We start from the raw sequence: 72,089 nt of genomic DNA, 5'->3' as shown, positions 1-72,089 counted from the left end.
GAGGGTGTGGCGGCCGGATCCAGCGAGATCCCGGCGGCGGCGGGGAGAGGAACTCCGGTGGGCGAGGCGCAGAGGGCTCCGGCGGCGGCGTGGCGGCTGGAGCAGCTCGGGATGCTGCTGCGGGCACGGGCGGCGGCGGCCGGATGGGCTCGGCTGGGCCCGATCTGGGCCTGGCGGGCCCGCGAGGCTGGTGGGGAGAGAGGCTGTGGGAGAGAGAGGAGAGGTGGGGCGGCGCAGATCCCGAGGTGGGATTAGGGTTAGCTGCCTAAGATTTAGGAGGGGGTCTATATATAGACAAACGGGGGGCTCGGTTAACCGGAATCGCGCTCTGGATCCAACCGCGGGGTCGGATTCGGACGATTCCGAACGTGGGTATGGGTACGCGGCCGTGTAGAGGGGATATCCGGAGACGAGAGGGAGAACGGGCGGCGCGGCACGAATTTTAAAACACCGAGAGACGTCCGACGGTAGCCCGAATACGGTGCCGCTACGGTCGACCGTTCGGGTACCAACCGGTCTCCGATCGCGACGAAATTCGACAGGCGGCCTAGCTATATCTATTCGCGACCGCGTGCCAAGTTTCACCTCGACCAGAGAAAGTTTTAAACGCACTTTAAAAACAGGGTTTCGACGGTGCCGCGGGCGCGTGCGTGTGCGGTCGGCCTCGGAACGAACATCGACGTTAACCGGCAACTAACAACGGGTGCAAGTTTTGAAAACGGGCGGCAACGGAGACGCCGATGCAATGCAGATGATGCGCATGATGCGATGATGATGCGACCAATATAAATAGACACACGACCAAAATGGAAAGAGAGGGGAATCTTTTGAAACGTCGGCATCGGGCTGTCACAACTCTCCTAAACTACAAGAGGATCTCGCCCCGAGATCCAAGAATGAAGGGGGAGAGGACGAGAAGGCAAGAGGTAAAAAATTTAGTCGCTTCTTGACAAACGAGTGAAACCAACGATCCTTGAAGGTTGCAAAGAGATGAGGACTGATATGAGAAGGAAGCAAGAATTCACGGAAAATTTCGGCATTACTTCGGTAGGAAAATGGGACAAAAAATTCGAAAACGTGGAAGAAATAGACAATATTCATAACAAACAACTAAATAGAGCAAGGGAACCCCATGATCTTGATAGAACAACAAGATTGACCCAAATGAGCATCATCACAATGCCTCCGGAACAATAGCTTAGGAACTAGCTCATGCGGAAGAAGAGAATGAAGAGAGAATGACAACTACTAACTCCAATGAACTTGGCAAGCATCCTTGCAAGAAGAATTGGACGGAGTTGTTAGAAAAACAACAACGAAAAGAACAAGATGGTAGTGGGCTTATGAAAATCATCTCAACAAATATGAGGAGACAACCAACCACTAAAAGAAACAAGGATTGATTGGGAGCAACAAGATATGAACAATTTCTTACACCAAGAGGATACATTGAGAACTTGGATTAATGACAAGCACCATGATAGCAACAACCCATTGGAAAAGCTTTAGGTGAAATCCAACCAAGATAGCTCAATGAACAAGTCATGGGTTGAAAATATCTCATGAACATAGAATTGGTGGGTTTAATTATCTCATACTTGAAAGGAAAACTCTCTGAGGCTCCTACACTAACAAGAAGGCTATAAGACCACCTCAAGGATAAAGGAAGAACAAATGCACTTGAAAATGGAAGAGAACGAATACTTGAGAAAAGAATTGATATCATGAGTCACTCCAGAAGAAGAATTGAAATCCCTTGAAAGAAGGAAGAACAAGAATAAGAATTATGTTATGCTTATCCTTCATCAAGTTAAATTGATGACAAGCAACGGATCTAGCATACAACTTATTCTACTGGAAATGAATCTTGAAGATGCACACAGAGATAAGCACCACTTGATGCATAATTGAAGGAAGCACTGGTATGAATTCACAATTGAATGGGAACACCACGAATTAATGGATAAACATGAGAATGAAGAGATCATAAGCCACCTGAGAGAATACTAGAACAAGGCACCGGAATAATCGAGAGACGAACGAAGAGGCAGCAATTGAGAAGAATTGAGGATGAAGCTGAAAGCTGAGAACGAAGAAGTCTTCTGAAATGATGGCCTTCGGAGGAACGAGAATGAAAACAACTCAGAAATGCACCGGATAGCAGGAAAGGGATTACCCATGAACGAAAACAACTGAGAAGACAACACGAAGCTGAAATGACAATCTTCACAAGAATGGAAAAAGACTGAGAGAAACACTCCTTCGAATTTGCAAGCTAAGAAAGATGACGTGGAACAACACCAAGAATAGCTGAGACCTCCGGAATAAAGGAGAATGCAAGATTGAGCCAAATATGAGAATTAACTCCAATTGATCTTGAAGAATGAATATGACTGATGAAAATCATACTTACGTCATAGTTGAAAGATTTAAAGATCTCTGGAGATGATTAAAAGAGCCAGGTAAGATCCTGGGAAAGAACCTGTGGGTTATGGGCCCACTGAAAGAAATCACCGTTGAAAAGATTACTAGAAAGATTGATATAGCACCGGTATGAAGAGAACTAGATGAGGTTGAGCACCTCGAAAAGTTTAAAGATCTGAAACAAGAAAGTCCGAGATATCTTCAACACACCAGATAGAAAAAGATGAATGAATAACAGGATATGTTGATAAGAATCTCCAACATAGGAAGAATTACAAGGATTAGAAGGATATGACGAACACGGACAACTGAATTAAATTCACCGGGTAAGAGAGAAAGAACAGAGAGCGGAAGCACCAAGAAAAGAAAACTCTTGGATAAAAATTGAATCACTAAGAAAAGGGTGGGAGGGCGGGGAAAAACAAAGACAACTCGGGACAGATGAGATGAACTCCGGAATAAAATGAGAGAATGATCTGTAACAACTGGAGAAGACTGAATTCAGTTGCAGAGAAGCACACCGGTAAAATGGAATTGATATGACGACTCCGGTTGACAACAATTGATATGACAATTGATTGAGCAAAAGAATTTGCATTCTCACATGAAAATATGAGAACACCTCTTGGAAAGATCTGAAATCAACACTTGACATCGAAGCAACTTGAATTACCATATTCAAAAAAACAAAGGGTGAGGCTTATGAAACAAGCCAGAACAAACTCATGAGAAAGATTTCGTCCGATATTTTCGTGGACAGGATCGCACGGGCTCGATTTACAGTAGCCATCAAGTGCAAGGCAGTGCACCCGACATACGAAGTATCCACGAGTCGTAGCAAGCTACAAGGACTCTTTAAGACACAACGTGTACCGCTGTAAGTCGACCGTGAACAAACGAATCCACTAAATGTCGGACCCCAACCTAACATCATGCATTTGTTGGAAGATTGTCCTATAAGCAACTACCTGAATTCCCACCTATGAATTCCCGAAATATCTGGTCATGCAATCTGGTACACGGATACAAGGAGTAATATCACACAACTCCTATACTAACCCGTCACTTGTATCACATCCGTCAACACACGACCAGAATCTCGGACCTTCATCTACAACAGACCCTCGTGATCACAACGATACAAAGTATGGCAGTACTCCCGAACAATCTGCACCAGTACTGGGGACATCGGGGTTATCTCGCCACTACTAGTATTGAAGCAATTACGAACATCCTTCATTCTGAGATACTAAGAAATCTGAATGATAACGATGTGCTCGAGAATCCCCTGGAGCTCAACTCCCCGGAAGAAGATCAAGTCAGACAGGAGGCACCAAGACAGAACTCCGTCACATCGGCATCATATAGATTCCAAAAATATCCGCGTGATCCTAAAAAATTTTGAGCGGGAAGAGAAGTAGAGTAAATTATTACGTCGAGATTCCTCACCAGAGCATAGACGAGGAGAAAAAAGAATCCTACTCTCCGATATATAACTAAGACTCAAAGTAGTTTTTCGCTAGACTCGACTCGGCCAAGTTCGATCAATCAAGGGGGATCCTAGGTCGGTCCTTGCTCTGATACCAACTTGTCACGCCCAAGATGCGACCCTATCCTCAATTTGGCACGAGGGCCTTGTCAGGGATAGAAGCGCATCTCGTCGTGTCGCAAGAATGGATATCGTCACAAGTACATGTACTGAACAGAATAGATATATATAGAGTTGGCTTACACTCGCCACAGGCTACATCAGAGTCACATCAGTACATACATAAACATCAAGAGTAAGAGCAGGGTTCGACTAGGGACTAAAATAAACGACAAAAGAAGAACGACGTACATCCTTGCTATCCCAAGCTGCCGGCCTGGAACCCATCCTAGATCGATGAAGAAGAAGAAGAAGAAGCAACTCCAAATGAACAATCAACGCGCTCGCGTCAAACAACCTTTACCTGTACCTGCAACTGGTGTTGTAGTAATCTGTGAGCCACAGGGGACTCAGCAATCTCATTTCCAAAGGTATCAAGACTAGCAAAGCTTAATGGGTGAGGTAAGGTTAAGTGGTGAGGTTGCAGCAGCGGCTAAGCATATATTTGGTGGCTAAACTTACGAGTACAAGAATAAGAGGGGGAAGATCTACGCATAGTGGACGTGAACTACGGATGATCAAATGAATGATCCTGAACACCTACCTACGTCAGACACAACCCCACCGTGTCCTCGATCGGAGAAGGAACTCACGAAAGAGACAGTCACGGTTACGCACACAGTTGGCAAGTTTTAATTAAGTTAACTTCCACTTATCTAGAACCAGTGTTAAACAAAGTTTCCACGTTTCCACATAACCACGGGCACGACTTTCCGAAAGATTTAACCCTGCAGGGGTGCTCCAACTAATCCATCACAAATTACCACAAGCCGCATAGAAATCCTCAATCACGAAGCTCGCGATCTCGTCGGATTCCCTAGTGGAAAACCTCAACTCTGAGATTACCCAAAGCATCACCGGAATCCCGATGCACAAGATATCTCGTCAAAGGTAAAACTAATCCAGCAAGGCCGCCCGACGTGTCGACGAACCCGATAGGAGCCGGGTATCTCGTTCTCAGGACACGACGGATGGAACTAGCTACGAGTGCCAAACCTCAAGTTTCCTCGCGGTGGCCCCGCAGGCAGACCGTTTGGGACCAACACCATCAGCACTGGCCCCTCCTGTTTATGTAAAATTACTCCTCGGGTAGCGCTAACTCCCTATGCACTTCAGTGTTAACAAAATTTATTATGTTGGGCAAATGTAGAACCAAAGTTGGGCCTTGCCAGACCAGCTTTAATGTAAAACGAATTATCAAGGGGGTCCCCATAACAACCCCGATCGTGTTAGGAGCACTCGTTTATGGAACATAACACCGGTAGCCGAAACTAAGGGGGCAAAGGTGGAACAAAACACCAGGCTAGAAAGGCCGAGCCTTCCACCTTTTACCAGGTATATAGGTGCATTAAATTAAATAGCATTAAATAGGGTGATATAACAAGGAACCCATGCTTTCACATGGAAGCAACTGCACCTGCAACTAGCAACGCTATCAACAGGGTTAAGCAAGCAGTAACATAGCCAAACAGTGGTTTGCTAGGTCGAACAGGTTGAAGGTTTCATGGCATTGTTGAGAGGCTGATATTTAACATGTGGTAGGCAATGAGACATAACGATAGAGACGGTAAAACTAGCATGGCAGTGATAGTAATGGTATCTGGGGAAATGATCATCTTGCCTGAGATCCCGCTTGGAAGAAGAATGCCTCCGTGAAGCAGACGAACCGATGTAGTCGAACGGGTCCTCACAATCCGGCACGCTGCGGAACTCTATCGAGACGAAGCAAACCGGAAACACAAATCAACACACGAAATTCACCACACGATGCACTACACAGATGATGCATGAGCTACTGAATTCATGCAAGTCACGGCATGACAAATTCACACAATCAAACACTACACATTAAGTGAAGTTCAATATGCAAAGAGTTGCAAATTGACGAAACTCCACGTTTATGTATTTAGTTCTATCCCGGTTAGATACGCGACAATATTAAATGTGATTAAACATGGCAAGAGGTGAACCGTAATTAAACTACTTATCTAGGCATTTTAAATGAGGTCGGAAATGACATATAGCACCTCCGAGACGACCTCACATGTTAATTTACAATTCTGTCCAGATCTGAACTACTGCATTTAATTGGTTGTTAAACAGAAAAACAAATAATTTCACGTGATTCTACGCGTCAAGGCAAGCAATCTACACATAAAGAACATCTCCAACGGAGCTACGGATCAAAGGTTCCAAGCACCGCAAGATATGATGGCATGAATGCAAAATGTGTGCAACGACGGCTACGAGCACTTCAAAACATGCAAACAGCAAGATAAAATGAAACTACACGAGTTTCTAAGCAAGTTTCATGTAGGACACGATCAAAACGGAGCTACGGTTCAAAAACTACGAGTAAAACATTAAATGACTACAATCTGCCAAAATCAGCCACATAGCATTTTCTACGCCCACAACTACGGCTACACAACTCCAATATGCACAAGCAAGGCATGGTAGGAAGAGGGCAAGACACACTACTACAAACAACTAACAACAACTAGCATGGCAGCAAGGAGCACTAGGGAAAGAAGACACAAAATGGCATCTCACGCACTATTTCAGACTTGGTGAAAATAACACCTCATGAAAGTGCAGTTTTCAGCCTGAAGGCATATTGACAGCAGAAAAATCTATAGCTACAGGTCTCCAAAGGGCATGAAACATAACAGCATGCTAGAGAAACACAAGGGGTACAACTAACTCCAATGGACCAACCTCAGAAGAGCTACAGATCACAAGATGCAAGCAAGACAAAACAGCAACAAAATATAACAGATTCCAGACTTAGAAATATTTCAGCTCCTCCAAATCAGCACTATTTCTATCAACTTGAGAGCAAGCAAACAACCCCTAAACATGCATTTCTATTCCAACCAAAAATACCAGGGGCTAAACAAAACATCCAAGATCAACTCCCTAGTTGACAACTCCGTCAAACGTCGCACGGAATAAATCCTACGAATTAAACAAAAGGGCATGACGGCAAAATATCGCGCGAACTAACTTACTCGAAAGCTAAAACTAATTGCACAGAAAAATCCATGGGATTTTTCTACCCCGGAAACATATAAAATATGTGGGGTTTGCAACACAAAATAATGCCACACATTAAAGCGAGATAAACATCTATACGCGGGAAAATAAATTACCGGCAAATCCTACACGCAAAAATACAAGTGATCGATCTAAAATGCATGGAAAAAAGGTCCCTAAAACACGGGCATTTTATCTACGGTGTTCGAACAAACCGGACACGCACGAGAATTAAAACGGGATAAAAGATACTAGGACAGCACGCTAAACTAGGCATTAGGCACTCTAAACGGCGTCAAATAAATGTGCAGGTTTTAAATTCGTACTCTACGCGCAAAAATACCACCAAACCATATACTACACGCCTCAAGCCGACTAACGGAATGGAAACTACGGTCATTTTAAAATACGGTTATTTTTCTGGAATTGAAATAATTCCGAAAAATCACCTAAATAACTAATGGGCCTAAACAGGGCGCAACATAGACTAATTACTACCTGGGCGAGAAAAAAAAAACAAGGCCAGGGGATTCACCTTGCGGGCCGGCCTGGGAGGAATCGGCTGGAGGAGGAGGCCGAGTGGGCCGCTGCAGGAGCTGGGCCGGGGGGAGGCGCCGGGAGGCGGACTGGTCCGCGGTGGAGGCTGCTGCCGCTGACGAGCTGGGCCGAGGGGATGGAACCGGTTGCTGGGCCGCGAGGAGGCAGGGCCAAGCGGGGGGCGCGGCCCAGGTGGAGGTCAATGGCCTCGAGGAGAAGCTCCCTCGTCTCCCAGCTCGCCACAAGCGAGCGACCAAGGCAATGCCGGCGGCGCCTGGGGCTCCGGCGAGCGACTACCGGGGCGGGCCGAGGCAGACCCGACGGGCATGGCCGGGGTTCGACGAGGCTGACCTCCAAACGGCGGGGCGTTGCGCGATCCGGCGAGGCAGGCCCTGGGCGGCGCTAGGGCGACGGAAGGCAGGGAGGCGCAGGCGAGGGTGCGGCAGCTAGGGGCTGACGGCGGCAGACGGCGCAGACGAGGGTGCGGCGGCCGGATCCAGCAAGATCCCGACGGCGGCGGGGCGAGGAACTGGGCCTGGCGGGCCCGCGAGGCTGGTGGGGAGAGAGGCTACGGGAGAGAGAGGAGAGGTGGGGTGGCGCGGATCCCGAGGTGGGATTAGGGTTAGCTGCCTAAGATTTAGGAGGGGGTCTATATATAGACAAACGGGGGGCTCGGTTAACCGGAATCGTGCTCTGGATCCAACCGCGGGGTCGGATTCGGACGATTCTGAACGCGGGTATGGGTACGCGGCCGTGTAGAGGGGATATCCGGAGACGAGAGGGAGAACGGGCGGCGCGGCACCAATTTTAAAACACCGACAGACGTCCGACGGTAGCCCGAATACGATGCCGCTACGGTCGACCGTTCGGCTACCAGACGGTCTCCGATCGCGACGAAATTCGACAGGCGGCCTAGCTATATCTATATTTGCGAGTGCGTGCCAAGTTTCACCTCGATCAGAGAAAGTTTTAAACGCACTTTAAAAACAGGGTTTCGACGGTGCCGCGGGCGCGTGCGAGTGAGGTCGGCCTCGGAACGAACAACGACGTTAACCGGCAACTAACAACGGGTGCAAGTTTTGAAAACGGGCGGCAACGGAGACGCCGATTCAATGCAGATGATGCGCATAATGCGATGATGATGCGACCAATATAAATAGACACACGACGAAAATGGAAAGAGAGGGGAATCTTCTGAAACGTCGGCATCGGGCTGTCACAAGCCCCCTCTGAAGTGGCAAGGAGTGTCGCTGGAGCTTAGGTCACAAGCCCGCCAAGTACAGATTGCAAGCCCCCGGCAAGCACTCGCTTGGTGCAAATGAAGAAGAGACCCCGGCAGGAGCTCCCTGCCGGGGATATAGACATTGCCAAGGCGAGACCCTCCCGCCAAGGAAGGAGGACTGAGCCCCGGCAAGCCATCCTTGCCGGGAAGATTGACAAGGCCTCGGCAGGCCATCACCTCCCTGCCGAGAGGAACAAGGAGTGCCCCCAGCAAGGTAACCGTGTCGAGAAGGAAGAGAAGGCCCGAGTAGAGGCGCGGGCCCAGGGCGCCGTCGCGACCTGTGAACGCCTCCACCGACGAACACGCCACCGCCGATGCATGGACCACGCGTCCACCCGCACGCCAGCGCAACACCCTGATGTTGCCACGTGTGGGTACGTGTCCAAACCCCCCTGACAAGGTCAGGGAAGTCTATCGAAGCTTTTAGTGCCGCGCAGTAACACTATAGCCGCCGGTCGCGCTGTTCCACTCGTGAATCCACCGTTCACCCGCTGAGCTCGTGTGGTGACCCCTTCACCTATAAAAGGAGGCCCGAGGCTGAGTAGTAAGGACTTTTGGCTTTTGACCGATCGAAAGGCTGTAAAAGGGCAGATCTACAGTAACCCAAATCGAATAACTAAACACATGCAGGAGTAGGGTTTTACGCACCACACGGCCTAAACCTGGGTAAAAAAGACCTTGCGGGGCCCGAACTGTTGATTCTGCTATTGCCGCGACCCGTCTTCCCGCCAAACCAGCAAAGGGGGACCTTTGAGCCCCCCATAGGTGTCGATCCTTTCAATGACATCTTTGGCGCGCCAGGTAGGGGGATCACCGGAAGCAGGCCAGCATCAGCGCCGCCCCGATCCGATGAGTCGTTCGACGGCTCCACGGATCTCAGTTAGCCACTGCATCTTCTCTGAGTGGGAGAAGGCAGTGGCTGCTCTGCCCACACAAGAGCTCATAGCGCATCCATAGGTGGTATGTGAGCGCGGGTGGAAGGAGCGGAAGCCCCGAGCTCTATGTCGCCCGGCTGACACACCTCCTTGGAACGCTCACGCTACTGTCGAGGGTGTGACAGGGGGCTTCGACCAGGTCTCGGCTGGAGGAGGACGCATCCGAGGCCCCGAACCTTCCCCTTTACGCGCCCTCCGGTTCGCATATCTCCTTAGAGCGCTGTGATGCCAGAAAGATGCGCTCGGGGGCTCCACGAGCAAATCTCTTTCAAAAGAGATGAGAAAGTGTTACGCCCTGGCGTGCCTCTTTCCATCATAGTGGCCAAAGGCCACCGGCGAGAATCTCGTCGGCAAGGAGGCCACTGTTGGCAACATCAGCTTGCCGGGGGTACGGATATTCCTCCCCAACAGCACCTTCAGACACTGCGGCTAGGAATTCCGCGACGCATGAGATAAGTACAGAGGAAAACTTCTTGCCAGACTCTTGGTAAATTAGTTGTATCCTTTTGAAGCATCGACTTTTGTATGAGAGCCCCGCGTGCAGATGGACCATGCTAGGATCAGTGTTCTCCGATTTTGTTTCGAGCCTGTTCAATGACTTGAGCGGCCAAAGAGCGCCCGCATCTCGTTTCGAACTTGTTCAACATTTCGGACGACTACGTAGCACCGTATTTCGCCTCGAGCCACGCTCGATAATTTACATGGTTGCACTGAGTGCGGCAAGGAGTCTTGCCAGTGACGACCTCCTGTATTGAGTTTTGCGAGGATCCGCTCCTCTAAGTACTCGCGGCAGGATAAGTCAAGCTGGCAAGCATCAGGAAAGTGCAAAGACATGATCATACAAAATGAGAGTGGAATAAAGGATGCATCTATTCTTTCATTTGTCTCGATACATTCCATTCCACTTACAAAGCGTTGTTGTCCTAACCTAAAGACTTTGTCTTTTGACGAGGATCGACCTACGCAGAGGAATTGGAGTTCATGAAGACAAGACGCGACAAGGCCCACGGTACATCCATGCTAGCTCCTTCGGGACCAGCACTGTATCGACGAGAGCGAGTTCGGCCTCGTCAAGTAACGGGAAGGGGCGACAGATCCGGTTGAGATCCCCCTCCAAGGAGGGGGAGGGGCATGACCAGGTTGCGCGAGTGCAGGAAGAACTCAGTCCAAGCCGGGGGAATCATCCTCCGATTTAATTCCCCCGGGCTTGAGACTAGGCTCAACACCGTCACCACTGCCGCCCTCCCCGTCGCTGTCGCTCGAAGTGGAGCATTCGACGCCGCTGGAGCCTTCTTTGCAGCAGCCGAGACGCACACCTGAGCGCCCATAGAACTTTACGACGATCATACGCGCCTTTGTCAGCTTGAAGTTGAGGAGGTAGCCGTCCTCGAGTCCATGAGCACGATTGAAGGCCTTCCAGCCGCGCCCAAGTAGCATGGAATGGGCCTTCGGATACTCCGCTTGCACCTGCATGGCGCCGTGAGAGCATCTGTGCGATCGCAGCCAGAAGACGGGAGGTTGCTCGACCTCCATCACCATGGCGAAGATACGAGAGAGACACAAGTGACCCCGAAGGGGGCCACGCAGATCTACGATGAACTCGAATGGCGTTGCCTCCGAGTGGCACCCGAAGAAGAAGGCATGAGGAGGGAGATCGAAACGACACTTCGCCTCCCTCGGCCACGTCCCCGGCACCCACGACCCCTCAAGCCTCTCCTGCCACGGTCGATGGGGCTTCCGCTGGCTGCGGCCCCTAAAGTGTGGCATGATCCGAGTGGGATCCCCTTGCCGCCCTGGCAGCCAACGGAGGCCGGCCCCATCCCCTAACCATGGTTAGGGGCGGGTGCCACCGACAAAGCTAAAAGAAACAAGAGAAGACAAGGCGATAGGCGCGGAAGGTTTCGAGAGAGAGATGGGTGGGCAAAACCTCCGTGCAAACACCCTAATTTATAGGGCAAAGCTCGAAGGCCACCCTCCTCGCTCCAGAAGCTACCACCCCTCTCGCCCAATCACCCTCAACTCACGAGCGGAACATGGAACCGTCCTGATGCGCCAGTGCATATAGGGGCGGGTCCATCCATGCCTGTGGCTTCGAAAGCCTATAACGATCACCACTTGCCCGACCGCCGTTGCACATGTCCTACACGTGGGAGAGGCGTTTTCAGGGAATAAAGAGGCCATCATGCGCACACCATGCACCCTCCTACTTCACGCGTTCAATGCACGATGTGGGGAAGAAAGCCTATAACGGCTCGATTCCGATAAGCCCAGCGCCCGCGAGTACGAGCACCACTTTGGGCCTAGCCCAACAACGCCTCGCATGCGTGTGTGGCCCAGGACCGGGGGCTCCTGTCGGTGCATAAAATACTGGGGTCTCGAGTGCCCCGGACTAGTGCGCAGACACCGGCAGCCCCGTGTGCAGCGGCAAGGCGCGTCGCTCGAGCTTAGGGCAGAAGCAAGACTCAGAAGCCCGCCAAGTACAGATTGCAAGCTCCCGGCAATCACTCGCTTGCTGGGAATGAAGAATAGACCCTAGCAGGAGCTCCCTGCTGGGGAGATAGACATTGCCAAGACGAGACCCTCCCGCCAAGGAAGGAGGACTGAGCCCCGGCAAGCCATACTTGCCGGGAAGATTGACCAGGCCTCGACAGGCCATCACCTCCCTGCCGAGAGGAACAAGAAGTGCCCCCGGCAAGGTAACCGTGCCGGGAGGGAAGAGAAGGCCCGAGGAGAGGCGCGGGCCCAGGGCGCCTTCGCGACCTATGAACGCCTCCACCGATGAACACGCCACTGCGGATGCATGGACCACGCATCCACCCGCTCGCCAGCACAACACCCCGAAGTTGCCACGTGTGGGTATGTGTCCAAACCCCCCTGACGAGGTCACGGAAGTCTATCGAAGCATTTAATGCACCACAGTAACACTGTAACTGTCGGTCGGCGTTGTTCCACTCGTGAACCCACCGTTCACCCGTTGAGCCACTGTGCTAACCCCTTCGCCTATAAAAGGAGGCCCGAGGCTTAGTAGTAAGGACTTATGGCTTTTTGACCAATCGAAAGGTTGTAAGAAGGAGAGATCTACAGTAACCTAAAACGAATAACTAAACACATGCATGAGTAGGGCTTTACGCACCACGCGACCCGAACCTGGGTAAAAAAGAACTTGCCGGGCCCTGACTTTTGGTTCTACTCTTGCCGCGACCCCTCTCCCCACCAAAGCAGCAAAGGGGGACCTTTGAGGTCCCAAAAGGTGTCGATCCTTTCACCTACATACCGAAGGTTTTTCGGAGTCCCAGATGAGATCCTGGATGGGACGAGGAGCTTCGTAATGGTCCACAGATGAAGATTGATATATGGGAAGTTAGTATTCCAATTCCGAAAGAGTTCCATAAAGTTACCGGTTTTATGGCAGAGGTTCCGGAAGAGTTCCGTGTCGGGACCCCGATCATAAGCCATAGGAATCCAGCCTGTAACACATCGCATCCCTTTGCAGTCTCACACACAGTTAACCCTACGGCTGCCACCTTACCTTAGCCGGGACCGTTTGTGCCTTTTGACTCACGTATGCATTTGTGTCGCTAGCATTCCAATGTCAAAGAACCCGGGTCGACATGGCTAGTTATAAACTCAGGTGGCTCAACTGTACAGAGACAGGCATACATAACCAAGCAAAGCAGGTGTCAGTTATCAGCGAGTGTAGACGAGTCGTAGCAAGCTACAAGGATTCCATTACACCGCGTGACATTTCCCCGTAAGGACAGACACAACAACTAAGAAGGATACATGCCGGTCAACCAATGTGTACGGGGCAGTAGCGAACTACCAAGGCTCGGCGGAAAACACAAAGGGGCATTTATCTGTATAGAGAGCTACTAAGGGCATACGACTAGGTGTCGAATCCCATACATATCACAATGCATCACACGTACGCATGACATACTTGATATGCATAGATACAACAATGGCATCACAACGTAACCATACGACATCACAACATTTATTTAGAAGACTCGGAAGAGTCTTGCATAATATGTTCATACAGGTAGGGGTCACATGATCCGACACTCTAGTCATACAAGCAGAGTCATACAAACCAAGCGGAAGCATTAAAGTTGTTTGAGTACAAACAGTTGAAAGGAAAAGGCATAAAGCATGACTATCTACAGATTCCTTCTAAAAGGGGCCAGGTCGTAGCTGGGACACGAGGTACTCGTCATCATCGAGGTCTAGATAGAACCCACTTGTTGACTCGTGGGTATCCTCTGCAACATTTATTAAGAAAATGTGAGTACAAAAGTACCCAATAAGAGTTTAGAACAGATCTATCTACTGATGCACATGTATCAATAAAGGGGGTTGTGGGGTTTCATGCAGCAAGCCAGCTTTGACTCTTGGCTAGATTAAACTACAATTTTAAATTGTTTGAACAACTTTGATAAGTCGTACACGAGTCCACTACCACCACAACAATACACAATCATGGATTCCTTTCTGTCTCCCTACGGAAATGCCATACATGATACTCACGCTTATCTTGACACTTTTATGAGTAGCCATTGAAGTTATCTATGAACAACATATGTCTCCAAGTAGTCCATATCCGCGGACGCGCCTATTCGAATAGATCATAACCCTACAGGTGTGTACTTCTTCACACACACTCTCGCCACTTATCGCCATGTGCACGTCATACACCTCGGCAACCTTCAAGCGAAAGCCCAGCGAGGGAGTCGGCCACGACCGTTAACCACGCTAATTCCTAGTCCAGGTTTATCGCCTATTTGAGAGTGAACCCGCACCAAAGTCGGGCCGAGGTTTGCGCCACGGCCCCAAACGATGTGCGCAGGGTTCCCAAGCCCACCATCCGGGTGCCACTTGTTACACCGTGCCACTGCCTACCGCATCATAGTCCACCTCTAAGGTCAGCACTATGCACAACCTCCAGCATGACTATAAACACCTGAAACTACTTGCAACTCCTGGAACGAGTACTAGGCGATTAATAAGCCAAGAGGGTCAATTAAGTATCCGAACGTGTGGTAGTATCTAGTCTTGGATTACAACCCACCATGTACTCCTACATAGCCTTTCATCGGTATCTTTACCAAATCATGGCTCAAGCAACTACCAGGTATGCTAGGTTGCAAGGTTTGGCTATTTACTGTGACAGTGACAGGTCATGCAAAGGATTAGGTTCAGCTACCGAATTAAAGCATTTGAAATGTTTGTCCTAATGCAATAAATGGGAACAGGAGCAAGAACATGGGATTATATCGGGATGATCAAAAGGGTGCTTGCCTTGTTGTTCAGCAGAGGGATTAAATCCGTCAGTCGGATATTCGGACGTATCCGGAAGGGCGGAGCCTACTGAAATAATATCGACAATCAATAACATTCTTATGCAACAATATGATGCATGATCATGACATGTAATGAAATGTATCATGAGCTAGTGTGCCTATCAAACCTTTGGTTTGCTGCGGATTTGAATTCAAATTCAAATACTATTTAAAATGGGATATTTATTAAATTCCTTTAATTTATTTGACCTGATGATGTTTCATAACTTTGTTTGTCATGCATAAGAGTAGCACCATTGTGTTCATTGAATTTTTTTGATAAATTTGCATATATTATTTGTCAAAGTTGGAGTTATATTTAATTTTTTATGAATTTCCAAAATTTTGCACTTATTCTGGAATTATTTAAATCATAGAGTTGGATTTACTGCATCAGCATGACATCATCCGGTTCAATAGGGGCTGGTCAGGTCAAACCTGCCAAGAGGGCCCACTGGTCAGTGGCCCTAGGGGGTGGATTAAGCTCTAATGAGCTATCCCCGTCAGCCCCGACCAGAGCCTTGCCGGCGGCGACCAAATCCGCGGAGGATCCTCGCCCGAGTTACCCTAAAACGTGTTGTGGTGCTCGGATTTGAGTGCCGAGAGCACTGGGAGGAAGCCCAGGCTCGGCCTCATCTAGCAGGGGCAACGAGAGGAGCTAGGGGTGGCCGGAGAGCATCGGCGACGAGCCATGGCGGCGGCCGAAGATCGGGTTCGACGGCCACGGGGCCAGAGAGCAGGAGAGAGATGGGTAGATGGAGGGAAACACTCCGGAGCTCATGGCGATGTCGATGATAGGCTCAGGCTGCTCGGGGAGGCGTTGGGTCTGGTGAATTGACGACGACTTGCCGGCGGCCGAAGGTAGAAGATGACAGTGACGAGGGTGATGCAGGGCTAAGGGGCTCTTTTCCTTTGGTGTGGACAACGTGCTCGTCGAGACAGAGAGGATAGCGTGCTTGAGGGAGCTTGCGGTGGCCGGAGGCGACAGCTAGCTCGAGCTCGGGCTCGGCTCTAATGGCGGCCGAGAGGAGGGGCATAGGGGTGCGAATGGGGAGAGGGAGAGAGCTGGAATGGATGCGGGAGGCTTATCACTTCGCGGCTAGCACGACGGGGAGGCGAGGCAGACACTCAGGTGTGTGGCCGCGCCGGAGGAGGCGGCGACCACCTCCTCCTGCCTACTAGTGCGAGGAAGACGACACATGAGGAGATGGGCTGGGCGAGGTGAGCGTTAGGTAAATCTTTTCTCATTTCCTTTCTTTTCTGTTTCTGTTAATTCATATGTGACACTTGTTGATTTTATTTTTGGCTCCAAACTAATCCTAAAATAGTGAAAATAATGTTGGGGTGTTGTTTGTAATATTTCCAAGCCCACATAAAAGATTCAACATTTTATGATAACCAGAAATATTTGAAACCACTCAATTGAATATTATTAGTGGCTTTTGTGGTTTAAATAAAAAGCCAAACTTATTTTAAAAATAAGTTACAACCCTGAATTGTTGTTTCCAATATTTATAAGAAATGATGGACTTTTATGAAGGCCATTTTGGATTCGTTGATTTATCACAAGTTTTGAATTGAGTTGAATATGGAAGTGCTAGGGTTTATCTTTGATTTCTATTTTCACTTTTAATGCAAGAATAAAACATGAGCACAATCTTGCTAATCATCAAAGGGTAGCTAGGGATGTGACAACTCACCCCCACTCAAAAGAATCTTGCCCCGAGATTTGGAAGTCGTCGGGAATAGCGTGGGATACTCAAGTGGAAGACGGTCCTCTCTTTCCCATTTTGCCTCCTTTTCAGAATGATTTGACCATTGAACATTAAGAAACTTGAGGTTTCGACATCGAGTGGTACGCTCAGCTTGATCAAGAATACGAACAGGTTATTTTCGGTACGTAAGGTTATCTTGGAGATCAAGCATTTCGTGGTCCACTTCACGGATAGGATCCGAAAAGCAACGCGTGAGTTGCGAGACGTGGAAAACATCATGAACCTTGGAAATATGTAGAGGAAGTTCCAATTTGTAGGAAACTTCTCCTCGTTTGGCAAGAATGCGAAAAGGACCAATATAACGAGGATCCAATTTGCCTTTGATACCGAAGCAATGGGTACCCTTCAAAGGTGTAACCCGAAGGTAAGCCTTCTCGTCAACTTCAAAAGTCACAGCCTTATGATGACGATCATATTGGCTCTTTTGACGAGATTGGGCTGTTTTCAACTTTTCACAAATAATGCAAACTTGCTCTTGTGCTTCCTAGATCATATCCGGACCAAAGAGTTGCGTCTCTCCGGTTTCTGACCAATTAAGAGGTGTTCGACATCTTCGTCCATGGAGAACTTCAAAAGGGGCTTTGCCCAAGCTTGATTGATAACTATTGTTATAAGCAAATTCGGCGAATGCAAGGCACTTCTCCCAATTCATATCGAACGATATAACACAAGCTCGAAGCATATCCTCTAAGATTTGATTGACTCTTTCTACTTGACCACTTGATTGAGGATGGAAAGCAGTGCTAAAAGATAGGTGAGTCCCCATGGCATTCTAAAAAATTTCCCAGAAATGAGAAGAAAAAAAATACTTCCACGATCTGAATTAATCTCCAGAGGAACACCATGAAGAGACACTATTCGAGAGATATATAACTCTGCTAGCTGGCTAGCTGTTATACTCTCACAAACTGGAAGAAAATGAGCTACTTTGGAAAGACGGTCAATGACCACAAAGATAGCATTATTTCTTTTCTTGGTCCTAGGAAATCCAGTGATGAAATCCATACTAACTTTATCCCATTTCCATTCAGGAATAGCTAAAGGTTGAAGGGTGCCAGCAGACCTTTGATGTTCTGCTTTAACTCGACGACAAACGTCACAGTTAGCAACGAATTCAGCAATTTCTCTCTTCATCCTAGTCCAGCAAAACCTCTGGCGTAGGTCCTGATACATCTTAGTACTACCAGGATGAATGGTGAGAGAAGAATCATGATCCTCCTTAAGGATCAACTTCCTCAGATGTGGATGCTTAGGAACCACTAGACGGTTCTGGAAAAACAGAACATCTTGATCATTCATGGATAATTCCTTAGCGTTTCTGCTAATAATATTCTCCTTGATCCGTGATATACCCTTATCACGCTTTTGGCCAGCTATGATTTGATACCTAAGAGTAGGTTTCGCCACCATGTTAGAAAGGAATCCTTGAGGAACAATGTGGAGGTTTAACTTCCAAAATTCCTCATAGAGACGTGGTTGACCTCGTTGTAACATCAAATTGTTACAATAAGACTTACGACTTAGTGCATCAGCCATGACATTGGCCTTCCCCGGGGTGTAAGTTATCCCTAAGTTGTAATCTGAGATCAACTCAACCCATCGTCTTTGCCTGAGATTCAAATCCGGCTGGGTGAAGATATATTTCAGACTTTGGTGATCAGTGAATATTTCGCAACGATTACCAAGAAGGTAATGTCGCCAGGTTTTTAGTGCATGGACTACAGCTGCAAGCTCAAGATCATGTGTGGGATAATTATCCCCATGTGTACACAACTGTCGAGATGCGTATGCAATCACATGACGATCCTGCATGAGAATGCAAACTAATCCTTGTCACAAGGCGTCGCAATATATAATAAAGTTCTTAGAAAAATCTAGTGGTAGCAACACAAGTGCGGAAGTGAGGCGTCTTTTCAGTTCCTGAAAGCTATGCTCACACTGTGGTGTCCACTCAAACTTTTTATCTTTCTTGAGGAGTTAAGTTAAAGGCTTCGCAACCTTGGAGAAGTTCTCGACAAAGCGGCGACAATAGCTCGCTAGACCAAGGAAACTCCAAACTTGCTTAAGCGATTCAGGTTGAGTCCAATGAAGGACGGCTTGAACTTTCTCGGGATTGACAGCAATACCCTTACCAGAGATTACGTGGCCTAGATAGGTCACTTCTGGTAACCAAAATTCACATTTTGAAAACTTGGCATAAAGGTGATGCTCTCGAAGTTTCATCAATAGCAGCCTTAGATGCTCGGCATGTTCTTGTTCGTTCTTCGAGTAGATGAGAATATCATCGAGGTATACCACGACGAATTTATCCAAATACTCCATGAAGATTGAATTCATCAAGCGAGAGAAGGTGGCTGGGGCATTGGTTAAACCGAAGGACATAACGGTGTACTCGTATTGGCCATAATGAGTGACAAAGGCCGTTTTTGGAATGTCCCCGTTCTTGATCTTGAATTGATGGTAACCCAACCTCAAATCCATTTTGGAGAAGACTGAGGATCCAGCGAGCTGATCATACAGATCGTTGATCTTGGGGAGCGGATACTTGTTTTTTATGGTGACCAGGTTAGCAAGTCGATAATCTACAACCATCCAGTCCGTTCCATCTTTCTTCTCGACGAAGAGGACGGGACAAGCCAAAGGAGAAGATCTAGGACGAACGAAACCTTTTCTCAAGGCCTCATCTAGTGGTTTCTGAAGTTCGGCTAGCTCCAAGGCTGCCATCTTATAGGGTCTTCTAGCTATTGGGACGGTTCCTGGAACAAGGTCTATCACAAACTCTACATCCCTGTCACGTGGAATTCCTCGTAGTTCTTCTGGAAAAACATCCAGGAAGTCACAGACTACCGGAATGTCTTCAAGCTCTGGAAGAGGACTAGCATTGAGGGAATAGAGTTGGCATTAGGCAACTCGACTTGAGATATTAACTATCTCACCCGAGGAATGGGTAAGATGAACATTCCTAGAACGGGTATCAATCTTGGCGTAATGAGCTGACATCCAGTCCATACCCAAGATGATATTGATATATGAGGACTTTAGGGCTATTAATGATGCTAGAAAAATTAGCATCTCTACTAGGATTTCATTGTCATAGCTTATCCTACTAGTTTTCCATTTACTACCTCGGGTTTGGACAACTAATGGGATTGGCATATCACAAAAGTACATGTTATGCAACTGTGCATAACTTTCGGAAATGAAGGAATTAGATGACCCAGTTTCAAAAAGAACAAACGCTGGGTGATGATTGACAAGGAGCGTACCGAAAATGACGTCAGGATCCTCTACAACTTCTTCTTCTGAAACATAATTCACGCGGCCACGCGCAGGAGTTGGCTTCACATAATATGCTTTGCGTGGCTTGCCTTGCCCAACAGACTTCCCAGGTTGCTTGACAGCTATATTCTGAGGACACTCTCGTGAATAGTGCCCTGGTTCTCCACAATTGTAATAGATCACCTGATTAGCACGTGGTGCAACATTGCTAGCTGGACCACCATAGGTCTTTGCTGGGGGGTTGGTCTGGTTCGCTTGAGGCGCCACATAGGATGGCATCGGGGTATATCTTGGCGGCAGAGAGATATTCGGGACACACAACCTGCATTTCGGAAACGCGGAATCGGATGAGGACCCCAAATCGTGAGTGCGTTTCTTCGTGGCCTCATAGTCGGTATGACCAGTCTCGACACAGATCGCCTTGTTGACAAGAGCTTGGAAACTTGTACATTCATGAAGGCGCAGGTCACGGCAAAGTTCGGGGCTCAGACCCTTGGGAAATCTTGCTTGTTTCTTTGCATCAGTTGACATCTCTTCAGATGCGTAGCGAGCGAGATTACCGAACTCGCGGGTATAAGCATCCACGGTCAACTTTCCCTGGGTGAAGGCAGATAATTCCTCTCTCTTATGGTCCATCAAACCCTCTGGAATGTGGTGCAGACGGAAGGCTGCACTGAAATCTGCCCATGTGGCTGCTGTTCCGGGAGGACACATAGCTTCAAAATTCTCCCACCACAGAATGGCGGGGCCTTCCAGAAAGTATGCAGCGAAGGTCATCTTGTCAGCCTCAGAAACATTGGCAGAACCTATCTTGAGTGATATACTGCACAACCAATCATCAACGTCGAGAGGATCGACGGAGTGATGGAACTTCGGGGGATTCAGCTTCACAAAGTCATTGAGGGACACTGCATCATTTCATGGCTGACGAGACGTATTTTTCTCAATATGTTCTAGCAGACGGTTGGTCTCTCGCTTGTTTCTTTTCGCCTCGAGCATAACCTCCGCCAGAGAAGGCGGGTGAGGCAGTTCCTCCTGTGTTACCAGACTACCATCTCCCTGCTCATGGCTAGGGGCACGGTTCTGCGTGGTAAACACCATCCTAGCAAAAAAACTCACAGCTTATACTAGATCAACATCAATACTAACTATGGATTAAGAATGCACTGAACACATGGAATGCGGAAATGAACATCCGAGCAACATGATAACAAGCAAACTGCTATATACACTACATGGTTCATACACACCATTACATAGTTCAGTACAACCTCAACTGAAGGGCAAACTACTGAAAAGATGATACTACTCATCAGAGGCTTTCCAAGCTTCCTATACATTATATATCTATGATTCTGGAACTCATCTCACAACATAGGCATACTCCACAAGACACAAAGGACTGTGGAAGTACAACTACTACCATACTACTCTTCCACTCACGGGTTCAAGCATCCGCATAAAACATCTCATAAAGGTTGCCTCCATGGCCTGGGAGCTCAACCTGCAGATCAAGAAATACTTGAGCCTGAGACCCCTGGGAACCATAAGGACACGGGTGTGGCCTTGGTCCCCTGACTGGTGGTAGTAGAGGTCCCCGAAGAGGGGTGACACCTCCTATAGCAGGCTAGTCAACATGAGCTCGAAGATGAGTCCTAACGGGGTTCAACATCTCCATATCCCCATACCCTGTCTGAACTACATGTGCCAGCTGTGTCAGGGCTGTCCACAAACGAGCACGAGTAGCATAGAGCTCCATACGAAGGGCATGAGCATATCTGTCTCTATTCTCTAACATCTCAGTGGTAGACTGCAGCAGCGGATCCTCCAAAGAGGAAACAAAGTAGACCCCACTGAGATATCCTTCTTCTCCTGGCTCAGAAGCGGGAACATAACAGAACTTTGAATTCTGCAGCAGTGCATGTCTAGCTATCATGATGGTCAACATTGAATATGCAGCATCTTGTACCGCCATGTCAACAGTAACCCCCAATCCATAAAACCAATGGATCGGCTCCTCGGCTCCAGGGTAATCTGGGAATACCCTAACAGTGCATAGGTACTGACTCTGGTTGAAATCCCGGTACTGCTCCTCCACCGTATACTCTGGTACCAGTGGTAACCGGCTACTGACATCATCCTGACCAGCATGGTCATGTCACCTGGCACATCAATGCACCTAGTCAGACGGACCACCTGACGAGAAGGACGACCAGGCATCTGAAATAGAGAGTAATGCAAAAGGCATTAGAGCTTTGGAGATAAAATTGGGAAGCATAACGGTTGTAAATGCTCAAAAACAATTTTGAGACAACGCACAAACGATAGGATAGCATAATCACTCAACTATCAAGTTCAATTCCATGGTCATCAAAACTTATTTTCTTTTCCGTGGAACAAAAGAAACTCGGATTAACTCTCGAACCGTTTTCCTACAATCTACCGAATAGTAACACGCGATCCTGAGAGATAGATAAGTAACCTAGTTCTTAATCCCCGTAGAAAAGACGAGGATGACCAGAATAGAATGACTTGAGAAGAGAAGCAAGAGCCTCACGTTCCCTTCCACAAACAATTCCCTTATATATAACTAAAGCATTTCTAGACTCAACTTCGACCAGTTTGGCTTGGTAATCCTACAGTCAGTCAGGCTCTGATACCAACGCTGTCGGGACCCCAATCCTAAGCCATAGGAATCCATCCTGTAACAAATTGCATCGCTTTGCGGTCTCACGCACGGTTAACCCCACGACTGCCACCTTACCTTAGCCGGGACCGTTTGCGCCTTTTGACTCATGTATGCATATATGTCGCTAGCATTCCAATGTCAAAGAACCCGGGTCGACATGGCAAGTCATAAACTCAAGTGGCTCAACTTTACAGAGACATGCATACATAACCCAGCAAAGCAGGTGTCGGTCATCAGCGAGTGTAAAGGAGTCGTAGCAAGCTACAAGGACTCCATTACACCGTGTGACATTTCCCCGTAGGGACAAACACAACAACTAAGAAGGATACATGCCGGTCAACCAATGTGTCCAGAGTAGTAGCGAACTACCAAGGCTTGTTGGAAAACACAAAGGGGCATTAATCTGTATAGAGATCTACTAAGGGCATACGACTAGGTGTCGAATCCCATACATATCACAGTGCATCACACATACACATGACATACTTGATATGCATAGATACAACAATGGCATCACAACATAACCATACAACATCACAACATTTATTTGGAAGACTCAGAAGAGTCTTGCATAATATGTTCATACAGGTAGGGGTCACATGACCCGACACTCAAGTCATACAAGCAGAGTCATACAAGCAGAGTCTACAAACCAAGCGAAGCATTAAAGCTGTCTGAGTACAGACAGTTGAAAGGAAAAGGCATAAAGCCTGACTATCTACAGATCCCTTCCGAAAGGGGCCAGCTTGTGGCTGGGACACCAGCTACTCGTCATCATCGAGGTCTAGATAGAACCCACCTGTTGGCTCGTGGGTATCCTCTGCAACATTTATTAAGCAAACATGAGTATAAAAGTACTCAGCAAGACTTTAGAACAGATCTGTCTACTCATGCACATGTATCAATAAAGGGGGTTGTTGGGTTTCATGCAGCAAGCCAGCTTTGACTCTTGGCTAGACTAGACTACAATTTTAAATAGTTTTAATAACTTTGATAAGTCGTACACGAGTCCACTACCACCACAACAATACACTATCATGGATTCCTTTTCGTCTCCCTACGGAAATTCCATACATGATACTCACGCTTATCTTGACACTTTTATGAGTAGCCATTAAAGTTATCTATGAACAACATATGTCTCCAAGTAGTCCATATCCGCAGACGCGGCTATTCGAATAGATCATAACCCTGCAGGGGTGTACTTATTCACACACGCTCTCACCACTTATCGCCATGTGCATGTCATACACCTCGGCAACCTTCAAGCGGAAGCCCAGCGAGGGAGTCGGCCACGACCATTAACCATGCTAATACCTAGTCCAGGTTTATCACCTATTTGAGAGTGAACCCGCACGGAATTCCGAATGAGGTTTCCGCCATGGCCCCAAACGATGTGCGCAGGGTTCCCAAGACCACCATCCGGGTGCCACTTGGTACACCATGCCACTTCCTACCGCATCATAGCCCACCTCTAAGGTCAGCACTATGCACGACCTCTAGCATGACTATAAAAAGCAGAAACTACTTGCAACTCCTGGACTGAGTACTTGGCAATTAATAAGCTGAGAGGGTCAATTAATTATCCCAACGTGTGTTAATATCTAGTCTTGGATTACATACGCGGAACTCAGTTCCTAAGTAAGGTTCCAATGAAACAACCCGCCATGTACCCCTACATAGCCTTTCATCGGTACCTTTACCAAATCAGGTTCCACACTTATTCTTTGTCACTAGAACACATTCATCCATTCCTGTTCATCACCCAGATGAAACAGACCTGACACAACTCTAGGCATAGCAAGCATAGCAGAAAAAAGGCACATCATGGCTCAAGAAACTACCAGGTATGCTAGGTTGCAAGGTTTGGCTATTTACTGTGACAATGACAGGTCATGCAAAGGAATAGGTTCAACTATCGAAGTAAAGCATTTGAAATGTTTGTGCTAATGCATAAATTGGAGCAGGAGCAAGAACATGAGATTATATCGGGATGATTAAAAGGGTGCTTGCCTTGTTGTTCAGAAGAGGGATTAAATCCGCCAGTCGGATATTCGGACGTATCCAGAAGGGCAGAGCCTACCGAAATAATATCGACAATCAATAACATTCTTATGCAACAATATGATGCATGATCATGGCAGGAAATGAAATGTAGCATGAGCTAGTGTGGCTATCAAACCTTTGGTTTGATGCTAATGTGAATTCAAATTCAAATACTATTTAAAATGGGACATTTATTAAATTCCTTTAATTGATTTGACCTGATGCTATTTTATAAATTTGTTTGTCATGCATGAAAGTAGCACCATTGTTTTCATTGATTTTTTTTATCAATTTGCATATATTATTTGTCAAATTTGGAGTTATATTTAATTTTTATGAATTTCCAAAGTTGTGCACTTATTCTAGAATTATTTAAATCACAGAATTGGATTTACTGCGTCAGCATGACATCAGCAGGGTCAACAGGGGCTGGTCAGGTCAAACCTGACCAATAGGGCCCACTGGTCAGTGGCCCTAGGGGGTGGATTAAGCTCTAATGAGCTATCCACGTCAGCCCCCACCAGAGCCTTGCCCACGGCGATCAAATCCGCGGCGGATCCTCGCCGGAGTTACTAGAGCACTAGGAGTTACCCTAAAACGTGTTGTGGTGCTCGAATTTGAGTGCCTAGAGCACTGGGAGGAAGCCCAGGCTCGACCTCATCTAGAAGGGGCAGCGAGAGGAGCTAGGGGTGACCGGAGAGCACCGGCGTTGAGCCATGGCGGCGGCCGGAGATCGGGTTCGACGGCCACACGGCTAGAGAGCAGGAGAGAGAGGGGTAGATGGGGGAAACACTCTGGAGCTCACGGTGATGTTGATGATAGCCTCAGGCTGCTCGGGGAGGCGTTGGATCCGGTGAATCGACGATGACTTGCCGGCGGCCGAAGGTAGAAGACGACGGTGACGAGGGTGATGCAGGGCTCGGGGGTTCTTTTCCTTTGGCGGGGACGACGTGCTCGTCGAGACGGAGAGGATAGCGTGCTCGGGGGAGCTTCCGGTGGCCGGAGGCGACGGCTAGCTCGAGCTCGAGCTCGGCTCCAATGGCAGCGGAGGAGGGGCACACGGGAGCGAATGGGGAAAGGGAGAGAACTGGAATGGATGTGGGAGGCTTATCCCTTCACGGCCAGCGCGACGGGGAGGCCATGCAGGCACTCAGGTGCGTGGCCACGCCAGAGGAGGCGGCGACCACCTCGTGCTGCCTACTAGCACGAGGAAGACGACAGGGGAGGAGATGGGCTGGGCCAGGTGAGCGTGAGGTAAATCTTTTCTCATTTTCGTTCTTTTCTGTTTTTGTTAATTCATATCTGACACTTCTTGATTTTATTTTTGGCTCCAAAATAATCCTAAAATAGTGAAAATAATGTTGGGGTGTTGTTTGTAATATTTCCAAGCCCACATAAAAGATTCAACATTTTATGATAACCAGAAATATTTAAAACCACTTAATTGAATATTATTTGTGGCTTTTGTGGTTTAAATAAAATGCCAAATGTATTTTAAAAATAAGTTGCAACCCTGAATTGTTGTTTCCAATATTTATAAAAAATGATGGACTTTTATGAAGGTCATTCTGGATTCATTGATTTATCACAAGTTTTGAATTGAGTTGAATATGGAAGTGCTAGGGTTTATCTTTGATTTATATTTTCATTTTTAATGCAAGAATAAAACATGAGCACAATCTTGCTAATCATCAAAGGGTATCTAGGGATGTGACATTCTGGGGGTCCACTGGGAGGGTCCACCTATCCTGGAGGAGCCCATTTTATGTGAAAGGTGGCACACAAGCGCTCGGTGGGCTGGATGCCATTCCCACCCAAGGCCCATGCGACCAAAGAAGAGGGCTGGCCCAGAGGTGCCTGCTGCCCCTCTTTCCTTGGGGGCCAAGCCACTTGGTAGCCGCCACCCCACCCTAGGGAAAAACCTAGGGGGTCGGACTCCTCCTCCCCCATGTATACTAGAGGAGAGGGAGGGGAACCGCACTTGAAATGCCACGAAACAACCCTCCTCTCTCTCTCGTAGTTATTCTCCACTGTCGTTATCACGACAGCTCTTGGAGAAGTCGTGCCAAGATTGCACCAACGCCACCGCCGGCATGCCATCGTGCTGTCGGAGAACTCAGCTATTACTTCACCCACGTGCGCTGGATCGATGTGGTGAGGACGTCATCGAGCTGCATGTGTGCTAAACACGGATCCTTCGACACTTGATCGGGACATTCATGATTGGATCGCGAGACGGATCATGATTAGATCGCGAAGACATTCGACTACATCAACCATGTTTCTCAATGCTTCCGCTTAGTGATCTACAAGGGTATGTAGATGCACTCCCATTCTCATAGTTGTTGTTCTCCATAGTTAATTTTTTTGTTTCCCATGCAACGTTCCCCAATAGTGGTATCAGAGCAAGGTCAATGTGTAGATAACATGCACGAGTGGAACACAAATGTTTATGGGGTCAATGTTCAGATTTCTTACTTCCTTAGTATTATTTGAAGCGGCCCGGACCAACCTTACACTTCCACATACGAGAGACAGGTTCCATCGACTGACATGCAACTTGTTTCGTAAAGATGGCGTGCGGGTGTATGTCTCTCCCACTTCAGTTAAATCATATTTGACATAGGACATCCTTGTAGAAGGATAAAATGCAACTTGAATATCACTGTTGTGGCTTTGCGTACGTAAGAAAAGTTCTTTGTAATTACCCATAGCAGCCACCTAAAACATGCAACAACAAAGTAGAGGATGTCTAACTTGTTTTTGCTGGGTATGTTGTGATGTGACATGGACAAGGACATGATGAGATATATGTGATGTATTAGATGATCATGTTTTGTATAGATTATCATGACTTGCATGTGGGTGAGTACGACAACCGGCAAGAGCCATAGGGTTGTCTTCAATTATGTGTCTTTTTTCTTTACTTGATTGCTATGAGTTAGCGATAGTGGTAGAAGCATAGTTGGCGTGACAACCCTAATGGCGACACTATGATGGAGATCATGACGATGGAGATCGTGGTGTCATGCTGATGACGACGGAGATCATGCCAGTGCTTTGGAGATGGAGATCAAAAGCACAAGATGATGGCCATATCATGTCACTAATATGATTTGCATATGTTGTTAATCCTTTTATGCATCTTATTCTCCTTAGGACGATGGTAGCATTATAAGATGATCCCTCATAAAAATTTCAAGATAAAATTGTGTTCTCCCCAAGTGTGCACCATTGCAAAGGTTCGTCGTTTCAAAGCACCACATGATGATCGGGTGTGATAGACTCTACGTTCGCATAAAATGGGTGGAACCTAGTTTTGCACATGCCGAACACTTGAGTTAAACTTGATGAGCTTAGAATGTAAATACGTGGCCTTGGAACACAAGGGACCGAAAGATCGAACATGAGTCATATAGTAGATATAATGAACATGGAGATGTTCACCACTGAAACCAGCTCATCTCACGTGATGATTGGACTTGGGTTGGTGGATTTGGATCATGTAACAGTCGAACAACCTGAGAGTTCTTGAGTTGAGTGGGATTTCTTAAGTAATATGATTAACTGAACTCTTTATCATGAACATAGTCTGAGTTATCTTTGCAAATTGTGTTGTAGATCAATGGCTCATGCAGTAGCTCCCCTGAATTTTAATGCTGAATAATGATGGAAGTAACTATGATGACGAGATTCAAAATTTGAGGATTATCCTCACAACCTCGCAAAAGGCTTATGTGCTTGATGCACCGCTTGAGGAAACACCCCCCTGGTCGCGTCCGAAAATGATGTGAACTTTTGGCAGGTACATGCTGATGACTACTCAATAGTTCAGTGTGCCATGTTGTATGGCTTGGAATCGGGACTTCAAAGGCTCTTTGAATGCCATGGAGCATATGAGATGTTCCAAGAGTTGAAGTTAGTTTTTGAAGCTAATGCCCAAATCGAGAGGTATGAGACCTCCGATAATTTTTTTGCCTCCAAAATGGAGGAGAATAGTTCTGTCGGTGAACATATACTCAAAATGTCTTGGTACTACAACCATTTGAGTCAGTTGGGAGTTGAGCTTCCACCAGAGGTGGTCACTCACAGAGTTCTTTAGTCAGTGCTACCTAGCTACAAAAGCTTCACGATGAACTATAATATGCAAGGGATGAACAAGTCACCCTCCCAGCTGTGCGCTATGCTTAAACTCACGGAAGTAGAAATCAAAAAGGAGCATATATTGTTGATGGTGAACAAAACCACTAGTTTCAAGAAAGGCAAGGGAAAAAGAAGGGAAACTTCAAGAAGAACGAAAAGTCAGTTGCCACTCCCGTGAAGAAACCCAAGGCCAGCCCCAAGCGTGGGACTGGGCGCTTCTATTGCAAGGGGAATAGCACTAGAACCGGAGTTGCCTAGAGTATCTGGCCGATAAGAAGGCTGGCAACAGCAACAATGGTATATTTGATATACATGTTATTGGTGTGTACCTTACTAGCTCTCATAGTAGTGCATGACTATTTGATACCGGTTCAGTAACTTAAAACAGGAACTACAGAATAAACGGATGCTAGCAAAGGACAAAATGACGATGCGCGTCGTAAATGGTTCCAAGGTTGATGTGATCACCGTCAGCACGTCGCTCGTCGATTACCATCGGATTAGTTATGAACCTGAATAATTGTTATTTGGTGCCCGCATTGAGCATGAACATTATATCTGGATCTTGTTTAATGCGAGATGGTTACTCATTTATATCAAAGAATAATGGTTGTTCTATTTATATGAGTAATATCTTTTATGGTTATGCACCCAATGTGAATGGTTTATTCTTGTTGAATCTTAATAGTGATGATACACATATTTATAACGTTGATGCCAAAAGATGTAGAGTTAATAATGATAGTACCACTTTCTTGTGTCACTGCTGCTTAGGTCATATTGGTGTACAATGCACGAGGAAGCTCCATGCTGATGGATTTTCGGAGTCACTTGATTTTGAATCACTTGACACATGCGAACCATGCCTCATGGGCAATATGAGTAAAACCCAGTTTTCCGGTACAATGGGACGGGCAAGTGACTTGTTGGAGATCATACATACTGATGTGTGCGGTCCAATGAGTGTTGAGGCATGCGGTGGATATCATTACTTTCTCACATTCACCGATGATTCGAGTAGATATGGGTATATTTACTTGATGAAGCACAAGTGTGAAACGTTTGAACATTTCAAGCAGTTTTAGAGTGAAGTTGAGAATCATCACAACAAGAAGATTACATTCCTGTGATCTGATCGAGCAGGAGAATATCTGAGTTATGAGTTTGGCACGCACTTTAGCTAGTATGTAATTGTTTCACAGCTCACGCCACTTGTAACACCATAGCGTAATGGCGTGTTCCAATGTCGTTACCACAATTTATTAGATATGGTGCATTCTATGATATCTCTTACCGATTTGCCACTATTGTTTTTGCGTTATGCATTAGAGACAACCGCATTCACTTTAAATAGGGCACCATGTAAGTGCGTTGAGATGACACCGTACGAATTTTGGGTTGGAAAGAAACCTAAGCTATCATTTCATAAAGTTTGGGGCTGCAACGCTTATGTCAAAAGTATTCTGCCTGATAAGCTCAAACCCAAAGCGGATAAGTGCATCTTCAGACGATACTCAAAGGAAAGAGTTGGGTATACCTTCCATCTCAGATCCAAGGGCATAGTGTTTGTTGCTAAGAACGAGTCCTTTCTCGAGAAAGAGTTCCTCTCGAAAGAATTGAGTGGGAGGGTGGTGGAACTTGATGAGGTTATCGAACCGTCACTTCAACCAGGGAGTAGCAGGGCACAGGAAAATGTTCCTGTGCCACCTACACCAGTTCAAGAGGAAGCTAATGAAGGTGATCATGAAGCTTGAAATCAAGTTACTACCGAACCTCGTAGGTCGACAAGGATGCATATTGCTCGAGAGTGCTACGGTAATCCTATGTTGGAAGTCATGTTGTTGGACAACGATGAACCTACGAGCTATGGAGAAGCGATGGTGGGCCCAAATTCCAACAAATGTCTAGAGGCCATGAAATCCGAGATAAGATCCATGTAACAAAACAAAGTGTGGACTTTGGAAGCATTAGCGGAAGGTCGAAAGGCTATTCAGAACAAATGTATCTTTAAGAGGGAGACAGACGTGGACGGTAATGTCCCCCTTTGTAAAGCTTGACTTGTGGCAAAGGGGTTTTCACAAGTTCAAGGAGTTGACTACAATGAGACTGTCTCACTCGTAGCGATGCTTAAGTCCGTCAGAATCATGTTAGCAATAGCTGCATTTTTCGATTATGAAATATGGCAGATGGATGTCAAAATAGCGTTCCTTAACAATTTACTTAAGGAAGAGTTGTATATTATGCAACCAAAAGGTTTTGTCGATCTAGAGAATGCTGACAAAGTATGCAAGCTACAGCGATCCATTTATGGAATGGTGCAAGCATCTCGGAGTTGGGAATCTTCACTTTGATGAGGTGATCAAAGCGTTCGGCTTGATACAAGTTTATGGAGAAGCTTGTATTTACAAGAAAGTGAGTGGGAGCTCTATAGTGTTTCTAATATTATATGTGGATGACATATTGTGGACTAGAAATAATATAGAATTTTTGGAAAGCATGAAGATATATTTGAACAAGAGTTTTTCAATGAAAGACCTCAGAGAAGTTGCTTATATATTAGACATAAACATCTATAGGGATAGATCGAGACGCTTTATTGGACTTTCATAGAGCACACACCTTGATAAGGGTTTGAAGAAGTTCAAAATGGATCAGTCTAAGATGGGGTTCTTGCTTGTCCTACAAGCTGTGAAGTTGAGTATGACTCAATGTCCAACAACTATAGGGGATAGAGAGAAGATGAGTGTCCTCCCCTATGCTTCATCCATAGGTTCTATTATGTATGCAATGGTGTGCACTAGACCAGATGTCAGCCTTGCCATAAGTTTGGCTGGAAGGTTTCAAAGTGACCCAGGAGTTGAAAAATTTACAACGGTCAAGAATATCCTTAAGAACCTAAAAAGGACTAAGGAAATGTCTCTCATTTATGGAGGTGATCAAGAGCTTGTCGTAAAGGGTTGTGTCGATGCTAGCTTTGACACTGCTCCGGATCACTCTAAGTCTCAGACCGGATACATATTTATTCTAAATGGTGGAGCAGTAACCTGGTGCAGTTCCAAGCAAAGCCTGGTAGATGATTCTACATGTGAAGTGGAGTACATAATTGCTTCGGAAGCACCAAAGGAGTGTATTTGGATGAAGAAGTTCATGATGGATCTTGGAGTTGTGCCCAGTGCACTCGATTCAACGACCCTATTTTGTGAGGACACTCGTGCCATTGCTCTAGCCAAGGAACCAAGGTTTCCCAAAAGGACCAGACACATAAAGTGTCGCTTCAATTCTATCCGTGATTATATCAAGGAGGATGACATAAAGATTTGCAAAGTACATACATATATGAATGTTGTAGATATGTTGACTAACCTCTTCCACGAGCAAAACATGATCAACACCAGAACTCTATGGGTGTTAGATACATTACCATGTAGTACTAGATTATTGACTCTAGTGCAAGTGGGAGACTGCTGGAAATATGTCCTACATGCAATAATAAAGTAGTTATTATCAAATCTTTTATTATCCATTATATAATCGTATTGATTGGAAACTCAAATACATGTGTGGGTACATAAACAACAAAGTGTCCCTAATATGTATCTACTGGATTAGCTTGTTGATAAAAGATGGCTAAGGTTTCCTCGCCATAGACATGAGTGTTCATTTGATAACGGGATCGTATCATTAGGAGAATAATGTGATGAACAAGACCCAAATTGTAAGCATATCACTTGATCGTATCAAGTTTACTGCTATTGCTTTCTGTATGTTAATGTATATGTTCCTATGACCATGAGATCATGCAACTCACTTACACCAGAGGAATGACTTGTGTGTATCGAAGGTCACAACGTAAATGGGTGAGTATTAAGATGCTCTATAGGTATCTCCAAGGGTGTGTGTCGAGTTGGCATGTATCAAGAGTAGGATTTGTCACTCCCTGTGACGGACTAGTATCTTGGGGCCCACTCGAATACAACATCACAATAATCTTGCAAGCAATGTGGCTTAGGAGTTAGTCACATGATCTTGCATTACAGAACGAGTAAAGAGACTTGCTGGTAATGAGATTGAACTAGGTATGAAGTTACTGATGTTCGAATCTTGGGCCAGTAATATACTGACGGACAAAGGGAACTACACACGAGATTAACTGAATCCTTGGCATCGTTGGTTCGACTGGGAAAGATATTCATAGGATGTGTAGGAACAAATATAGGCAACATGTCCCACTATTGGTTATTGATTGTCGAGTTGTCTCGGTCATATCTGCATAGTTCTCGAACCCATAGGGTCTGCACACTTAATGTTTAGTGACGATATAGATATTGTTGAGTTATTATGTTGGTGACCGAACACTATTTGGAGTCGTGGATGAGATCCTGGACGTGACGAGAAGCTTTGGAATGGTTCAGATTTGAAGATTGATATATGGGAAGTTGGTATTCGAGGGGGCTAAGCCAGTTGGTGGCCACCCCACCCTAGGGGAAACCCTAGGGCGTCGGCCTCCTCCTTCCCTCCCCCAATATATACTAGAGGAGAGGGAGGGCAGACGCACCTGAAAGGCCACGACATAGCCCTCCTCTCTCTCTTGTAGTTCTTGTCCACCGTCATGATTGCAGCAGCGCTTGGCAAAGTCCTGCCGACATTGCACCACCACTGCCGCCGTCATGCTACCGGAGAACTCAGCTACTACTTCACCCACACTCACTGGATCGAGGTGGTGAGGACGTCATCGAGCTGCATGTGTGCTGAACACGGTGGTGCCGTCCTTTTGATACTTCATTTGGATGTTCATGATATGATTGCGGGACGGATAATGATTGGATGGCAAAGACGTTTAACTAGATCAACCACATTTCTCAATGCTTTCACTTAGCTATCTACAAGGGTATGTAAATGCACTCCCCGTCTCGTAGTTGTTGATTTCCACAGTTTGTTTTTCGTGAGCATAGGGATTTTTTTGTTTGCCATGCGACGTTCCCCAACAAGTAAAACCTTGTAGTTTCAAATGATCTATTAGAATAGCTATGTCCTTGGTTATGGGCTACTTGGATACTTGGATTGTTCATGCTAATTTGAAATGCATACTCTAAAATATGTAAGATAATTGTGAGTGCTATGGATGTCCTTCTCATAGGAATACGGGAGAGAATCCATAGTGGTATATTACTATGGTGACTATGTGGACTCGTGTGCGCACTCTCACCTCAAAGATAATACTCGTAGTCACAATACAAGATAGACAAGAGTCAAAGTTCTCTTGGTGCAATAAACTCTACAAGCCCCTTGTTGATATTGATGCATATGTAGATAGTTCTAATCTAAGTCTTGCTGAGTAACTTTGTACTCGCGGTTTCTTAATTATGTTTTTGCAGAGGAGACCTTAGTCTCACTAGTCGTTTCTATGCGAAGTTCGATGTGGAAAGATTAGCTCGGTAATCCAAGACAGAGGTCTGACTCCTACGGAGGGTCTTGTAGATAGACATGCTTCCTCAGCCTTCTTTATTCTCTACATGTTTGTACCTAGACATGCTATGCTTCTTCTTGTTGTTTGTATTACTTTATCTATTGCGTCATGTGACCCCTATTCGAATATCACACTAGGTTGGCTCCTATGAGCCTTTAATAAACACTTTGAGTCGTAGAGTTATGTTGTGATGACATGTTGTATCTACCCATACCGTGCATATTGTGTGTATATTTTAAAATTGATTGGCATGTGTGGGATTCTACACCTATTTGTATGCCAATGGTAGCCTTCCTTATAGGGAAATGCCTCTTTGTGCTCCCACAGAGCCTTGGTAGTTTGCTATTGCTCTAGACACATCATATTGACCAACATGTATTCTTATTTACTCCCGTGTCTATCCATGCAGTGAAATTTCATGTGGTGTTTACCGGAGTCCTTGTAGCTTGCTACGACTCGGTTACGCATGCCGATGAACCACACTTGCATTGCTGGGTTATGTATGCCTGCCCGTGTATTGCTTGTGCCACTTGGGTCTATAACTAGTCATGTCGACCCGAGTTCTTTGACATATGTATTCTAGCGACATAATCATATATGTGAGCCCAAATGGGAAAACGGTCCGGACCAAGGTAAGGTGGCAGCCGTTGTGTACCATGTGTGGGACCGCAAGGCTATATGATCTATTACCTCCTAGATTTGGGTGCCTTAGGATTGGGGTCCTGACATGGTTATCGAACCCACGACAAAAAAATTCCCTTGAAGCGATGGTCTATAGCAAGCAATTGTTAGAGGAATAATTCCATCTTTTGATCGGATAAATCAAGCTAATGGTGATGAAGCAGTTCAAATAAGAAGAGGTACAAGTATGAGGTCATTTAATGCTTACAACCATGTATTTGTGTTGGGACGAGGTATGATCTTAATTTGTGCACTTGAAGTCACCCATCAAGATGTGTTTGTTATGAACCGAAGTGGATAATGTGTCCAAATAACATTTTGGCCGACACGTGTCATGCATGAAGAACCAGTTGTCCTACCGAACACCCTTTCAGTCACGCTGGGCTGCCTCAATAATTAAGATTATAGTAATCAAGAAATAGTTTTGTGTTTTAATGATTACACCCCATGAATCCCGAGGAATGATACATCTCCAATGTATCTATAATCTTTGATTGTTCCATGGTTATGTTATCATTCTTGCATGTTTTATAATCATTTTATAGCAATTTTATATCATTTTTTGGGACTAACCTATTGACATAGTGCCTAATGTACGTTGCTAGCTTTTGCTGTTTTGTTTCCTTCGTAGAAAATACATATCAAATGAGTTTCAATTTCCATGAAACTTTATGGAGATTTCTTTTTGGAATAGAAGGAAACTCGTGGGCAAAGATTGAGCAACAACCAAGGCCCAGGGGTCCCACTAGACACCACGGCATGCGAGAGGCCCGTGGCGTGGCCTGGTATCTAGTGGCGCCCTCGAGAAGCTTCCGCACCGCCTCTGAGATCTATAAATACCCCAATATTCCATAAACCCTAGAGGAGTAGACGAAAAATCATTTCAGCCGTTGCACGTTCCAGAGCCATGAAAACTTCTCTAGAGCCTTTTACACAGAAAAACACGATCATGGAGGGGTTCACCATCTCCATTGGTTTTCCTCCCATGATGCATGAGTAGTTCATATCAGACCTACGGGTCCGTAGGCAGTAGCTAGATGGCGTTCCGTGTCGTTTTGTTTCTCAATACAATGGTCTCCTCGAGATCCATATGATGTAACTCTTTCTTTTGCGGTGTGTTCGTTGGGATCGGATGAATTGTGAGTTTATGGTGATATCTATGAAAACATATTCATGCTTGATTATTATAGCCTCGTATTTCTTCTCCGATATTTTCTTTTTGTCTGGCCAACTTGATATATTATCATGCAATGGGAACAGGTGCTTTGTGATGGGTTCGATCTTGCCGTGCTCAGTCTCAGTGACGGAAAGAGACATGACACGCATGTGTCATTGCCATTAAGGATAAAAAGATGGGGTCTATTCCTACATGAATAGATCTTGTCTACATCATGTCATTGTTCTTAAGGCATTACTCCGCTTGTCCATGAACTCAATACACTAGATACATGTTGGATAGCGGTCGATGTGTAGAGTAATAGAAGTAGATGCACGTAGAAGTCGGTCTACTTATTTTGGATGTGATACCTATATACATGATCATTGTCATGAATATCATCATAATTATTTTCTTTTCTATCAATTGCACAACTGTAATTTGTCTACCCATCGCTTGCTATTTTCTTGAGAGAAGCCACTACTGAAAGCTACGACCCTCAGGTCTACTTCATATCATCTATTTGCAATCTCTACTTTGCTATTTACTTTTCTACTTTATTTTCTATTTTGTTTTCAGATCTATATTATCAAAAAACCCAAAAATACATTGCAGCATTCTATTTACTATCATTCTTATTTGCATCTATCAATCTATCCTTACTTTACCCACGAGGGATTGACAACCCCTCTATGCGTTGGGTAGCGAGAATTTTCTATTTGTGTGCAGGTGCTGCTTACATTGTCTTGTGGATCTTCCTACTGCATTCATACCTTGGTTTCTTAACTGATGGAAATACTTGTCATCATTGTGCTACATAACACTTTAAGCTAAACCAATGCACTCACGGTCAAGATATTCTATCCGTGTTACCGTACTAAACCTTTCTATCACAAGTGTTCAGAATAACACTTGATGTTCTCATTTCCCTTAGCCTCTCCGTGACTCACTCTCCATGATCTTGTATACTTTCAGGGATGAAGAACGCGGACAAGACAAAATACATCTATAATTTTTTTTTATTTCACACATACGAGACGTTAATTCAAAGCTGTCGGTGAATACTCACAACATATGCCATAGGTAGGCTAAAGTCGATGAGAACCGAAGGGACAAAGGTGGGCGCTGGGAACGAGGTTGCTACACGCATGGGATGCACGATGCACCCAGGTTCAGGGCTCTCCGTAGAGATAATACCCCTAATCCTATTGGTGTGTTTGATGTATGGGAACAGAGTACAATGTCGCTCCTGGAGCTGTGTTGGGAGGAGGAAGAGGGGAGCAGCCGGCTCGTCTCTGCCTCTCTCTTTGTGAGTTGGTGAGTGTGTAGTGTTGAATGACTGGTGAGTGATCGGCCCCTTTGCATGGGGGGCGGCCAGGGGGTTTTATAGACGAACCCGCCGGCCTACAATATGGATAAAGGGTACAAGCGTGGGTCCCGGCTGGCTGCTTCGCCGGCTGGCCACGGGCCCACAAGGGTCTTGTCTTGTCGATGAGGGGCCCGCCGGCTACATGGTCTCGATTGCCTGTGGGACCCGCCGACTGGCCAATGGGACTCTCGCGTTAGGCTGACACTGAGCACGCGCGGTACGTCAAGCGTTGCCCCGCGAGAATCTTCATGGGCAGGTAGTACGACCGCCTCCACTGTTCCCCACGCTGAATGCAGTAATGGACTGGGAGTGTGATGGTCCGACACTATGTTAGGTGATGGATCAGAGCCGGGGTAGGTCAGCAGCGTGGCCGCCGATGCTCGTACCTGCCGGGCACCCTGATCTTGTACCTTTGCTGACGCGTAGTTACCTTTAGTCATGAGGTCTTTTCCTGACCTACGATCTGATGTGACTTGTGATCCTCGACCGGCTAGCCCCTGCATGGTCAGCCGGCTTGAGGGTGGCCGCCTCCTCCTCAGTCCGGCTGGCGGGACCAGGCCGACTCTGAAGGGGAGGCTGCCTGGAATCTAGCCGGTAGGGGTTGTCTGGCTGGCCAGAAAGGTGGCCGCCTCGTCTTCCAGCCGGCAGGAGATGCCTAGCTGGTCAGAAGACTTGGGACTTGGGAACCTTCATATGTTCATGTCCATTGGGCCGAAAATGAAGGAGCAGGCTTGATGAGCCTACCCCGGGGTTATCCCCCCGACAATAGTCCCCGAAGCTGGGAAGGTCTGACGCCTGCGGACGGGCGGCCTCACCGGCTTGTGGATTTGTCTTGATATCTTGGTTGTTGTTCGTGACGAACGATGCCGGCTTCGGAACCGGGTAGCTTCGAAGCGACGCCTCGGTCTAGTCGTAACTGGCCCGAAGAACGCAATGTGCTAGGCCCCGCCTGGCGTAATGATGGCGATTACAGCTGATGGGACCGGGCCTGGGCCCTGGGTCCCGCCACGACGCCCCCTCGGCCTCCGTGCGGGAGATCCGCTACGGATTTACTCCGCGACGGTTGGGCTTAGGGGGGCGTTACCGCCTGTAATACATGGAATTAATGGGGCCCAGTGCGCAGTGGATCCCCTCCCCACGATGCTTCGTGGGGGTTTAAATGGGACGCGAGGGTTTCGAGGAGGCCATTCGCCCCCTCTTCTCGCCCTGCTCCGTGCTCTCCTCCCCCTTGTGTCCTGAGAAAGAAGAGCTAGTGCCCTTCGTCTTCCTCATCTTCGCTGTCGAGACCTCCGTGGACCGCTTCAAGCTCTCGCCACCCGCAGCCATGGCCGGCGGATCTTCCTTGAAGAAGTCATTGGCGCAGCAGGCGTCCTCGTAGGGGGCCTGGCTGCGCAGCGACGTTGACGAGGGGCACATCGATGCGCTTTGTCACCATCAACTGCTGCCCCCGGCCTCCCAAGTGTTAGTGCGCCTTCCTAGCTCCGAGACCGCTCCCGCACCCGCTGCGGGAGAGGTTGTAGTCTTTGTCGAGCACTTCTACCGGGGCTTCGGGCTCCCGGCTTCCTCCTTCTTTGCTGAATGGCTCCAGTTCTTCGGCTTGCAGCCGCATCATCTGGCGCCGAACGCCATACTGCAGCTGGCCGCCTTCGTGGTCCTGTGCGAGGGCTTCGTGGGGATCGAGCCTCGCGTCGATCTGTGGGGCAGCCTATTTTTCTTAAAGCAGCAATCCATCGCCATGGAGAAATCCGAGGTAGAGAAGCTTAAGGGACCGCGCCCCATGATGCCGCGCAGTGGTGCATCACCGCCTGAAGTCCGGCTTCCCCCAGATGCATGTGCAAGACTCCATCAAGCATTGGCAGAAGGGCTTCTTCTACGTGAAGAGCGCTAACCCGGCCCAGGACTTCCTCAACATGCCCCCGTACGCCATCGCTCCTCCGACGCGGCTGAACTGGGACGCGAAGACTCCCAAGCCGCATCCTAAGGTGGTGCTTATCTGCGCCCACCTCGACATCTTGGGGAAGAGCTGCCTCCTCGGCCGCGACCTTCTTGCCACCACGGTGGTCCGCCGGATTCTGCCTCTGCAGAGGCGGCCGCATCTGGTCTGCCAGATGAGCGGCCGGCTTGATCCAAGCCGACTGTCTGCCAAGAGGTTCACCCTGGGCGCTGTGGCGTGACGGGTGAACCTGATCTCCACCGCCCGCATGGATGAGGGCGGGGAATGGACATGGGGGATGCCCCCGTTCAACCGGGCTCACCCGCCTCCGATGGTAGCCTTATTCCGTTATTCTCTGTTGTTCTGTCCTGGAGCCTGTGGCGCTGCTGAGCCTGGTTGAACTCCTTTTTTGTAGATGTTCAAGACCCTGCACAGGTCCCTCCGTCAGCCTGCTCCTGACGTGGAGGTATCCGCCGCCTCCGAGATGGAGGACGAGGGTGCGATGGAGCCCCGCTGAGACTCCTCCGCCGGCTCGGAAGATCCCCTGGAGTTGAAAGGGACCGAGCCGTCTGGTGAGTACCCGTGGCACGCCGTAGCAGAATGGACGGACGACGCTGAGGAAGCCTCATTCTGTTCTGATGCAGCCTTCGAGGAAGACTCCGACGAGGTGGAGGATGTCACCAGCTCACTGCTGACGCGTGGCCGGCGTCAAGGTGGCGGACCAACCGCTGCTGACGAGGCAGCCGGGAAGAAGGGGAAGGGTGCCACAGCTTCCCGGTCGGCCTCTAAGCGACCGATGCCCGGTCCTCCCACCGGGCAGCGAGCAGACGGCGCCAAGAGGCGCTGTGGCGGTGGCCGGAGGCAGGTCCCGGTAGTTGCAGGGTATGGTTTCCTCCTCTTTTCCCTTCCTCACCTTGAGATGAGCTTTGTTCCTGAGAAACTTGGCTTGACAGGGAGGCGGAGGCTGCGGATGAAGGCACCGCCTCCATAGTCGAGCGGGCCTGCTGGGCAGCAGCTGATGCTGCGGAGAGGGACCTCGAGATAGAGTCCAAGCGCCGGTGGGACACGGCTCCGGGGAAGGCCGCCGTGGGTTAGCTTCGACCCAGCCGGGTCGAGAGGCCAGCAGAGAAGCGTGCGAAGGCTAGACAAGACCCATCCGCACATGTCCGTGTGGAGGAGCTAGCTAGCGAGGCCACCTCCAGGCCGGTCCCAAGGACCGAAGGGGCCTAGCCGTCTGAACCGGCAGCCCCGGAGCAGGTGGACCTGGAGACGATCCCGGTTTCTCCCAGGGCCGAAGCGGCTCCTAACGCGCCGGTGCTAGATTTGACTGCGCCGGACGCGGCCCCTGATGCCCCAGGGGCGACCATGGATGCGCCGGAGGCGGCTCATCCGCCTCCTACGGAGGAGGTAGCGCCGGCTGGGACGGCGCCCAAGCCGGCCATCGAGCCGGCACCAGGAGCCGGCGCCATCGTCGTTCCCCAGCACGACCCTGTTGCACCAAGGGCCGGGGGCGAGGCTGGGAGCCGACCCATGAAGACATGGCGGGCGGTGAACTTGGCCCGCTTGTGAATGCCCGCCGGCACCGTTCTTTCCGGCGTACCAGAGCTGGTGACGCTGTTTTCCAGCGGCCGGTCGAAGGTGGAGCAGGCGGCCCGAGTGGTATGCGGCGACATGGAGCGCCTGGAAGCCCGCACCCAGGTAGGTCTTGCCTTTTTACTTTTTTCTTTGCACTTTTTTCTCTTCTCTTGACGTTAGTGGGGGCGCGACAGCGCACCCACTGGGTGTAGCCCCCGAGAATCGGGCGGGTTGATTGCCAACCGGTCCGAATCTCTTGGAGGCCTTTTTCTCTGCACAGTTTTCTTCAGTGGGGGCGCGCAAGCGCACCCACTAGGTGTAGCCCCCGAGAATTGGGCTGGTTAGGCTTTTAACCAGGTCCAATCTGAATCCTGTTTCCTTTCTCTCCCCTTTGGAAGGCGCTTTACGATGCTCAGGTACAGGCGTACAACGAGCTTCGGGACCAGCACCTAGGGGCTGATAGCCGGATTGCCGAGCTTGAAGCCCGGCTGGGCGAGGTTGCCGCGGAGCGTGATGCCCTGCGCGATGCTGGCGGCCGGCTCCAAGAGTAGCTGGACCTTCTTCGGGCGGAGAAGAAGGAGCTCGAGGCGGTCGGCCGGGTCGAGTTGGAGCGGATGCGGGCCACGCTGCAGGAGAAGGAGGCCTCCTACTCTCCCGATGTGGACCGCCTCGCGTCACTTCACCATGAGGAGGCGAACCTCAAGGACGCCGCCTTGAGGGCGAAGGATGAAGCCCTTACCCAGAATCAAGCGCAACTGGCCAAGGCGCTGGAGTCCGCCGCGACCCTCCAGGAGGAAATCGCCCCCCTTACTCATGCGAGTGAGGTGCGGGAGCGCGAGGTCCCCGAGGTCTCTCATGAGACCGACGGCGCCTTCCAGCGTGGATCTCTTTTCCTTGTTTTGTGTTTGGTCTTTTTGCCGTCTCCTCCTCTTGCCGTGTTCATACGTCCTGGTTGCCGTTACTCCAGATCTCTTCCCCGAGACCCAGGTCGCAACCGACACCGCCGTTGAGGTGTGCCGTGAGGAGCGCCGTGTGGCCGTGCAGGAGGTAGATACTACCTCCGGCTGGAGCGTAGAGGAGATCAGGGTGGGCCTTCGGGCCCGCCTGCACATCCTGGGCGAGTCTGTGACTCAGCTCCAGGATGCAGGTTTGTCGATGGTGGCGGCCCTGTGGCCGGAGGGCGTGGAGCCGACGACCATGAGTCGGCTTGCCCGTTGGCTCGCAGCGAGTGGAGAGCGCCTGGACTCCTGGCGTGCTTCTGCAGCATGGTCTGGGGCTTATATGGACCTGCACTTGGCCAAGTCTTGGTATCGTAACCTGAACTTGGGCAAGCTGGCTACCCAGCGCGACAGCTCAGAGGCGGAGCTGCAAGTCATGGAGGAGGAGCTCCGGGTGAGAGCGAGCACCGTCGCCAAGTACGCAGCCTCGGATGACTTCGTCTTGGAGCGGGGTGAAGACGGCGGTGTGATTGCTGAAGATCTGCACGGCGTTCAGCCCTATGACGCCGCCGGCAGCTCCGACGAGGCGGTCCAGGCTGCGGAATGTGCGGCCGCCTCCAGCGGTGGGGCGTATGCCAACTCCGGGATCAGCGGAGCCGGGGGCTGTAGCGGGGGAGACGGCGCAACCACCTCGAGAGGAGCCGGAGGCGGTGATTCCACCACATCAGGAGCAGCAGCCGAGACGACCACTGAGGCCGCTGTCCCGTAACTAGTGTCCTTCTGTGTTTTTGGTTCTACCCCCGGAGGGATGTAACGAATGTGGGCCGTGGGCCAATGCTTTTATGAATGTATATATTCAGCATTATATTCGTCACCAAGCGTGTTGTCTTATGATCCCGTCTTTTGATTCCTGGTTGACTTCTCTTATCCGAAGCCATCAAGACATAAAGAACAAGACATAAGCCAATCAGAGGCCGGCTTGAACGAGCCAACTCGAGCCGGTCGTCGCTAGTATAGCCAGACTGTGCATGTATTCGACCTGACCTGGCATCATATCGCGAACCGAGCGACCGAAGCGAGCCCGCAGGTTCGAGCGAAGGACCAGGAGTCAGCCAGTACACTATGTGCCCGTCTACAAGGATTGACCGTCCGAGCGGCTGGCGAGCCCCCGAGCTTGTTTAAAGCTAGCAAGGGGCCGCGCTGCGTAGCCTCCGAGCTTGATTAAGCCAGCAAGAGGTGGTACGCGGTGTAGCCCGTACACTGAGTGAAAACTCTTTTAGCAAGAAGAAGCATGGAGCATGCTCTTTTTATCATATTTGTTGTTCCCGGCAGTCAGAGGCCGTCTTGAGTCTTGAATGAGATCGTATATACGATCGAGCCAGCCCGAGCCGGTCGTCCCAAGTATAGCCGGACTTTGCATGCATTCGACCTGACCTGGCGTCATATCGCGAACCGAGCGACCGGAGCCAGCCCGCAGGTTCGAGCGAAGGACCAGGAGTCAGCCGGTACACTATGTGTCCGTTATAAGGGTGGACCGTTCAGGCGGGCGGCGAGCCCCCGAGCTCGTTTTAAAGCTAGCAAGGGGCCGCATAGCGTAGCCTCCGAGCTTGATTAAGCTGGCAAGAGCTGGTACGCTGTGTAGCCCGTACACTGAGTGAAAACTCTTGACAAAAAGAAACATGGAGCATGTTCTTTTTATTGCCTTCGTTGTTCCCTGAAGAGGGAGGAAGATACATGTGCATGCTCTTTCCTTTGCTTGTCTTCTGCCTTTTAGCAATAGAACGGGCGAAGCAACGCCGCGTTTCATGGGCGCTCCGTTTCTTGGCCGGAGTCGTCCCTCTTGCGCTTCCTTGGCTTCTGGGCGTCAATCAGGTAGTAAGCGTTCTTGTGCAGCGCCCTACTGATGATGAAGGGTCCCTCCCAGGGGGGTGAGAGCTTGTGCTGGCCGGCAGTGCGCTTGATTCTTCTGAGGACCAAGTCTCCCTCTCTGAAAGAGAGAGGCCTGATCCTTTTGCTGTGGTAGTATCTCAGCTTCTGTTGGTAGATGTCCGTCCGGCTCAAAGCCAAGTCCCTTGCTTCTTCAAGGAGATCCACACCGTCTTCTCTGGCCTCCTTCGCCTCTGTTTCTGTGTATAGGGTGACCCGAGGCGAGTCGATCGACATCCGTGGGGATAATAGCCTCGGACCCATATACCAGAAAGAATGGAGTGAAGCCGGTCGACCGGTTGGGCATGGTGCGGAGGCTCCATAGTACAGCCGACAGTTCTTCAATCTAGCAGTCGGCTGACCTGACCAGTGGTGCCACCAGCCTTGGCTTGATGCCGGCAAGGATCAGGCCGTTGGCCCTCTCTGCTTGGCCGTTTGACTGAGGGTGTGCCACTGAGGCCAAGTCGAGCCGGATGCCTACCTTGGAATAGTAGAGCGCTAGGGAGCCCTTGGCGAAGTTGGTGCCGTTGTCGGTGATGATGCTGTGGGGAACGCCATATCGGACAAAGATGTCTGTGATGAACCTGACAGCAGTGGGGTCGTCAAGCTTCTTGATAGGCCTGGCTTCGATCCACTTGGTGAACTTGTCGACGGCTACCAAAAGATGTGTCATCCCTCCGCGAGCCGTCTTGAAGGGCCCAACCATATCCAGTCCCCAGACGGCGAATGACCATGATAAGGGAATGGTTTTCAGCGCTGAAGGCGGCATATGGATTTGGGCACTGAAGCATTGGCAGCCTTCGCATTTGTCCACCAGATCCACGGCCTCCTCGAGGGCCGTGGGCCAGTAGAATCCATGGCAGAATGCTTTGGCCACCAGGGTTCTGGAGGCGGCATGATGCCCACACTCCCCCTGGTGGATGTCTCTGAGGATCTCCTGCCCTTTTTATGATTCGACGCAGCGTTGGAACATGCCGGTCGTGCTGCGTCGCACCAGTTCTCGATTGATGATGGCGTAGGCGGCGGACCTGCGCTGGATCTGTCTCGCCTCCGCCTCGTTCTAAGGAAGTTCGCCGTGAGGAAGGAAGGCCAGAATGGCCTGAGCCCATGATGGAGCCGACACAAGGGTCTCCTCTGCTTTGTTTTGACTGTTGGGGGCTTCTACAGCCCCTGAGCTTGACGGTGTCTCCGACGTTATTACTGCAGCTGGCTCACCGTCTATCTCCATGACGTCCACCCACTCGGAGGATTCGAGCCCGGACAGAGCCGCGGTTGTCGTTGTAGATCGTGCCGCTATTGGAGTCGGCTGGACAAATGGAGCCGGATTAGGATCTGAAGCCGTAGTAGTTGGTGGAGTCGACGGCGCTTGCACCATAGACTCAGCCGGTGCCGCATTTGGAGCTGGTGCCGCCAGTGCAGCCGGCGTGGGGTCCGCAGCCGACATAACTGGCGGAGCCGGCGGCGCTTGTATCGTAGAGTCGGTCGGTACGAAGATTGATGCCGACTCAGGAGACAGCTTGATAGACGGCTTGTGGAGTTGCTCGAGGGAGACGCCGGCTGGAACGTCATGTCTCGTGGAGCCGATTTTCGCCAATGTATCGACCGCCTCGTTTTCCGCCCTGGGAACATGGTGGAACTCACAACCCTCGAAGGGGCCGCTGAGCTGCTGGATGAGGAAGCAGTAGCTCGCCATGTTGGCGTCCCTGGCGTCCCATTCGCTAGAGACCTGCTGCACCACCAAGTCCGAATCGCCGAAGCATATGAGCCGCCGGATGCCGATCTCCTTGGCAAGCCGGAGGCCATGAGCCAGTGCTTCGTACTCGGCGACGTTGTTGGAGGCGGCGAAATGGATCTGGAGACCGTACTTGAGCTAGTCCCCTTTCGGAGACGTCAAGATAATGTCGGCTCCCAGCCCTGTCTGCATCTTCTTGCCATCGAAGTGCATCCGCCAATGCATGGAGTCTGGAGGCGGTGGCTCGAAGTGGGTCTCGGCCCAGTCGACTGGGAAGTCAGCCAACACTTGCGATTTGATGGTGGTGCGAGGCCCGTACCGAATATCATGGTCCGCCATGGCGATGGACCATTTGGCAATTCTGCCCGTGGCATCACGGTTGCCCATGATCTCTGAGAGCGGGGCAGTGCTCACCACAGTGATGGCATGCTCTTGGAAGTATTGTTTCAATTTCTTTGCAGCAAGGTAAACACCATAACACATTTTCTGATAATGAGGGTAGTTCTGCTTAGAGGCGGACAAGACCTCGCTAAGGTAGTAGACAAGGCGCTACACTGATAGGGCCTTGCCTTCCTCTTTGCGCTAAACTACCAACACTATGCTGACCACGCGAGTGGTCGCGGCGATGTATATGAGTATGGGTTCCCTTTCAGATGGGGCTGCCAAGATTGGCAGGCTCGAGATTACCCGCTTGAGGTCGGGGAAGGCTTCGTCCGCCTGGTCATTCCACTCGAACTTCGTCTTCTTCTTCATGAGCTGGTAGATCGGAAGGGCCTTCTCACCAAGCCGGCTGACGAACCGGCTGAGGGATGCCAAGCAGCCGGCGAACTTCTGGACGTCGAGGATCCGAGCTGGCCTCACCATCCGCTCGATGGTGCTGATCTTCTCAGGGTTCCCTTTGATGCCGCGGGCGTTGACGAAGAACCCCAAGAGTTTGCCGCCTGGGACCCCGAAGACGCACTTCTCAGGGTTGAGGCGGATCTTGTATTCGCACAGATTGGCGAAAGTCTCTCGTAGGTCGTCGAGGAGGCTGAAGTGCTCCTTCGTCTTGACGACGATGTCATCCACATAGACGTGCATGTTCCTACCAATCTGTGGCAGTAGGCACTTCTGCATGCAGCGTTGGAATGTCGCACCTGCATTCTTCAGACCAAACATCATGGTGGTGTAGTAGTAGGCCCCGAAGGGCGTGATGAAGGAGGTCTTCAGGTGATCAGCTGGATCCAGCTTGATTTGATGGTAGCCCGAATAAGCATCCAGAAACGACAACAGTTCGCAGCCTGCAGTGGAGTCGATCACTTGATCTATCCTAGGCAACGCGAAAGGGTCTTTCGGATAGGCCTTATTTAGGCTAGTGTAGTCGATACACATTCGCCTTGTGTTGTTCTTCTTCAGCACCAGGACTGGATTCGCCAGCCAGTCCGGGTGGAAAACCTCCATGATGAAGCCGGCTGCAAGGAGCCGGGTGATATCTTCTCCGATTGTGCGTCGCTTCCCCTCGGCGAAGCGGCGCAAAGGTTGTTTCATCGGCTTTGCATCCGGTCGCACCTGAAGTTTGTACTCGGCATACTTCCTCGGAACACCCGACATGTCCTTGGGGGACCATGCAAAGATGTCCCGATTCTCACAAAGGAAGTCGACGAGCTCGCCTTACTATTTGGGGCTGAGGCCAGCCCCGATGCTGATGCACTGCTTCGGGTTGGCAGGGTCGAGTGGGACCTGCTTGGTCTCTTTAGCCGGCTTGAAAGAGCCCTCGCCGGCTGATTGGGATGGAGGAGAAGGAATCGCCGGCTGCTCGGTAGCCTAGGCCACGAGCCGGTCGATCTGCCTCTTCTCCTCAGCAATCACCAAGGCGTCGGTGAGGCGGCTGCTATCTTGGGCACACTCGAGCGACTTCTTGTAGTCGCCAACAACAGTGATGATGCCCTTGGGACCCGGCATCTTCATTTTCAGGTAGGCCGTCACACCCTGTTTTTCACCACAAGTATTTTATGTTGCAAAAATCGGAGCTTGTTAAAACTTTTTCAAATAAGGTTGTGAGTACAATGTCAGCCCTTGTTTGACTGAATGCTTGCTTGTTTGATGACTCAAACCCATGAAAACTTATTATTTTGCTCTCTTCAAAACCCCCTTTTTCCTTTATATCAAGATCACCTCCATCATGTTGGGATTCACTACTAGCTCATGAAGCCAAGTGGCACTTCCAACCAAAGTTGGTGATCTGATCCAAATATTATTTTCATTCATTAAAAACATTAATTGGTGATTTAAAATATTATTTCCCTATTTTATATCTATGTCTGTTTCTAAGGCCAGTAATGATATTCCCACAAGGAAAATTGCTTTCCTGCCTTAGAAAATTCTGAGTAAATTCATGGAAGCTCAGAAGGACATCTATTTTCCATATATAAGATTTTCAACCCTATTTTATATTAATATTATTGAGTAAAACCCTGAAAACCATTTCTGTGTGTTTTAGCTTTTTGATATGTTTCCAAAGGAAATTATCTCAGTAAATTCCCATAAAATTACAGGAGCCCTCCCAAGCCATATTAGGTGCTCACCTAAAATATCACCTTGATCCAAGGTGGGGAAGTGTACCTAATGAGCCCAAAACCCTCTCTGTCCAGAGTAGAGTTGGAACAACTCTACATTGCAAAGTTTCTCCAATGGAGCTGAAACTTTGCAGAGGTGTTTGACACCCCAAATGAGGACTCCACACCAAAGATGGTTTTGTGAGACTCTGTTTGGCCACTCTTCCTTTGTAAAGGACAGTACTGGTCATTTTGAGTGATTTTCAAGTTTACAAAGCCAAACTTGTTAAATGGAGGTCAAATTTGGTGAAACCCCTTGTTTTTACCCCGACACCAAACCTGTTAAGTTTCATTTCCAGTGGTGGAGTGGAAGCACCCCAAGTCATTGTCGAACACCTACTGACAGGAAGATAAAAACCCTCCTAGCCACTGTTTTACCCAATGTCAAGGCCCCAAACTTGGTGGGTTAGAGCCCAGAACACCCTGAGCACCCAGTCAATCAGCCCCTCCCCAACTCCAAGCACAAGTGAGAAGAACTCCAATTTGAGCCGCAGCGCAGTACTGGCAACACTAGTGTTCCTTGCTTCCTTGACCAGCTCGAGCTCCCACTAACCCACAACGTCTAGGCACACTCCCAGCAACACTCAGGACATGGAGGACACATCCCAAGTGCTCCAGAGCGCGCCAGCATGCCGTGGCATGCCAAAACTGCGCTCTGGGCGCGCTCCAGAGATCCTCCAGCAAGCTGACGACGCCCCGGCCGGTCCCAACCTCCCCAGTTATGTCCAAACGCTCCCCCGACAACCATTCAGTGCAAAGCTACCCCAGGGACCCCCTCCCCTCGCGCAAGAGCTCAGGCGACGCGTGCCCGTGCGCACCCGACGTGACCGAGGATGCATGGTCGCTGCGGCTCGACCCCACTCGCTTTCCCTCTGCGGCCGATGCACTAGGAGGTCCTAAACCACGTCCCAAACCCGTGGTTTCGCAGCCAGCACCTCACTATGCTCGCACGCGCGCCACGGTGAGTCACCAACGCGCCCGAGTCGGGTCACCGTCGCTGGCCTATAAATAGGTCCCCCCGGCACCCCAGCACCCTCCAAGCAGCTTCAGCACAACCAGTAGACACCCCCTAGCCACCCAATCGAGCTCGCAGAGCCCCGGCGCTCGAGATCGATAGAGGCCCCTCCGCCTCGGAGATCCGGTCGATCTCCGGCTACACGTCGGCTCCTCCGCTGCCCGACCTCCCATTACACTCCCCTTGACGCCAGGACCATTTCCCCCAACATCCCCAAGCGAATCCGTGCCCCTAGCCACTAGTTCGACGCCGACCCGAAACCCTTCCGCCACGGTCACCTCGTCGCCGGTGACCCAGACCACCTCCGGTGATGTCCCGACCACGAGCAGGTAGGCGGAGGCACGAGGGACCCGTTCCCGCTCCTAGATTGGCCTAAGGACAACGGCAGCCTCGCCGGCGTCCGTCTCCACCTCTCTGGCTGGAGGTAGGAGAAGGACCCGACAGGTGGAGCCCACCTGTCGGTGTCCTGGGCCAGCCAGCGCGCGCAGCCGCTGACGTTGGCCCCGGGGGCCCGCAGGTCGGGTTTAACCTAGCCCACGCGCGCCTGGTGGACAGGCCTGCTGGCTGGGCTGGCTGGATCTTCCCCCCTGGCCTTTTCCTTTTATTTCAATGCAGGAACTTAAATGATTTTTATAAAAATATTTAGCCAGTACAAAAATATGATTCTTCCACCAGTAATTTTCTAAAAATGTGTAGTAATTGATTCTGTAGTGTTTGACATTTATCAAAAACAGAAACTATTTTGGTATAATAAAATGATATTAAAAGCATTTGTTTGCTTCTGTTTGCTTTTAAATAAATATGCTTAGCTAATAAAAACTATCGGAAACATTTTCCAAAATAATAAACTGAACTTATTCAAACTTTGCAACATTTTTAAAAGCACTTTGTGATCTGTTTTAGTGAGAGCTATTATTTATTTATTCCTTTCTCGACGGTAGAGTTACCGAGTGACGGAGGATCCGGAGCGGAAGACCTCGAAGACCCCGGATACCTAGCTGACCAAGGCAAGCAGCCCTTTGACCATGACTTAAGCATATGAAATGATGCATGCTAGTATAGTTGGTACTTTCCCGTTGCCTATGATCACGATGCCGGTTCATCATTGTGGTGACGGTACCGAAGGCTTCTTCGAAGCACTTGCATGGTAGTGATGTTATTCACATGGCTCCTCGGAGCATGAGCATGATGAGCTTGATCTTACCATCTACGAGGATCATGCTACTGTGATGTTGACTAGTAGAGTTAGATCATTGCACTGAGCTTGACCCTACCCCGTGAGGGTCATGTTATTACCATGTTGACAAGTAAAGATAGAGGATATTATCATGAGCATGATGATGAGCTAAATAAAGAGTTTATGAAAACCCCGTCGGGTGCCACTAATGCCCGAGGGTGATGATGAGTTGGTGATCACTTTTGGTGAAGTGATGCACCGGTGTTTTTGTGTGAGTATGGTTTCGGAAATGGGATTAGATTTATGATGTGTCCATCGTCCCAACCTTACCAGTATGACCACGATACCCCTTTATGGGACGGGGCTTTGTTGATTACTCTGGTCGGTACTAGCAAAGAGCCACATTACTAGTGGCGGGAGTGATCGGTGTCACTCTTGTGATGGGGTCATGCCAGGTAGGACGACTATGCCATTGTTATGAGTTCCAGGCACATCGTTGGTCCCTGCATGGTTGATACAGTCCAGAGTCGGTGCTCGTAAGACGTACAACATGTGGGCTGGGCGAGTGGACCTCTTGTCTAGTATCGTCAGGGGAATGATGATGATCGGGTACTTACCACGGGTATATGTGATATACCGTGAGTCGTGGATGACACGGAAGTTTCCCGTTTCTCGTGGGTCCAGCGTACTACCTCTACAGAGTGTAAACTATTCGAATAGCCGTGTCCACGGTCAAGGACAGTTGGGTGGTGCTGCTTAAACTACGTCCAGCGTTTCCGCATAAACCAAGAGTGTGTGTGGTGTTAAAAAGGTGTTGTTATGATAATCACAATAATATGATCAAGTTCGGTGACTTGACATATAGGGCAAACCCGGATGGTTTAGCCCTCATTAATACATTGAGGTTATGACAAGTCCGATGACTTGGCATTTAGGGTGAACCCGGTGTGTTCAACCCTTAGCAGATATGATGATATCTGTAACCTGTTCTTAAAGAGTAATTCTTTAACTTGTTGCATATACCTAATCATTCCACCAAATTGCATTCCACTAAAGATGCATGTTAGTGTTATTTTTCACTATAAATGTTCATATCATGGGCTGTTTGCGAGTACATTGGCTTGCCACTGGTTATATTATTGACCAGACATGGAAGGACCGGAGTTTGGCGATAAGTACGCCGTCGGAGACGAACCTGCGATCTAGGACGCTTCCAAGTCAGAATGCCTGTAGGTGTAGGCTTGATGGCATGGGCACCGCTTAGCCCTTACGAGTTTCCGGTACTCGATGTATCCGTTTAATTTGGCTTTAGGCCTTTCTCCTGAACCCGGCCTTCTGGTCGTTTGATGTAATAATTTCGGTACTTGGATGTAAGACTCTATTATTCAGTATTTGTGTTCAGTGAACATTGATCCTTGGGGTCACTGGGCACGGCGAACTCGACTTGCTAGTCGGGGTCCCCACATAGGCGTAGTGCGGAATAGCCATGAACTTGGCCAGAGCCGGTCTCCCCAGCAACGCGTGATACGGGCTACCGAGGTCCACTACCTCGAACCATGTGGACGTCTTGCCAATGGGACGTCCAACTGGATCTTGCCGATGGGCGAGCATGACTGCCCAACTGGACATCCAACTGGATCTTGCCGATGGGTGAGCATGAATGCCCAGGCATGATGCCATGGAAGACATTGCTGGTTGGCAGGACGTCCGTCTCCTTGAGCCCGAGCTTGCGGAGAGTGTCGAGGTAGAGGATGTTGATGCTGCTGCCGCCATCGACCAGCACCCGGGAGAATCGGCAGGTGAGCCTTTTGGAGGCGAAGGTGGAGTCGAGGACGAGTGCGTATGACCCCGGGTTGGGCATCACCGCAGGATGGTGCACCCAGCTCCATGTGATTGGTTTGTCAGACCAATGCATGTACTGGGGAACCGGGGGGACAGTGGCGTTTACCTCGCGCCGTCTTTGGCGCAGGCTGTGTTTGTCGTCGCCTTCGCTAGTGAAGACGATGAACGCTCCATCTTGGTGAGGATAGTCGTCAGGGTGAGGACCATCATCGCGAGGTGGTGGCGGCGGAAGCGGAGCGTGATGGGGAGCCGGTGCACGGGGCGCCTCCTGCGCACCCGGAGGAGCCGGCAGGCCCTCCCCTTGCGACAGCCAGCGTGCGATGCTGCACTGTCGAAGGGTATGGGTAGACGGTGTCGCCCCAGAATGTATCTTGCAAGGGGCGTCGAGCAGCTGCTCGAGAGACTGCTTGGGCAGCTAGTTGGGGTTGCCCTAATTGCGACGCTTTCGTGGAGGGCCGGCTTGAGAAGCCGACGCCTCGCCCTCCACATTGGCCACTAGCTTGCTGTTGGAGCGGGGATCCATCGGATCCGCCTTGCGCTTGTAGTTATTCTGGCCACCTCGGTTGTCCCCAGTCGGCTTGGGAGTAGCCGGCGCAGGCACAACCTTGTCCAAGGCGGTCACCTTGATTCGCATTGCGGAGTTGGCCCTGGTGTACTTGTCCGCCTTGGCCATGAGCACCGCCAGAGACGTGGGCTCGGCGCACATGAGCTTGTGCTTGAGGAGGGTGCCGTCTCGGCATCCGTCGATGAAGTACTGGATGGCTTGTACCTCATGCACCCCCTCGTAGGAGTTGCAGAGCTCAGTCCATCGGGTGACGTAGTCGCGGAGGGGTTCGTCGTCCTTCTGGACGCACATGGCCAGCTCGCGGGGCCGGCCAGGGCGCTTGTAGGTGCTAGTGAAGTTGCGGATGAACGCCTCCTCGAAGTCCACCCAGGAGTTGACACTGCCGGCCGGGAGGCTGTTAAGCCAAATCCGAGCCGAGCCGCCCAACATGAGTGGCACGTAGCGAACCGCTACGCGCTTGTTGCCCCTGGCGATGCCTACGACCGTGGTGTACTCGATCAGCCAGTCTTCTGGCTTGGCCTTGCCGTTGTATTTTGGCATATCCCGAGGCAAGGTGAAACCTCGGGGGAACGGCCCCCCTCGGATCCGGGGGCCGAAGCATGCCGGACCGACGAGTCTGTCTTCCTCTAGGAGGGCCGAATGGGCCAGGCCGATGATACGCCGGCGAGCGTCCCGCTCCTCCTAGGTGGCGGGGGCGCCAGCCCCGGTGGCGAGAGGGGAGGTGCCTCGGGAGCCGGAGGCATGAGTTCTTCACGGGGGAAGACCCCCGTACTTCGAATCGCCCTCGTCGCCTACGGGACGCAAGCCCTAAGTGTGCTCGCTTTGGCGCTGAGAGCGCCGATCCTGGCTTCCCTCGCCCCTCCAGCCAGAAGGGTGATGCGAGGAAGATCCTTCGGCGTGGTGCTGACCGCTAGGGTTGCGGCGAGCCCCCGAGTTCGGTCCCGGGGACTCTGATTGAGCCTGGCGGGGGTCAAACCGAGTGTGCTGCTGGTTAGCAGCGTCAAGGAGATCCTTGACACGCTTTTCCTGGAAGGCGCACTCCTCGCCTTCTAGGCTTGCAATCTCCTCCATGGCCGCCTGCGCCGCCCGCATGTTGGCCGCAGGAGTCTCGTAGGTGGGCAGGTCCCCGCCTAGAACCTCGGCGACGAATCGTCCACGGCTGCGGACCGATCCTAGCCGACTGGGGGCCTCGGAAATCGGAGTGAGACCGTATGCAGAGTTATACTCACGATGTGTAGCCTCCAACCGATGTTTCGCCGAGGCCACGACGATGCCCTCCTCCAAGATATGCTTGTGAGCCTCCTCCAGCGAGGCCCGAGCGTCTGCAGGGTCGGCGGAAGTGGTGACTGGTGTCTTCAGGCCAGCGATGGCGTCCCGAAGAGTGTTGGCGACAGCCGGAATGGGCTCGCCGTCGCCTGCGGAGGCCTTGCCGGGAGCCGTGCTGGTGTCGGCGCCGATAACCATCACCTCCACGGCGTTGGAGACGACAGCGACAGGGTAGGGGGTGAAGAACCCCAGCAACGGCAGAGGGCCGTCGAAGATGAGGACGTTGCTGGGGTAAACGTCATGGGCACGCATCTCAGTGATAGAGAGCCTGCTGAAGATTGCGCAGAGCGCCTCAACGTCATAGTCCTCGCCGAAGTAGCGTGGGCCGTCGTTGAGGCGAAGGTAGCTGAAGAGAACGCTGTAGTTCTCCATAGCAGCGATGACGACGCTAGGGAGCGCCTCGTCATCAGAATCTTCGTCCGAATCCGCATAGCGGACGGGGACGTCGATCATCATGGGCATCGCCTCGTCGAAAGCGAGCTCCTCCGGCATCCAAAATGATCCAGACGTGATGCATCCGGTTGTGTAGGTGCGGGCCCCCGCCCAGCGCGTAAAGCCAGCCGATGCCGCGATCGGCCCCATGGTGGGCGCCAAATGTTGGTGAATACTCATGACATATACCATAGGTAGGCTAAAGTCAGTGAGAACTGAAGGGACAAAGGTGGGCGCTGGGAACGAGGTTGGTACATGCATGGGATGCACGATGTACCCAGGTTCAGGGCTCTCCGTAGAGATAATACCCCTAATCCCGCTGGTGTGTTTGATCTATGGGAACAGAGTACAATGTCGCTCCTGGAGCTGTGTTGGGAGGAGGAAGAGGGGAGCAGCCAACTCGTCTCTGCCTATCTCTCTGTGAGTTGGTGAGTGTGTAGTGTTGAATGACTGGTGAGTGATTGGCCCCTTTGCATGGGGGGCGGCCGGGGGGTTTGATAGACGAACTCGCCAGCCTACAATATGGATAAAGGGTACAAGCGTGGGTCCTGCCTGGCTGCTTCGCCGGCTGGCCAGGGGCCCACAAGGGTCTTGTCTTGTCGATGAGGGGCCCGCCGGCTGCATGGTCTCGATTGCCTGTGGGACCCGCCGGCTGGCCAATGGGACTCTCGCGTAAGGCTGACGCTGAGCACGCGCGGTACGTCAAGCGTTGCCCTGCGAGATTCTTCATGGGCAGGTAGTACGACCGCCTCCACTGTTCCCCACGCCGAGTGCAGTAATGGAGTGGGAGTGTGACGGTCCGACACTATGCTAGGTGATGGATCAGAGCCGGGGTAGGTCAGCGGCGTGGCCGCCGTCGTTCGTACCTGCCGGGCACCCTGATCGTGTACCTTTGCTGACGCGTAGCTACCTTTAATCGTGAGGCCTCTTCCTGACCTACGATCTGATGTGACTTGTGATCCTCGGCCGGCTAGCCTGCATGGTCAGCCGGCTTGAGGGTGGCCGCCTCCTCCTCAGTCCGGCTGGCGGGACCAGGCCAGCTCTAAAGGGGAGGCCGCCTGGAATCTAGCCGGCAGGGGTTGCCTGGCCGGCCATAAAGGTGGCCGCCTCGTCTTCCATCCGGTAGGAGATGCCTAGCCGGTCAAAAGACTTGGGCCTTGGGAACCTTCATATGTTCATGTCCATTGGGCCGGAAATCAAGGAGCAGGCTTGATGAGCCTACCTCGGGGTTATCCCCCCGACAAAAGCTCTTCCATTGATCCCCACAACAAATACATGGGTTGCAAGGTCTATGCCTCAACACATACCTTACCGAACCACTCACACATGGAGATCAAATCACATCAAGATAACATTGATGAGCACGTCTTGAAGATTAATTGAATGATATTATGCCTTATAATGGTTGTCTTGTGCGATAGACAGTTACAAGTATGAACTAGAGGAAGATGAACTATGGTGGTGATGGTGGCTATGGATATGGAAATGGCGGCGACTATGGTTGATGGAATGGGATTAACACTGGTGCAACAATGTCCTATAAAACGGGTTTTAACCCTTTCCCGTGACGTAGTTTTAAATACTCACCTAGCCTGTGTGGGCGGTAGGGCGGGGTCCTTCCCACACGACACAGAAAAATCATCAACGATAGCGACCAATGAACACAAACATTTGGCAAAACTAAGCATATGGCATGTGCGCATATATCACAAATAAGAGTCATTAGTCAACCATTTGAAATATGTCATACTTACCATATGGTACATCTTTGCTACTCGTGCGAGCCCACATTAACATCACATGCGCTATTCTATGGCGCACCGTTTACGATGTGCCCGTATCGCAAATAGTTCATGATGGTAAATCGTGTATGATAAGGGGCTATCAAACACATTTAGTTCCACTATGACCGTCTTGATAGGATATAAGAGTGCATATGTTTATCCTTATAAAACCTTTTACCAAGGCTGAATCTATCCCACATAATGTGCTATTGATAAACAAATGTGATTTATAAAATATCCCAAACTTGTCATCCATAGTACCCATGTCGGATGAAGACCTATCGCACACCTTCTTCTTTGTCCAACTTGTATGATGGGGAAGCCATCATAAATCGTGTGTGATAAGGAGACTATCACAAACACTTGATGAGAAGTAACCGTGTGGGATGGTGTTGTGAATCTCACAAGTTATTTCTTGGTTGATCGTGTGTGCACTAGAGATCCGTCACACATGTTGTGAGTGGAGAAACGTGTCTGATCTTGAAGTTGATCATAGATGTTTTGCTTTCTGAAACTTTGTGCATTGTAATGGCTAACACAGCATAATTTATACCTAATTTAAGTCTTGCATTCATAATTCACATAACTTATAATTGAAAGTAGGAAATCATTTATTTCATATGGAATCATGTTTAAATATAGGTTGAAAATAAATGCATAATTAGATTCACATGTACATATACTCAAGGATTGTAGAAGCATCAATTCGCAAAAAAGGAAAACTACAGAAGGGACAAATAAATAATGATGGCACCGCGGTCGTATTAAAGACGATAAAGAGAGAGACGAAAGACATTCTGGTTGCTCGAGACAGTGAAGTGGAATGCCCATATTGTGCCCTCCTCCATGCCTAACGCACGCATGACTCTAAGTCAGCCGCTAGTGATGCTCGCCCACCCACCCTTCACTGTCTTAATTATGACTTCTCGATACTCATGTTAGTCTCGATGTTATACTTTAACCTTCATTTCATGTCCACCAATCATGTACTTTGCGAGGTAATCTTGAGTAAACTGCTTTGGGAACCACTGCAAAAGAAAAAGTTTCAGACATTGTTGTGTGATAACTCATTATGGGAAATACTAATAGAAGGATACAAAGTCTGAAGTGACCATCCTACAACTCATTGTTGTGTTGGATAGAGCGTAAATAAGTAGTCTAATTGGCGTCGTTCCTCTCTTTTCCCTAACAATCCTTATCTGTTGCACCACACGCGAAAAGGGTCCACGCGTGGATCTTTACCAATAACATATGTACCTACAAGAAACAAGTCAATATTAGAAGATAAAATACAGTTGCGGAATGGTTTAATATATTACTATGTCAGTTACAGAATGTGTTGTGTATAAACATTTTGAGAACTCAACATTTACTAACTTCGATCAAGTTTGTAGAGAAAAACATATACATCTAGAATTCCAAATCGTTTTCATTAGATACAACACAAAAATTACTTCCATGTTGTATACATTTTGGTGTGGTATATATAAATAGTATTCTCTAAAAATATGTTCATAGTTTGCAAAGTATGACTATTCAAAAACAATCGATATGCACTACTTTATGGAATGGGTGGAGTATAAGCCGAGGGATGAAAAAAACTTGATGGAAAATGTTGGATAGTCCCATTATTGTCGTGTGCATGTACATGGAAAGTCATGATAAGTACACTATGCTTAATGTCAACGAAATATACACGGTATCTGCTTGAAATAAACAAGGCATATATGCTCACTATAACAACCAATTATAGCCATTGGAAACTAGACAAATGCTCAATGCAATAAACATAACAACGAGATATAGAAAAGCAAGCATCTGTGTGAAAAGTAAAAAAATGCTTGCTACAACCGACCTAACAACCAGATACAGAAAAGCAAGGCATCTGCTTGAAAACTAGACAAATGCTCACTACAACCAACCCAACAAACAAATACAGAGAAATAAGGCATAAATGTTTAAAACGGGAATTAAGCTCAGGCTTCTACTGGCCTACGACGTTGGACGACGCCACCGAGTTGGTCCGGTCTTGTGAGGCCTGCCAATTCCACGCCAAGCAGATCCACCAGCCCGCGCAGGGCCTCCAGACCATTCCGCTTTCGTGGACCTTCGCGGTCTGGGGGTTGGACGTACTCGGGCCCTTCTCGCGAGCGGCGAGCGGCTTCCTTTACCTCCACGTCGCCATCGACAAATTGACCAAATGGGCGGAGGTGGATCCCGTGCGAACCATCCATACAGGGTCGGCCGTCAAGTTCATCAAGGGCCTCGTGAGCCGCTTCGGCATCCCCAACCACATCACCACCGACAACGGTTCGCAGTTCACCAGTCAGCTCTTCAAGGTTTACTGTGCTAACCTAGGGATGCAGGTATGGTACACATCGGTGGCCCACCCGCGGAGCAATGGCCAGGCGAAGCGCGCCAACGCATATGTCCTGCGGGGCTTCGAGGTGACGAGCTTCCAGAAGAAGCTCGAAGCTTGCGGGGGGGGGGAGGTGGTGGGTTGGGTCGACGAGCTCCTGTCGGTGGTATGGTCCATTCGCACCACCGCGACTAAGCCCACCGACGAAACCCCGTTCTTCCTCGTCTATGGAGCCAAGGCGGTCCTTCCCCACGAGATCAAGCACCGGTCCCCACGGGTCCTGCCATTCGATGAGGAGCGTCAGGAGGCTGCATGGGGGGCGTACCACGTACTGGGAGAGGAAGCATGCCGCCGGGCCTCACTCCGAGCCACGAGGTACCAGCAAGCCTTATGACGCTATCACTGTCGCAACATCCGCTCTAGGACCCTTGAAGTCGGCGACCTCGTCCTGAGGCGGATCCAATCCAGGGAGGTCTTGCATAAGCTCTCACCCATGTGGGAGGGCCCGTTCAAGGTCGTCCATGTTTCCAAGCCTGGCGCCATACGCCTGGAGACTCAAGACGGAGTTCCCATCCAGAAGACCTGGAACATCCAACATATCCGGAAGTTCTACCCGTAACGCCTCTCCAACGCCTCTGCACCGCCTCTGCAACGACTCACCACCTCTGCATCATCCTTTAATTCTTCCGGAACCTACATCATCCCGTGACACTCTAACATAACAATGAGCCAAGGCTGTATACGCGCAGGCCCCCCCGAGGACGCGGAAGGGGTCCACCCCACGCCATGTGGAAGACCTATGCTCCGCGCTGGGTATAGACGGAGGCAATCAACACAGTCCACCAATGACTTCAGGAATCAGGCGCCTATGCCTCGGGGTTAGGGACACTCGCGAGGTCAAAGCATCCTCGCGACCTCCCAGATTCACCCCCACCGTGACACTCTCACGTAATAACGATTCGACAATGTATACACCCAGGCCCCCCCGAGGACACGGAAGGGGTCCACCCCATGCCTAGTGGAAGCCTTATGCTCCGCGCTGTGGGGAGACGGAGGCGGTGAATATATTAGGTGCCGGACACAGCTTTAATTTTATTTTCTCTAGCTTGGATTTGCTAACATTTTCGAAATAAAACTCGGGGCTTTCCCAAAGGAATCTTTCCGAAAACTCGTTTTCTTGGCTTTTCTTTGTAGCACACTATCTTCCTCTCATTCGAGCATTCTCCTGCCCCCCCCCCTCTTATACCCCGCTAGTAGGGGCTGGGTCACGGTGCCGACACCTCGCCAAGGTCTTGCCGCCCGGACCATCGCGTGGCACTCACGGACGAGTCGGCATACTCATGCCATCTGATACCCGCTCAAGAGTCCCATTCATGGCTCGGGGCGCCATCCTGGAGAGGAAACAAAATATGGTATTTTCTTACAACAGTTGTTTCTCTTGGGAGAGTTTGAGTGTCTAAGGGGGCTCCTGAGCATCGCACCTCAGAGGCCTCACCGGTCACAAGGCCACTTGGCCACCCTGGTGCCGTCCATGCACATTCGGTCGATATTAGGCGTGTTAGGGCTTTGCCCCGTGAGGAACGACCTTGGTAATGGATCGCGCCTCACAACGACATGGAAATGTGCGGGACTGGGATTTGCTGACGCAGAGCTTCCTGAATGCAAACTAGGGCCCTCCAGAAATCAGACCCTTCAAAAGCAGAAAGCAGAATCCCCGAGGGCCTGTTGAGAATCTAAGGGGGCTCCTGAGCATCGCGCCTCATGAGCCTTACTGGTCACAAAGCCACTTGGCCACCCTGGTGCCGTCCAGGCATATTCCGTCGAAGTCAGGGAGGTCAGGGCCTTGTCCCGTGAGGAATGACCTTGGTAACGGGCCGCACCTCATGACAGCGGGGAAATGTGAGGGACTAGGACCTGTCGACGTAGAGCCGCCTGAATGTCTAAGGGGGCTCCTGAGCATCGCGCCTCAGGAGCCTTACCGGTTGCAAAGCCACTTGGCCACCCTGGTGCCGTCCAGGCACATTCGATCGGTATGAGGGGTGTCAGGGCCCCGCCCGATGAGGAACGCCCTTGGTAACGGGCCGTACCCGCGGCGGTAGGGACATGTGCGGGAATCGGGCTTGATGATATAGAGCATCGACCCACTTCACCCGCAACAAGGAGAAACCAACCGGGCAACAAGCCTCTCGAACTCCACAACCACGCCTCAGAACCAAAGAGGCTCGCTGCAAGCATAGCGAGCTAAGTATCTAAATCGGACACACACAAAAATACTAACAAAAGGGCGATAGCCCAAATCCATTACATACCCGAAGGGCCCTTCTACGTTTGCATGGACGCAGGGTGAGGACAAGAAGGAGACAGCTAGCGATGGATGTCCCAAGGGGGCTGCCGTCGCAGGCGTTCGACGCCTGTGAGCCAACACTTAGTCCGTGCCCTCCTCCTCCTGCATGGGCGCCACAGGAGCAGACGGGCGGGACCGCACGTGGGGGCCTCCTGCCATGGTCTGGGAGTGGCGGCGAGGCGTCTCGCCGTAGTTGCTGTCTCTACTGTCGCTCGGGCTCCCTCCGGAGGGGTTGTCACTGCTGCCAGAGGGGAGGTGTCCGCCGCCGGAGGCGGGCTCACCTTCAAGATCGCCGCGGCCGGTGTCCTCCGGTTAGCAACCCAGGCGCTCGGCCTCATTCCCGAAGATCTTGACGAAGAGCGTCGCCGCTCCGTCGTACTTGAAGTGAAGGTAGAGTCCCCCCCTTCAGGCCTCGAGCATGGGTGAACGTCTGCCACCCGCGGTTCAGATACACGTAGCTGCGGGGGGTGACCTCGACCTCCACCCAAGATGCCCGACCGCAGCAGCCGTTGGCCTGCAACGAGAGGCCTGGGAGCCCGCCGGTCGGCAACACCATCCCAAAGGAGTTGGGCAGCTGGAACCAAGCGACATCTAGACTCTCCACCCACATCACGAACTCCATCGTTGTGTCAGCTGGATGAGCCGCGGGCATTGTGACCAGGGGGCACCATCGACCTTCCACCCCGGCCACTGCGGACGCCCGCGCCGACCGACGCCCCACCGACACCGCCGATGGTGATTCCAGGGAGGAAGGAACCACGGCCACGCCCACGAGAGATCGCGTCGACACCACTGCGTACTTCCGAGAGCGTCCACGTCCCCTCTTGTGTGGCGGGGCAGCGAAACCTTCCCTGGAGGCCTTCCCCTTCTCGACAGCGGAATACCTCCTCACCGGCGCCATTCTGAGGGGGTGGAGGGCTCGAAGGGGAAGATGAAGAAGACGGAGGCAATGTGGATCTTGATATGTGTCTGTCGTATCTACTTTTCCAAACTCTTTTGCCCTTGTTTTGGACTCTAATTTGCATGATTTGAATGGAACTAACCCGGACTGACGCTGTTTTCAGCAAAATTGCCATGGTGTTGTTTTTGCGCAGAAATAAAAGTTCTCGGAATGAACTGGAAATTTACGAGGATTTTTTGTGGAATATATAAAAAATATTGGCGCGAGAATCAACCGGAGAAGTGGAGCATGAGCCCACAAGCCCACCAAGCGCGGCCCCCATGGACGCGCCTAGCAGGCTTGTGGGGCCCACGGAGCTCCACTGCCTCCAACTCCAGCTCTATTTACTACCTTTCGTCCGGAAAAAAATAAAGGAGGAGAGTTCATCGCGTTTTACGATACGGAGGCGCCGCCACCACCTGTTCTTCCTCTGGAGGGCATATCTGGAGTGTGTTCTGGGCTCCGGAGAGGGGAGATTTTCCCCATCGTCATCACCAACCTTCCTTCATCGCCAATTCCATGATGCTCTTCACCGTTCGTGAGTAATCTCATCGTAGGCTTGCTGGACGGTGATGGGTTGGATGAGATCTATCATGTAATCGAGTTAGTTTTGACGGGGATTGATCCCTAGTATCCACTATGTTCTGAGATTGATGTTGCTACTACTTTGCCATGCTTAATGCTAGTCACTAGGGCCCGAGTGCCATAATTTCAGATCTGAACCTATTATGTTGTCGCCAATATATGTGTGTTTTAGATCCTATCTTGCAAGTTGTAGTCACCTACTATGTGTTATGACCCGGCAACCCCAGAGTGACAATAGCCGGAACCACTCCTAGAGATGACCATTGTATGAGGAGTTCATGTATTCACTTTGCGCTAATGCGTTGTTCCGGTTCTCTATTAAAAGGAGAACCTTAATATCCCGTAGATTCCATTAGGACCCCGCTGCCACGGGAGGGATGGACAATAGATGTCATGCAAGTTCTTTTCCCTAAGCTCGTATGACTACATACGGAATACATGCCTACATAATACATGCCTACATTACATTGACGAACTGGAGCTAGTTACATATCTCTCCATGTTATAACTGTTGCATGATGAATATCATCCTCCATAATTATCCATCACTGATCCAATGCCTATGAGTCTTTTCTTACTGGTCCTTGCTACGTTACTTTGTCGCTACTTCTGTCACTGCTGCTACTGTTACTCTGTCGCTATTGCTGTCGCTGCTGCTACTGTTACTGTTGCTACTATTGCTATCGCACTACTCTGCTACTGAAACTTTGTTGCAGATACTAAGTCTTTCAGGTGTGGTTGAATTGACAATTCAACTGCTAATACTTGAGAAAAACTTTGGCTTCCCCTTGTGTCGAATAAACAAATTTGGGTTGAATACTCTACCCTCAAAAACTGTTGCGATCCCCTATACTTGTGTGTTATCAAGACTATTTTCTGGCTACGTTGCCGGTGAGGCATATCTCTATTCTCTAAGTCACTTGGGATTTACTCTGTTGATCACTATCAGGAATCTGAGAGATCCAAAAACTAAAGTCTTGCCCTCAACTACGAGGACAGGTAAGGAACTGCCATCTAGCTCTGCACTTGATTCACCTTCAGTTATGAGTAAGTTTGCGACACTAGCTCCTCCTAGAAATTTTGATATATCGTTTGTGTTTGATGATGCTACTTCTGCTGTCCATGATACTTGTGATGATGCTTTGCTTGATACTGCTTCGCCACTAGGTGTATTCCTTGATGCACAAATTGCTAGAGTTGCTGCTAGATGTGATGATACTTCTGAAAGTGCTGAGATTATTGAAGTAGAACCTCCTATTTCGCCTGTTAGAACTAGATCTCCTAGATATGAATTGCCTGATATGCCTGAGGGTTATGTTATGGAGGGAGAGATAGCTGAGGACTTTCTTGCTTGTAAGGATAGCTATGATGTTGAGAAATTACTGCGCAAGTGGAAAGAAAAAATCTTTGAACGCTAGGATGAAATACGACCCGAAGTTTGCTACTTCGCCTATCTTTGTGACCGATAAGGATTATGAATTCTCTGTCGAACCTGAGTTGATCACTCTGGTCGAATCTGATCCTTTTAACGGTTATGAGTCTGAAACGGTTGTAGCACATCTTACCAAACTGCACGATATAGCCACCCTATTCATGAGTGAGGAAAAGATCCGCCACTACTATATCCTTAAGTTGTTTCCTTTCTCGCTAAAGGATGATGCTAAAACTTGGTTCATTTCTGTTGCTCCTGGTTGTGTGCGTAGTCCCCAGGATATGATCTACTAATTCTCTGAGAATATTTCCCTGCCCATAAGAAGCAAGCTGCCTTGCAGGAAATATACAACTTTGCGCAAGTTGAAGAAGAGAGTCTCCCACAAGCTTGGGGGAGGCTTGTCCAGCTACTGAATGCTTTGCCTGATCACCCTCTTGAGAAGAATGAAATACTTGATATCTTCTATAACGGACTAACCGATGCTTCTAAGGACCACCTACATAGTTGTGCCAGTTGTGTTTTTAGGGAACGAACTGTAGAACAAGCTGAGATCCTATTGAATAATATCTTGTGCAATGAGAATGCTTGGACTATTCCCGAACTACCTCCTAAGCCAACTCCTAAGAAAAGAGGTATTCTATTCCTCAGTCCTGAACATATGCAAGAAGCTAAGAAATCTATGAAAGAGAAAGGCATTAAATCTGAAGATGTCAAAAATCTACCACCTATCGAAGAGATCCATGGTCTTGATAACCCGATACACGTAGTAGAGGTAATTTCTCTTCGTAGATTCAATGAGAGTGATATTCCTTTTGATAAATCTGGTAGCTTATGCCTGGAAGAATTTGATAACTTTGTTGCCAAACAACAAAGTTTCAATGTTTATGTTAACAGACAATAGGAACAGAATGCTCGTATGCTTAGTCATTTAAGTGCTTGTGTGGATAGAAATGTCAATGATCCTAAGCTTTTGAGTAAACATGCCTCTATGGTTACTACTCAAGTAGAACAAGTACTTAAGGCTCAAAATGACTTGCTCAATGAGATGAATGACAATTTTGTTTGAGTCGCCACTAGAGGCGGTAGAATGACCCAGGAATCTTTGTATCCTGAGGGTCATCCTAAGAGAATTGAACAAGATTCTCAAGGAGTTAGCACGGATGCACCTAGTTATCCTAGGAAGAAGAAAGATGATAGGAACTTGCATGCTAGCAACCCTGTTGCTGTTACACCCGAGGATCAAAACGATGTCTTTGTTTCTGATGCTGAAACACAATCTGGTGATGAACATGAGCCTAATGATAATATTGATAGTGATGTTCATGTTGATGCTCAACCTAGGAATGATAAGGATGTGGAGATTGAACATGTTGATCTTGATAACCCACACCCTATGAATAAGAGATACAATAAGAACGACTTCGCTGCTAGGAAGCATGGTAAAGAAAGGGAACCATGGGTTTAGAAAGCCATGCCCTTTCCTCCCAAACCATCCAAGAAAAAGGATGATGAGGATTTTGAAATGACTAGACCTGTCTTTCTGCAAATGCGTTTGACAGATATGCTCAAAATGTCTCCCTATGCCAAGTACATGAAGGATATTGTTACTAATAAGAGGAGGACACCTGAGGTTGAGATTTCCACCATGCTCGCTAATTATACCTTCAAGGGTGGAACTCCTAAGAAACTAGGTGATCCCGGAGTGCCCACTATACCTTGCTCCATTAAAGGGAACTACGCTAGAACTGCTTTATGCGACCTTGGAGCCGGTGTTAGTGTTATGCCTCTTTCTATTTATCGTAGACTTGAATTGGAAAAGTTGAAACCCACTGAAATCTCCTTGCAAATGGCCGACAAATAAACTGCTTTCCCTATCGGCATTTGCGATGATGTGCCTGTTGTGGTTGCTAACATTACTATCTTAACAGACTTTGTTATTCTGGATATTCCCGAGGATGATGCCATGGAGGTCATCCTTGGAAGACCCTTTTTAAACAATACAGGGGCTGTTATAGATTGCAACAAAGGCAATGTCACTTTCCATGTCAATGGTAATGAGCATACGGTGCACTTTCCAAAGAAAAATATCGAGTACATTGCATCAATGCTTTTGAAAAAACTTCATCGATTCTTATTGGGAGCTATGAATGCCCTATACCTAATGTTAAGATGAAGTATGATTTGCTTGTTGGGGATATGCACATCCCCATTGAGGTAACCTAGTGACTATTCGAAAATTCTCCATTTTTTATGCGATTCGAAAAAGGTTTGTCAAGGAGACTTGATCAACCTCATTGACGGATTTCTTTTGATGACCGTGATGGATGAATCTAAGAGTCACAACCCTTTGTTCCAAACCTTTACCTTTGGTTGCTTAGAAGAAAAATGATAGATTTAGCTGTAGTTTTCCCTCTTTTGTGCTTTTTGCGTTCCGTAGAAAAGTGTCCCAAAAATAAAGGTTTTCCTAATGTCCTGAAAATCAAGTATGATTTGTTCTGGATTTTTTGAAAAATTCTGAGACGGAGAGCTAGTCAGGGGGATGCACCAGTGGGCCACAAGCCCTGGAGGCGCGGGCACCCCCCTAGCCGCACTTACCAGGCTTGTGGGGCCCACGTGTCCCCCTCCACTTATTCTAGCTCCCATCTCCTTCTCCTACCTCCAGAAAAAATTGTTTCGCAGCTCAAACCCATGTTCTTGCTCTTCTTGCTGCGAATTTCGATCTCCTTGTGCAAAGCCCCATTCACCAAACTGTTTTGGGGAAATTGCTCCTTGGTACGTGACTCCTCCATTGGTCCAATTAGTTTTTGCTCTAGTGCCTTATAGGTCGCGTATTTTTGTTGCCTTGGTGACCCTGTTCTTGAGCTTTGCATGCTAATTTTAGCTGGTCCCAAGTAGTTTTGATGCGTGATATGGCCTCTAGGCACTTGTCGGAGTAGTATCTATGAGTTTCGGTGGGCCTTGTTCACTTCTCCTTTGAGTCACTGAAAATTTCAGAAAAGGAAGATGTTCAGGAGAAACTATCATGGTGGTTCCTCAAGAAAGAAGGGTCCCCGTCTCGCTATTCGGGAGCCCGATCCTTACCAACAGAGGAACGCACAGGTACAACCATGTGAATGGCCTTCTGATGAATTCATGATTGAGGCAGGTTTCAAAGACGAGTTTCATACACTTGTTCAGAACGTCGGACTCGAAGAATTCATCTCCGATAAATGTGAATAGTATGCTACTCTCACTGTCTCTTTTGTTTGTAGATTCAAATTTTCAGCTGGCCGTGACACATCTGTACTGTTTGATCTCTATGACAAATCGTATACCATGGATTTAGAGGATTCCAATAGAATTTGCAAGATATCTGATTGGGGTAGTCTCAATGATCCTCCTAAATCTTTGGTTAGGGATTTTTTCTCTAGTATAACTGTTGGAGAAACTAGAGACATTACGCAGGCTACCATGGGGAGCATTCATTTTCCTGCCTGGCATTACTTTGCCATCTTCATAGGTAGATGCATTAACGGCAAGATCGAGCATTCTCACCTCTGCGCACCTGACCTTAGTATTCTTAAGAGCGCAGTAACAGGTGATAGAAGTTTCAACATGGGAGCTATAATAGCAAGGAGGCTGAATAACAATGCTAATGAAGGGGATTTCTTTGGTGGGATCTATGCCAGCATAGCAATTTTCTTGGAATACCCATCCGCGAAAGAGATCCCCCGCTCCATACAACTTTCCTCAATCGCGCTGCTATGACACGCTATCAGTTCCTTGAGAGGGATAATGAATCCCTCCTACACCGGTTAATATTTAACCAACAACGTGTTTTCCATATTACCCTTCCCGCTCCTGCCTTCTTTGACTTTCACGTAAAATGAAGACATTACATAACTAGAGGAGACGCAGAGGAGTATGAGAGGGAGGCAATGGTTGCTCGCCTTCGTGAGGCAGCTATTCAGGCGGTAGCTGCAGCACTCCCGTAGAATCCCCATTATGATTTTGGATATCGCCTGAACGAGCCATGGGAGTAGACCAACTTAGGCCAAAAGCCTAAGCTTGGGGGAGTACGTGTTTCTCACCGACTATATTCTTGCTTACGCTTTCACTTTGATAATCGGTGTTCACCCTTTGCCACTCTATCATCCATGCTAGTTTATTTCTTTTTCTCGTTTTCTTCTCGTGTGTTTGTCTAGTTTGAGAAAACCCAAAAATATTTCTCGTTCTTATTTTGCTTGTTGGGAGCTTTCCCGTGTAAATAGTTTTCTTTTTCTTTGGGTCAAGGTAGAAGACCATGGTTACAATGTTTAGTGGCTCTCGCATGCATATCTGTTTATCTGTCAAAGAGCCATATTACTTTGTCTTTTCCTTTCTGTTTGCTTGCAGATTCCATCTTAGTCCAATGCACGAGCACTCTTATTATTGTTCACATCGTTCGGCCGTGTAAGTGAAAGGCAATAGTGACGATATATGATGAAGTGACTGAGCCAGGAAAAGGTGGTATGAACTCGATATATTTTGTTTTTGTAAATATGACTAGCTCATCGTTCTAGACTCAGCTTTGTTGTGAGAGAAACATGTCTGCAATGACAACTTACAGATCATAGTTTCTGATGCCATGCTTAATTAGCTAGGAGCTTATAATGGTTTGTCTTGGATGCCAACATGAATCTCGAGATGATTATAATGTAGTATGATAGGATGGTATCCTCCTTTGAATGATTCAAGTGGCTTGACTTGGCGCATGTTTATGCATGTAGTTAAAACAAGTCAACATAGCCTCTATGATATTCATGTTCATGGTGATTTATGTCCTACTCATGCTTGCACTCAATGTTGGTTAATCTCAATACATTTTGATGACCATTGTCTCTCTCTAGTTGGTTGCTTCCCAGTCTTTTGCTAGCCTTCACTTGTACTAAGCGGGAATACTGCTTGTGCATCCACTTCCATAAACCCAAAGTTGTTCCATATGAGTCCACCATACCTACCTATTTGCAGTATCTACGTGACGTTCCGAATAAATTTGCATGTGCCACTCTCTAAACCTTCAAGAAATAATCTCTTTTGCATTCCCGAACCGCTCATGTGGTGACAAGGGGCGATCAGTATTTTCCATGCTAGGTGTGTTATCATCGATATGTGTTTATTCACTATCATTCACGAGAAAGGGGCCTGTAATTAGAATGCCCAGTTCCATGCTCAAATCGAAAAGATAATTGCAAACAAAACTCCCCCTGGATTGTTGTTGGTATGGACGGGACCCGAGTATTCGGCTAGTCGTGGAGTGTGATTGATCGATGGTGGTGGAGTCAAAACTTTACTTCTCTGTTTGGGAACCGCCTATAGTATGTGTAGCATGGAAGATGGTGAAAACTCTTGGTCATTGCATTGACAATGAAAGCATGCCACCCAAAATTATTATCTCTGTTTTGAAAGCTTGAGCTCTGGCACCTCTGCAAATCAATGCTTCCCTCTGTGCAGGGCCTGTCTATTTATGTTTCTGTTGAGTCATCCTGTTCCTATAAAGGCACCAATTAGAGATCACCTCTGTCATTTCTATGCTTCGCTTTTGACTGATATTGAGTATGACTGTGACTGGATCTTCTTTTGCATAAATTACAATGTTCAGTCGGCCCTTGGTCTTTGAAGGTGCTCTGCATTAATGTTTTGCAGTCTCAGAAAGAGCTAGCGAGATACCATCTGTTCATATTGCTTCATGTTTCTTTCGATTGAAGTGTTGATGTTTGAAACTTATTATTATTTCTCGCTAGTTGATTATGCCATTGATATGAGCTTACCATGAGACCTAAATGTCATAGCTTATGTGGTTAGCTTGTGATCTTGCTGGAAATCTGAATATGAGTTAGACATAATTACTGAAACAAGATCAAACAGAGTTCGTAAAAGTTTTCCTTTTGTCTCTTTCAGTTTTTCAACTGAATTGCTTGAGGACAAGCAAGGCTTTAAGCTTGGGGGAGTTGATACATCTCCGTCGTATCTACTTTTCCAAACACTTTTGCCCTTGTTTTGGACTCTAATTTGCATGATTTGAATGGAACTAACCCGGACTTACATTGTTTTTAGCAGAATTGCCATGGTGTTGTTTTTGCGCAGAAATAAAAGTTCTCGGAATGACCTGGAAATTTACGAGGATTTTTTGTGGAATATATAAAAAATACTGGCGCAAGAATCAATCGGAGAAGTGGAGCGTGGAGCCCACAAGCCCACCAGGCGCAGCCCCCCTGGCCACGCCTAGCAGGCTTGTGGGGCCCATGGAGCTCCACCGCCTCCAACTCCAGCTCTATTTAGTCCCTTTTGTCCCGAAAAAAATAAAGGAGGAGAGTTCATCGCGTTTTACAATACGGAGGCGCCGCCACCACCTGTTCTTCCTTTGGAGGGCGGATTTGGAGTCCGTTCTGGGCTCCGGAGAGGGCAGATCGTCGCCATCGTCATCACCAACCTTCCTTCATCGCCAATTCCATGATGCTCTTCACCGTTCGTGAGTAATTTCATCGTAGGCTTGCTGGACGGTGATGGGTTGGATGAGATCTATCATGTAATCGAGTTAGTTTTGACGGGGATTGATCTCTAGTATCCACCATGTTGTGAGATTGATGTTGCTACTACTTTGCCATGCTTAATGCTTGTCACTAGGGCCCGAGTGCCATGATTTCAGATCTGAACCTATTATGTTCTCATCAATATATGTGTGGTCTTGATCCTATCTTGCAAGTTGTATTCACCTACTATGTGTTATGACCCGGCAACCCCGGAGTGACAATAGCCGGAACCACTCCCGGAGATGATCGTAGTATGAGGAGTTCATGTATTCACTTTGCGCTAATGCGTTGTTCCGGTTCTCTATTAAAAGGAGAACCTTAATATCCCATAGTTTCCACTAGGACCCCGCTACCACGGGAGGGATGGACAATAGATGTCATGCAAGTTCTTTTCCCTAAGCACGTATGACTACATACGGAATACATGCCTACATTACATTGACGAACTAGAGCTAATTACATATTGCTCCATGTTATAATTGTTGCATGATGAATATCATCCGGCATAATTATCCATCACCGATCCAATGCCTACGAGTCTTTTCCTACTGGTCCTTGCTACGTTACTTTGTTGCTACTGCTGTTACTGCTGCTACTGTTACTCTGTCGCTATTGTTGTCGCTGTTGCTACTGTTGCCATCACACTACTCTGCTACTGATACTTTGTTGTAGATACTAAGTCTTTCAGGTGTGGTTAAATTGACAACTCAACTGTTAATACTTGAGAATATTCTTTGGCTTCCCCTTGTGTCGAATCAACAAATTTGGGTTGAATACTCTACCATCGAAAACTGTTGCGATCCCCTATACTTGTGGGTTATCAGACCTTATCGCCCTCACCAGGGCTAATATATGGCCTAGGGAAAACCAGCGTCCCTCCGCGTTCCTGAGACCACGCGACTCATGAGGAAGCACGGCCGCGCAGCGTGCGCAGAGGTCATATCCCCAAGAACCAATTATGGCTGGCGCAGCACCCCGGCGTCGCGTCGATTTGGCCCGACGTGTCTTCGAGCGCCTCGGGAACTGGGAGTGTAGCCACCTTGCTGTGAAGCGCACGTGAAGCCTGGCCTGTAGACTTTTAGGTACCACAACGCTTCAGACCGGCCCCGAGTCTTCGCCAAGAAGCTGGCCCAGGCGCGCCTTGGGCCCGGGGGCTACTGTCGGCGTTCTGGGAATGGGGGTAGCCAGATTTGCCTACCTGTGGGCCAGGGCTGGCCTACTTCACCGACCAAA

Source organism: Hordeum vulgare, chromosome 1H (assembly GCF_904849725.1).
Source record: "Hordeum vulgare subsp. vulgare chromosome 1H, MorexV3_pseudomolecules_assembly, whole genome shotgun sequence".
Taxonomy (NCBI): Eukaryota; Viridiplantae; Streptophyta; class Magnoliopsida; order Poales; family Poaceae; genus Hordeum; species Hordeum vulgare.
This window is presented reverse-complemented; position numbering follows the sequence as displayed.